At 46.7% G+C, this 66,583-nt stretch overlaps 2 protein-coding genes across 2 annotated transcripts in view; one reads left to right on the top strand and one right to left on the bottom strand.

Annotated features, from left to right (window-relative positions):
* The window catches only part of BOLA3 (bolA family member 3), a 15,375-nt gene extending 1,970 nt beyond the window's left edge, over positions 1–13,405 (top strand). Inside the window, exons 2-4 of the mRNA XM_044283127.1 lie at positions 844–967; positions 10,481–10,569; positions 13,159–13,405. Coding sequence (XP_044139062.1) covers positions 844–967; positions 10,481–10,569; positions 13,159–13,224 — 279 coding nt within the window. The 3' untranslated portion in view covers positions 13,225–13,405. The remainder of the gene's footprint in view (positions 1–843; positions 968–10,480; positions 10,570–13,158) is intronic.
* Positions 13,406–33,733: 20,328 nt separating this feature from the next.
* LOC122927453 (MOB kinase activator 1A) lies at positions 33,734–65,985 on the bottom strand. The gene is made up of 6 exons (XM_044279310.1): positions 65,565–65,985; positions 64,959–65,125; positions 60,203–60,296; positions 55,244–55,377; positions 36,293–36,456; positions 33,734–34,645 (listed from the first exon to the last, which is right to left on the bottom strand). Exons 1-6 carry the CDS (start codon positions 65,576–65,578, stop codon positions 34,568–34,570), a joined length of 651 nt encoding a protein of 216 aa, XP_044135245.1. The 5' UTR covers positions 65,579–65,985; the 3' UTR covers positions 33,734–34,567.
* Positions 65,986–66,583: the final 598 nt, after the last annotated feature.

Here is a 66,583-nt window from a genome sequence, read left to right as displayed (position 1 = left end):
CATTGATTTATGATGGTATGTAACCCTTACAGTTCTGGAATGTGTTGGATAACACTGACATAATGCGGCCAGTGTTATCTAATACATTCCAGAACTGTAAGAGTTACATACCATCATAAATCAATGTAATGCTATGTGACCCGGTCAGGCCGGGAGCTGCGCTGCAGCATGACGAACGCTCACCTGCAGGGGGCCTTATGCACACAACCTTATGTATTTTGCAGTCTGCAAATTTCAGATCCGCAAAATCCGGATACCGTCCGTGTTGCATCCACCCCTTTTCACAAACTCATTGACTTCAGGCCCTTGGTCTGCGTTTTGTGGCCAAGTATAGGACATGCTCTATCTTTTTGCGGTACGACATATGGATGCAGAAAGCACATGGATCATCTTTGTTCTTTCTGCATCCGTATCCCCATTCCACAAAAAGATAGAATATGTCTGCAAAATCCAGCCCAATTGAAGTCAACGGGTCTGCAAAAAAAATACTAAATGCAGACGGCATACGAACCACATCCGTAATTTGCGGATGGGCGATTTGTGGACCGCAAAATGAATATGTTCATGTTCACCAGACCTTAGGGACACAGCCCTTTGCCCCTTCCTTATAGTGATCATCGGAGGGTTTCAGCGGCACAATATAAAATTCTGACTAAAGGAATGGTACCCTTCACACTCAAGCGAAACCCCCCTCTGCCGTATTCGGTATAGGACGTATGACGCACAGTGAAGAGATGAGATACCGCCCTTGGCTGTAACTATATGATGCTGTAATCGGGTGTCTGAGCCTGAACCTATAGCGGTTTCCATTTATTAGATATATCCTTTCCTCTCTCTGGGCAGAATTGTGTCCTCTGCAACCTCAGAAGATCATTTGCCTCAAAGTCTGAAGGAGAAGACCGGATCAGGCAAGTGCTGAAGACAAGGTTTCCTCTCGCCACCAATGTGAAAGTTGTTGACATTTCAGGTAATGAAGAGTCCATTAAACAGGATTGTAGACAATAACTTGAGATCCATTAGATCTTTTGGGGGGGAAGGGGTCCCAGCATGATGTCTCCAGGCAAACGCACGGTCTATTGTTCTACACAAACGAAGAGTAAAACTGTGGAAACAAATGATATTGGTCCTTTGTGTTCAGGACAATGAGGAGGCTGCACGTATCTTACATACAATGGCCAGACATGGGGACTCCTGTGGTCACCTGTGGTTCCAAAACTGCAGCCTTGTACCAGCCCATTTCCTTTCCATTCAAGTGAGGAGCAATTTCATACTCAACTGTTTGGGTGAGAACAGAGAACAGCTTCAGGGTTTAGTTTTTTGTAAATCAGATACGGTAATTTTTATGAAACATTTACAAATGGTATACACAAAATAGGGACTACAGCATTCCATAAAATACCGTATCAATAAAAAAATAGATTAACGTTATATGCAGCTATGTCCCTGAAGTCCCATCCCCAAACCAGGAGACTGTTCCTAAGTGCCACGTCTATAACCCAACAGCGCAGAGCCGTGCCTCGCCAATCTACCATACTCAGGACTGTACAACATAGCCAAAATCAGGCAGACCACACGTATACAATAGAAGAAGCATTGCCTCAATCTACAGGACGGATCAGACAGGCTGGGACGGAGGGCACTGCCCACCAGCAGAGAACCGTTTGTGCCGTGAAGTTGGAAACGCGTTTCCTTTTCATATAGACTCCTTTCTCAAGGTGCAGCACTTCATTTACCCTATCAAGAAACTCATTAATAGTGGGGGGATGCGGGGGAATCCAGTGCCGTGCAATCATCATTTGGGCCTGAAATAGTAAGCGTTACACACTGAGAAGTACCTTGTGACCCCCGGTACATGGCCCTAATATACCCAGGATACTAGCCCTGCGATACCGTAAGCGTCCCAAATAGTCTTCAAAACTCTCGTCAAAAAGCGCCCACAACATATGTAGAGTAGATTAAGGGCCTGTCGTCCCGCATCTCGCACAGGAATGATCAGGTCTGACCCCAATCCTATACAAGAATAATGGAGTTCTGTATACTCGGTGGATAAGCAATAGTTGTGCCATACGCTGCCCCTCACAAACTGAGAGCTGTGGTGTCGGCGCCAACACCTCGTTCCACTGGTCTGCCGATATGGGGCCTACATCCTTCTCCCATTGCTGCTTGACCGGAAGTATTCCATCTCATATAGGTTCAGTAAGTAGGTTTCTATAGATGAAAGAAATTAACCCTTTTGTGAAGCCTCTAGTCAGGATGTGTAGCATAATAGGTTTTACACTATGCCCGAAAGGCATGCCGTAACTGTAGAATTTGGGGAAAGGTACTGCGGGGAAGAGTAAACTCTTCCCAACGATTTGAATTCCCTGTCTTTCTGGAGCTGACATTAAAAAAGCACTCTTTTCTCTTACCACTGGGAGAATCCCTCCAAACGGAACATTTCCGGTAGATTAGGGTTCTGCCACAGCTGAGTAATCTGTGTAAAGCCTTTCACTAATAATATATTCCCACATTTGCGCCAAACCTTACATAATATATCTATTGTAGGCTGGCAACCGAAGCAGCTAGGCCGGCTAATTCAAGCAAAACCGCAGGCACCCTATATCCTATAATATGGGACACCAGACTCGCCGATGCATTCCCCCCCAGGAGTCTGGCCCCAACAAGTGCTGCATCTGAGAAGCAATAAAGTATAACCAAGGGTTAGGCCTCTTTCACACGGGCGTCGCGGGAAAATGCACAATTTTTTCTGCGCAAGTGCAGAGCGTTTGAATGCGTTTTGCACGCACGTGAGAAAAATCGGCATTATTGGTACCCAGACCCGAACCCGGACTTCTTCACAGAAGTTTGGGTTTGGGTTCGGTGTTGTGTAGATTTTATTATTTTCCCTTATAACATGGTTATAAGGGAAAATAATAGCATTCTTAATACAGAATGCTAAGTAAATTAGGGATGGAAGGGTTAAAAAAAATAATTATTAAACTCACCTCATCCACTTGTTCGTCTTCTTTCTTCTTCTTTGATGACATGGGAGAAAAAGGGCCTTTGGTGATGTCACTGCGCTCATCGCATGGTCCATCACCATAATAAAAAAAATGTATTTATCAAGAGTAGAGTCCCCATACATCAGTCTGATGCCCCCTGCGCTGGCGTGAGATGCCTAAGGCTGGTTTCACATCACCGTTTCATTTTCAGTTTTTTTGATCCGTCCGAAAAACCGAATTTTTTTTTTTTTGATCCTGTTAAAAAAATGGATCCTGTTGCGTCCGTTATGCACATTTGGTATTTGTTTTAGCCATTTCCTTCTGAGATCCGTTTTTTAAGACAGAAATAAAAATACTTCATGCAGGACTTTTTTTTTATGTCTGGATCCTAGAAGGAAATGGCTAAAACAAATGGCAAATGTGCATAACAGATGCAACAGGATAAATTTTTTAACGGGATCTAATATTTTTTTTTTTCCGTTCTTCTGATGGTTTAAAAATGGGAAAAAAAAGACGGACAGCACAATGTCTGATTTTTTTTTTTTCAGGACCCATTAAAAATGAATGGGTACAGATCTGGTCCAGATCTGTTCCGCAAAAAACGGAACACATCAGGAAAGAAACAACGGACGTGTAAATGGACCCTTTGAGGCAGAGTTCTTCTTCCAGGACAACGACTGCAATCAACAGTGTATATAGAAATCTCCATGCTTACGAAAATTACTTCCACTAATAGCATCCGCTATTCTGAATACACAAAAAACCTCGGACAAACTGCGCTGCCCCACTGGCCTACTTTTGTAGAGACTGGTTGAATTCCCTCCCCGTACATGGGCAGCAGGAACTGCATGGCACAGGGTTTGGATGAGCTGCTTCCTTCCCCCCCTGCTTGGTACTGCACACAGTGTACAGTCGATGCTGACTGAGTGTAACAGGAGCTGCTGTCATCTACACTGGTGAGTAGGTGGTGCAGCATCATTCTCCCTTAACCCCCAGCTGGCGGGTGTGGGGGCCACAGTGCCCTCTACAGTATAAACAATTAGGTGTCAAGTCCCCCTCTACTGGCCCACATGTATACCGTATTCTCCAGACTATAAGACTCACCTGACTATAAGACGCGTCCCAGGTTTAGACAACAAAACATTAGAAAAAAAGTATTTTCTACTTATTAAACCTTCGCCGGTGGTCAGAAACCTACCCACATAGCAATGCACCGCATGACAAACACAGGTCTTCTACATAGCTGACATATATATATATATATATATATATATACACACACACAAACAACACTTCTATACACACCTAACAAACACAGTGTTTGCTGGACAGCTGCATACACCCTATAACAAACACAGTCTGCTGCACACACATCTATATATATATATATATATATATATATATATATATATATATATATATATATATATATAAAATCTCAAACAAAAAAATACCCAGCAGCACTAGTCCAATGGCACGGGTGCAAAATCCTCCCAGCCGCAGGCTCAACGGCTAATAGTAGGTACACGTTCAAACGGATGAGGCAGCACTCCAAACATAAAGTAAAAAAATGATGGATCCTTTATTCCCCTCTGCAACGTTTCAACCGCTCAATGCAGTTGAAACGTTGCAGAGGGGAATAAAGGATCCATCATTTTTTCACTTTGTTTGGAGTGCTGCCTCATGGTTTTGAACGTGTGTGTGTGTGTATATATATATATATATATATATATATATATATATATACACCCACAGCCCTGCTATACACACCTGACACACACTAGTATCTTTATTAAGGCCCTTTATCTTCCAGTGATCGGAGTTTTCATCTTTTTACTGTACCTCAGGACCTTTCAGCAAAGGATGTCTGTGTTCCTCTTCAAGGTGGCGCACCCTCCTGTCTGCCCTGATCATACAGATCACTGTCAGGCAGGGAGAGAGAGAAGTGAGCAGAGGTACACCATTCTCATTGATCCAGCAGAGCACTGTATGAGCGCCCTGCCTGATCATTAGAAGGCATCTGTCAGCAGATTTGTACCTATGAGACTCGCTGACCTGTTACATGTGCGCTTGGCAGCTGAAGACCTCTGTGTTGGTCCCATGTTCATATGTGCCCGCATTGCTAAGAACAGTGATGTTTTATTATATGGAAATGAGCCTCTAGGAGCAACGGGGGGGGGGGGGGGGGGGTTGCTGTTACTCCTAGAGGCTCTGCTCTCTCTGCAACTGCTGCACCCCCTGCGCTTTGATTGACAGGGCCAGGCATAATGACTTTGCACTCTGATTGACAGGATCAGGCAGTGAAAGAGGGCGCGGCAGTTGCAGAGCCTCTAGGTGTAATGTCATTTTCATATATTAAAACATCATTTTTCCCCTCACCCATGACAGCAACCATGCGACTAGGACCTCCCATCCAGGACAGGAAAGCTGAAGATATAAAATGGTTCACACCCCCACCACACCTCAGTTCAGGTTTCCTGTCCTCCGGATAGGATGTACCTGAAGAGTTCTTGCTCCTCTCTTACTTGGTTCTCAACTCTGGGGGCTGGGGAAGGTCCGGGTCTACAATACCGTAATGGGACCTATCCCTGGCAGCGTAAGGGTCCATTCACATGTCCGTTTTGGTGTTCCGCATCCGTTCCGATTAAAAACGGAACGTTATGCAGATCCATTCATTTTCAATGGAATCGGCAAATAATTGGACTGCACACATGGTGCTCTCCGATTCCGTGATTCCGTTCCGTTCCGTTTATTCGGATCCAGGAAAAAAATATACCCTGTCCTACTATTTGTCCGATTTTGCGTTCCGTCATGCCATTCTAATCAATGGATCCGTTAAAAATGCGGAAGACATGCTAAAAGCATCCTCATGTCATCCAGATTTTCGGATCCGCAAAAAACAGGAACGTTTATCTGGAAAGGTAAAAATACTGACGTGTAAATGGACCCTTAGTCTCCTTGGGAGCCGTTGCCTAAGTCTGTCCTGATTCCTGCCTCCTCCCAAGCCTCATTGGGGAGCCGCTGTGGCCATGTTCAGGCGGCTCCCGATCCATAGTGGTGCGGTGGCTGGCGCCCCGCTTCTAAGATCGTGGCGCAAGCTTCTGATGCTCTCTGCGCATGCGGTCATTCCCGGCGGCGCTTGCCGGAAGGGGGAGGGCACCTTCTTACATGGATTAGGCGTATTTGGGCCTAGAGTTAAAAGGAGCCGAGGCGCGTTACAAGTCGGCAGCAGGAGGGGACAGCCAGCCTTGGTGCGCACACAGTGCTGTGCAGGGTCTGGGGTTTTCCACGGGCATGTCGGAACCAGGTGACGCCAGACGTGCCGATCCCTTGGAACCCTCGAGGCCCACAAACCTGGTATTGGACGTGAGGAGTGGGGAACCTTGACTCTACAGTTGGTGAGATTTATCCTCTCCTAATAACATTGGGTGTTGTTTGCTTTATTTTTGTAGGTAGCAAAAACACCAAAGGCAAAACTAAACATAAAGAATGTGGAGGATGAAGAGTAGCTTTATCAGCTTCGTATGTTAAACCACTATGTCAAGATTGTATAGACAAGTTGGTTATGGAAGAAAAAGCATTAAGGCCTTGGTATGGTCTGAAGTCCTTCGGTCGGAGCCATCTGAAGTCACCAGAAAGGTGTACCTACAATATGGACTCTGATTCAGATTTTTCTGGGGAGTACGAGGACATAGAATCCGGCCAGGTCTTATCTTCTGAATTTTTCTCTTCAGATGAGGATTCAGCGGGGAAGGCTCTATTCCCACTGGAAGATACCGAGCCTTTGTTAAAAGCCGTTAAAACCACTATTCAATTATAGGATGTAAAACAGCCTAAAACTGTTGCTACCCAGGTGTTTGAGGGTCTTGACCCTAAATGTCATAGAGTTTTTCCCATTCATAAGAACATGCAAGCACTGATTAGGAAAGAATGGAAAAACCCTGACAGGAAATTTTTTATACCGAATTCTGTTAAAAGAAAATATCCATTTGAAGAGTCGGTGGCTGGCGTATGGGACAGAGCTCCTACCGTAGATGCCCCTGTAGCTAAAATAGCCGAGAAATCAGCTCTTTCTTTTGATGATTTAGGAGATCCTTTAGATAAAAAAGCAGATGTTTATCTTAGACGTGCCTGGGAATGTGCCTCAACAAGTCTTAAACCGGCCATTGCTGCCTCTTGGGCCTCCAGGTCCTTAAGGCTATAGTTAGATCAACTAGAGTCTCATATTAAAGACAAAACCCCTAGAGAGGATTTACTATCTTCCCTCCCTACCTTCCTTAAGGCAGCAGATTTCCTTGCAGACGCTTCTACTGATGTTGTCCGTTTTTCTGCCAGAGCAGGTGCCATGTCAAACGCAGCAAGGCGTGCTATTTGGCTTAAATCGGGGAAAGGGGATCAAGGTTCCAAGTTTAGACTTTGCTCTCTCCCCTGTGAAGGTTCTAGGTTGTTTGATTCCTCTCTTGATGACATCCTAGCGAGAGCCTCAGATAAAAAGAAGGGTTTTCCGCTTCCCCAGAAAACTTATTTTTTTTCGTAAACCCCAGGCCAGTTTTAAAAGGCAGAGTGATAGAAGAGAAAGGGAAAAATTTCCTAAAAGAAGTGTTGTTTTTTTTTTTGTTCAAACCCCAGGACAATAGACCAAAAGACAAACTGCAATGACGCCAGAAGTAAGGTGGAAGGAATACCATCTCAGTTTTTCCCAACCTGAGGGTCTATTTCTCAGAACAAGTGGATCCTAAGTGTAATAGAAAATTGATTCTGGCTGGAATTCCTTTCTCGTCCACCAGATTTTTTCACTCAGACAGTTCGCCCCAAAAATCTGGAGAAAAGGAAGGCTTTGGAATCAGAAATTTTTTCTCTCTTAGACAAGGGAGTAGTTAAGACAGAGAGGGGCAGAGGGTTTTATTCCCCTTTGTTTTTGGTGAAGAAACCAAATGGAACATTCAGAGTTTTTTTAAATCTGAAGAAATAAACAAATCCCTAGTCTACAAGAAATTTCTCATGGAGATGATAAAATCTACTGTGAGTTTCCTCTTCCAGGATTGCTGGATGGCAAGCCTGGGTCTGGAAGATGCGTATTATCATGTTCTAATCCATTCTTCCTCCCAAAAGTTTTTAGGAACAGCAGTCTGGGTTCAGGGGCAGTTGATGCATCTCCAATACAGGGCGCTGCCCTTCAGGGTATCTCGGGCTCCAAGAGTCTTCACCAAAGTGGTAGCAGAATTAGCGGCTTTTGTAAGACTGTCAGGAATTACTCTAGTGCCCTATCTGGACGATTTCTTAATAGTTTCTCAGTCAAAAGAGGGGCTAGAAAAACATATAGAATTCCTCTGCTCCACTTTAGAGAACTTGGGATGGATAATAAATTTGAAAAAATCTAATTTGATTCCTTCTTAAGTTTGCTTTTTTTGGGAATTCAGTTAGACTCCTGTCTGCAAAGGAGTTTTCTTCCCCTTCCAAGAAGAGTCGATCAGGGAACAAGTATGGTCAGTCTTCCTTTCTGGGAGGTGTTGGCGGTGCTCAGGCAGATGACATCACCGATTCCAGCAGTGCCTTATGCACAGATCCACTCCAGAGATCTTCAAGCGGACATTCGAAGATCTGGGATGACTCCCCTTGTTTCTTGGATCAAAATTTCCACCTTTCTTCAAAGACAAGACTCTCCCTATTGTGGTGAACGGTGCCAGAAAATCTTTTGGCAGGAGCTCCATGGACATTTGCAGACCATACTATAATTATCAAAAATAATGGAAAAAAAGGAGGGATCCGCTCACCACTGTCCCCTCAGGGTAGGTGCTCTAGTCCAAAATTGAGACACCCCTCAAATCTACAATATACAATACAAATCAGACTATAATTACCACAGATGCCAGCCCTTGGGGTTGGGAAGCCCACTCCCAGAACAGTTACTTCAAAGAATTTAAATCAGTAGAAATGGCACTGAAGTTGGCTCTTCCGAAAATAAAAAAAATGGAATATTGTTTTCTATTTGGACAATTCAACAGCGGTGGCCTACATAAACAGTCAAGGAGGAACGAGGGTTTCTTCCCTTTTACATCTATGCCAGGAGATATTTTATATAGCAGAAGAAAGAATGCTTTTTCTTTCAGCGGTGCATATGAAGGGGAAGGAGAATGTCATAGCAGACTTCCTCAGTCGGGTTTCCATAAAACAGGCAGACTGGTGTCTGAACAAAGATTTTTTTTTTTACAGATAGTCCAAAGGTACTGTCTTCCTACACTGGATCTTTTTGCCTCAAGAGCCAACAGGAAGGTAGAGAGTTTCTTCTCCCTAAATCATTTGGACAGCCCGATAGCAGTGGTCGGGTTAGCACAGGACTGGAGCCAAGAGTTAGGATATGCCTTCCCTCCATTTTGCCTTATCCCACAGGTGTTGAAGAAAATAGAGAGAAGGAGCCGCAAAGAGTGGCAAGAGGTCCTGGTACTCGAGTCTTCTGAGGTTGGCGGTACAACCTCCATGGACTCTGCCATTGAGAGAGGATCTTCTTTACCAGGGTCCGTTAGTTTATCCCAGCCCAGAAGTTCTTCATCTCTTGGTGTGGATTTTAAAAGGGAAGTTTGGTCGAGAAGGAGATTGTCTGTCTGACAAAGTGGTCTCCACCTTGCTGAAAAGTAGGAAGGCAGTTACCTCTAAAAAAAAATATAATAAAGTTTGGAGTATTTTTTCTACCTCCCTAGGTCATAGCCCAGACCCCTTTTAAATCCACAGCCAATACGTTAGAAGAAAAATTCCATTGCCTAGACGTCAGAAGATGTCTAGTGTTTTACCTAGATTCCACGTCACCTTGGAGGATAGATGAGAATCTCCTTATTTAGTTTCAGGGTTAATATAGGGGCCGCAAGGTTTCTACTAGTGTTATTGCTAGATTGGTAAAGAATGCGATTTCCCTTGCCCATTCTTCCCTTAGCCTACCTCCTCTAACGGGGTTTGGAGCTCATTCTACCAGGGCTATGGCGGCCTCTTGGGCGGAGAGGGCAGATGCTTCTCTGACCCAGATTTGCAGAGTTGCTACTTGGAGCTCTCCCTATACCTTTTTTAGACTTTACAGACTACATCTTGACTCGGATGCGGCCTTTGGGAGGAAAGTGCTACAAGCTGTAGTCCCCCTTCCCCACTGAGGTGTGGTGGGGTTGTGAACCATTTTATCTCTTCAGGTTTCCTGTCCCAGATGGGAGGTCCTAGTGGCATGGTTGCCGTCATGGGTTTCAAGAAAAACAATTACCGGTAAGAGCAATTATTGTTTTCTCAGCAATGCAGGCACATATGAACATGGGACCAACACAGACAGTCAGAGGGGTAAATATCTTAGCATGACATGTGGTCATCCAACCACATGGTGGCAGTATTTCTATTACAAACCGACACAGCATATGTATTAGATTATTATTAAATGTGATAGATCGGTAGATATTGCATGGATAGAACACTCATATTTTGCGGATTGCGGTCCATATATGATGCAGGTCTGTTTATTACAGGAGGATGCGGGGCGATGTATGAGATCCATGTTGAGTCTGAAGAATTCAAAGAGAAGCGTACAGTTCAGCAGCATCAGATGGTTAATCAGGTGAGGACTGTATTTTACTTCCTCATTGCTCCCTCCTCATCCTCACTTGTGTTAACCCTTTCTCACATGTTGATGCAGTAATAGGCCTTGGGTGTCTGAAGCAGCTTTTATACTATTATGTCGGTGCACAGGCACTGCCACTGTGCCCGTGGCAGGATCAGAGCTGTAATACACACCCGTATTCCCACCAACTGCTGGCATCCCAATAGTCAACTGTCTCAGTGCCACGATCAAGCCATGTCACCGCCTGGTAGAAGTGAGGGGGACCCCTTGTAGCTTTCATCAGCAGCCTCAGTGACACTATGGAGGCAGCCTGTGACCAGATGAGGGCTCCCAGGGCTGCCTCTCGTAAAAGGGCATGCACAGGCACTATACACTGTCCGGCATACATACGGTAAGTATACAATGTGGCAGTATAGTGTACTAAAAATACATTTAATGAAAATCCCTGTAAAATAAAATCGCCTTTAAATAAAAAAAAACATATATATATACAAAACCACATTTTTGTTATCCTCATAAGCGTAATAACAAGTGCAGTACATATATGTACTTTCTTTTATTTATTACCTGTAAATTATGCTATTATTGAGCACTTACCTACAGACGTGGACAAAATTGTTGGTACCCTTTGGTCAATGAAAGAAAAAGTCACAATGGTCACAGAAATAACTTTAATCTGACAAAAGTAATAATAAATTAAAATTCTATAAATGTTAACCAATGAAAGTCAGACATTGTTTTTCAACCATGCTTCAACAGAATTATGTAAAAAAATAAACTCATGAAACAGGCATGGACAAAAATGATGGTACCCCTAGAAAACACAGAACATAATGTGACCAAAGGGACATGTTAATTCAAGGTGTGTCCACTAATTAGCATCACAGGTGTCTACAACCTTGTAATCAGCCATTGGGCCTATATATATGGCTCCAGGTAATCACTGTGTTGTTTGGTGATATGGTGTGTACCACACTCGACATGGACCAGAGGAAGCAAAGGAAAGAGCTGTCTCAAGAGATCAGAAAGAAAATTATAGACAAGCATGTTAAAGGTAAAGGCTATAAGACCATCTCCAAGCAACTAGATGTTCCTGTGAGTACAGTTGCACATATTATTCATAAGTTTAAGATCCATGGGACTGTAGCCAACCTCCCTGGACGTGGCCGCAGGAGGAAAATTGATGACAAATCTAAGAGACGGATAATCCGAATGGTAACAAAAGAGCCTAGAAAGACTTCTAAAGAGATTCAAGGTGAACTTCATGCTCAAGGAACATCAGTGTCAGATCGCACCATCCGTCGTTGTTTGAGCCAAAGTGGACTACATGGGAGACGACCAAGGAGGACACCATTGTTGAAAACGAATCATAAAAAAGCAAGACTGGAATATGCCAAACTACATGTTGACAAGCCACAAAGCTTCTGGGAGAATGTCCTGTGGACAGATGAGACAAAAATCGAAGTTTTTGCCAAGGCACATCAGCTGTATGTTCACAGACGAAAAAATGAAGCATATCAAGAAAAGAACACTGTCCCTACTGTGAAACATGGAGGAGGCTCTGTTATGTTCTGGGGCTGCTTTGCTGCGTCTGGCACAGGGTGTCTTGAATCTGTGCAGGGTACAATGAAATCTCAAGACTATCAAGGAATTCTAGAGAGAAATGTACTAGCCAGTGTCAGAAAGCTTGGTCTCAGTCGCAGGTCATGGGTCTTGCAACAGGACAATGACCCAAAACACACCGCTAAAAACACCCAAGAATGGCTAAGAGGAAAAAATTGGACTATTCTAAAGTGGCCTTCTATGAGCCCTGACCTCAATCCTATTGAGCATCTTTGGAAGGAGCTGAAACATGCAGTCTGGAAAAGGCACCCTTCAAACCGGACACAACTGGAGCAGTTTGCTCATGAGGAGTGGGCCAAAATACCTGCTGAGAGGTGCAGATGTCTCATTGACAGTTACAGGAAGCGTTTGATTGCAGTGATTGCCTCAAAAGGTTGCGCAACAAAATATTAAGTTAGGGGTACCATCATTTTTGTCCATGCCTGTTTCATGAGTTTATTTTTTTACATAATTCTGTTGAAGCATGGTTGAAAAACAATGTCTGACTTTCATTGGTTAACATTTATAGAATTTTAATTTATTATTACTTTTGTCAGATTAAAGTTATTTCTGTGACCATTGTGACTTTTTCTTTCATTGACCAAAGGGTACCAACAATTTTGTCCACGTCTGTATATGTACCCCAAAACCGTACATGTAGAAACCACAACTTGTCTTGCAAATAAAACAGATTCCATGTTGCTCTGGAATTTCAGATAAGGAGACCTGGATGGACCGCGCATCCAGTGCTGTCTGAGGCCACATGGAAAGGCGAACTTTTGTGGCCTGTCCACATGGTGCGGTACTATATGGCAGCTGTTGAGTGGTGTGCTCCAGGGCTGCTATGTGGCTCCTGGGTGCCCCCTCTCCTCTGTAGGCAGGCCTGGTCTTTAGAGGGTTAAACTCTGTTCTCATATAGGTTCTATGTATTCTATATGTACGGTCATTGAATACATGTCGTTCCTCTTGTTTGGCTCCTTCTAGGCTCTTCAAGAGGAGATTAAATCCATGCACGGGCTCAGGATATTCACGTCTGTCCCAAAACACTGAAGACGTCACCCACCGTGGAGACACCCTGCTGTACCTACCTGAGATGTGACGAGGGCATTCCTGCAATATTTCATGCGGCTGCAGAAAACCGATCTATTTATATGAAGCTACAGACATTGCACATTATAGTTTTGCTACCTAGAATACAAGATGCATATTCTAATAAAGTGGAATAACCATGTGCAGGGTTGTGGCATTTTATATTTAGTGTATCTGAAGCAATGCAGCTTTGCAAATGGTCTCGCTAAAGAAATAGTCTTCCGTTTTGGGTATGCAGCTCCTGTGCAGATCTCGTGTGGACCGTACTCCTTCCATCCTTCTTGTTAACGGGGTTGTCCGGGTTCAGTGCTGACCCTGGACATACCCACACTTTACCCCAGGTAGGCCCTGTGATATGAGCTCTGCCTTGCTCTGGGCTGTATCGCTCAGGCAAGGGCTGTTTTTTTTTATATTTTTACACTGCTAGGTGGAGGCTTCCGCCCTGCAGTGTTCCCAGTGATGTCACCGCTTCAGATGGGCGAGCTTTAACGCTGCCTTAGCCCATTAGTGCCAGTGACGTCACCAGGCTCACTGCCAGGCGGAAGCCTCCTCCTAGCAGTCCTTATGGAGAACCCGGTACGTCACCGGATCTCCAAAAAGTGCCTTTGCCCTGCGTGATCCAGCGCAGGGCAAAGGAGAGCATCGGAACATGATATGCTCTGTTGCTCTTGTCAGGGGGGCTGCCTGGGTGAAATTGTGGGTATGTCCTGGTTCAGCTCTGAGCCCGGACAACCCCTTTAATCTGCAGACAGAAACGGTACAGACGGAAAAAATAACATGACTGCATGGTCAGACTACGTAGAGGGTTTGTTTGTAGTCTGTTACCATACGACACATAGGTCTGCACCAGAGCTGTATACACAAAATGGGAAGTTGCTTAATTTTTATCTTTTAATATTGTCCATGGGCTAGGTTTGGTATTGCAGCTCTTTCTGCAAGGTAACTAGGACATAATACAAATTGGACATGTACATCTTGAAATGGGATGTTTCGGGTACAGCACAAGTGGGTACACTGGTCTCATGTACACCTACTGGTGCCAAGTGCTGCACAATGATGCAATCGCCCTAGACAGTGCCCTCTATGGGTGCATTCACACTGTGTTTGCCATGTATGTTTGGCATAGGAGTCGGGGAAGTTCCCTGTGCAGGTCTGTCAGATCCGTAGGCCCTAGGTCACCCAACGAGTCCACAGTCATTTTGGCTTTAGTTGTGCCAGCATACATTGGTATTTGCTGTGTAGAATCGCATAGTAGGTGACTACTCCATTCTATACAGGGGAGTCAGCAAACTAAAACATATACAACCCCCGTCTCTGGGTTCCGGCCTCATGGTTGGCCCTCAGGTGCTGCAGGTCTCACGTCGCCCCCTTCAACATCCGGTTTGACATGAGTCACGTGACCGCCACAGCCAACGACTGTCTGCAGCAGTGACTTGTCACCCATGTGTTACTTGATCACATGATGAATGGGTGACATGCTCGTTGTCCGCAGCCCCCACGTCAAACTGGATTTTCATGTGGGGAGACCTGCGGCGCCCAAGGGGGAGCAATAAAGCCGGGAACCAGCAGCAGGCGTCAGGCCAGTATGTTGCCCACTGCGGGTACGGTCACTCTGGGGGTCTGCAGGAAAGGTCCCCAAGGGGTGAACAACCCCTGTAAGGCTACGTTATCATGTGTGTTAGCATTGTGTGACAGAAATGAACAGCGCCTTACAGACCCCACTGACTATAATGGGGTCCATTGGGTTTGGGTCAGGGAGCCTGGCAATATTTTGGCTAGATTTTTTAGTGGAATCTGTGACATAGGCTCCTAATGGAGTCTCGGATGCAGAAGTGAACACAGCCTAAGGCCGCTTTCAGACAAGCAATCACATACTCCTCTGTGTTTGAGGCAAAAACACGATCGGGGAGATTTATCTAAACTGGTGTAAAGTAGAACTGGCTTAGATGCTCATAGCAACCAATCAGATGTCTCCTTTCATTTTCCAAAGGTGCTCTAAAAAATAAAAGGTGGAATCTGATTGGTTGCTGTGGGTAACTATGTCAGTTTTCCTTTACACTAGTTTTGATAAATCTCCCCTATGACTTTTAAAATGGACAACATACGTATGGAGTCTGTATGGTGTCACATTAGTTTGAATGTCTTGTGGAAAAATGGATAGAGATGAAAGATGCTGTGATTTTCTCTACATGGACTGAAGATACCAGTTTAGTTAAACTGAATGGGTCAGTGTTCAGTCTGGATGTTATCCTTTCTAAACATCTGAAAGGGGCCTAATACCACACCAGTCAGCTTGTCATACTCCTGACTGGCCAGCAGGTGGACCCATTTGCTGTTTGCATTACTTCCGTGCCTTCACAGGAGACTCTTCTCTTATACACAGCAGAATTCCATCGTACAAGATATTGGTTATTTTGTACAATCCTGTGATGTAGTAAAAAGAACTGTATAAAAAAATATGATGACTATTTTACCTGCACCTGAATTCTGGAGTAATTTGTGGCAAAATTTGGCGCAACTTCCTTTAGACTTAGGGTCCATTCACACGTCCGTAGTGTATTGCGGATCCGCAATACACCCAGCCGGCACCCCCCATAGAACTGCCTATTCTTGTCCGGTATTGCGGACAAGAATAGGACATGTTCTATTTTTTTCTGGAGGTGTGGAACGGGTGCGGACACGTTATACGGACGTCTGAATGGAGCCTTACACTCACTGACGACAAAAAAATGAACCAAGAGGTTGTTGGAATGAAACTTTCTATGTGTGGATTTCATGATGATAAATGTAAATGAGTACAATATCAGAGAGGAAGGATAAGATTGAGGAAGACGGTACTATAGAAAGGCTCTAGGACCCTGTTGGGCCACCTCTAGCTAGGATACAAGATGAGATATGGCCTCTAGCCTGGATACAAAATGAGATACAGCCTCTATCCTGGATGTAAGATGCGATACGGCCTCTAGCCTGGATGTAAGATGAGATACAGCCTCCAGCCAGGATGCAAGATGAGATACAGTTGGGCATGGAGGTCTACAGGTTCTGTATGGTATCCTGCATTTTTTACGGACAAATTGGAAAACCATAATGAATGATAAAGATTACAAGTAATACATGTCTATCGCTCAATATACTTATAAGCATTTACTGGGAGCTGTAAAATGATGAGAATTACCACCAAAATAATTTAGTCAAGTACCACCAGCTAGAGATGGCCTTGCGGTTCGCCCAGCGGTCGTTTCGCGGCAAACTTTATAACATTTTTTTTTGCATATCGCCGAACTTTGACCCTTGACACATCCATCAGGTGGGACAGGACAGCCAATTGAGACGTTTCAGCTAATGGACATACCCCCACCCTATAACAGAACCCGATCTGGCAGCCATTTTACATTCTGTGTTTTGCCAGTGTAGACAAGGTTGCTGTGTGGAGCAGGGACAGACTGTTAGGGACACCAAACGCTAGCTAATAGGTCCACAAAAGTCCTTTTAAGGACTGGTATAGGTGTGCTATCGATAGGCGTGATACACAGAGGGGTGTGATATACTTATAATATACTTTCTATGTTTCTATAGGAATGGTCAAAAATCTGGCAACCTTAAATTTTATGTTGATAAGTGCAAGATAATGCACCTGGGGCGTAAAAACCCAAGAGCAGAATATAAAATCAGTGATACAGTCCTAACCTCAATATCTGAGGAAAGGGATTTAGGGATCATTATTTCAGAAGACTTAAAGGTAGGCAGACAATGTCAGAGCAGCAGGAAATGCTAGCAGAATGCTTGGGTGTATAGGGAGAGGCATTACCAGTAGAAAGAGGGAGGTGCTCATGCCGCTCTACAGAGCACTAGTGAGACCTCATTTGGAGTATTGTGCTCAGTACTGGAGACCATATCTCCAGAAGGATATTGATACTTTGGAGAGAGTTCAGAGAAGAGCTACTAAACTAGTACATGGATTGCAGGATAAAACTTATCAGGAAAGATTAAAGGACCTTAACATGTATAGCTTGGAAGAAAGACGAGACAGAGGGGATATGATAGAAACTTTTAAATACATAAAGGGAATCAACAAGGTAAAAGAAGAGAGAATATTTAAAAGAAGAAAAACTGCTACAAGAGGACATAGTTTTAAATTTGAGGGGCAAAGGTTTAAAAGTAATATCAGGAAGTATTACTTTACTGAGAGAGTAGTGGATGGATGGAATAGCCTTCCTGCAGAAGTGGTAGCTGCAAATACAGTGAAGGAGTTTAAGCATGCATGGGATAGGCATAAGGCCATCCTTCATAAAAGATAGAGCCGGGGGCTATTCATAGTATTCAGTATATTGGGCAGACTAGATGGGCCAAATGGTTCTTATCTGCCAACACATTCTATGTTTCTACAGTGCATTTGTATTGTGCAGCAGTTGTTTGCGGTTCTGCTGCGATACTGCAGCTAGATAGAGGGACAAATGCTATTGGAGTAACTAATTACAATGGGTGTGATGTACCAGTTGCCCCCCAAAAAACTGCTTGAGGGCTGCGATATACCTTCTTCCACAAAATCCTGATTGAGGGGTGCTATATACCTGTTTCTGCCAAATCCTGATTGAGGGGTGCCATATACCTTCTTCCACAAAATACTGATTGAGGGGTGCTATTGCTATATACCTTCTTCCACCAAATACTGATTGAGGGTTGCAATACACCTGCTTTCACAAAATACTGATTGAGGGGTGTCATATACCTGTTTCCGTCAAATACTGATTAAGGGGTGCTATATACCTGTTTCTGCAAATACTAATTGAGGGGTTCTATATACCTGTTTCCGCCAAATACTGATTGAGGGCTGTGATACACCTGCTTCCACAAAATACTGATTGAGGGGTACCATATACCTGTTTCTGCCAAATACTGACTGAGGGGTGCTATATACCTGTTTCCGCCAAATACTGATTGAGGGGTGCCATATACCTTCTTCCACAAAATACTGATTGAGGGGTGCTATTGCTATATACCTTCTTCCACCAAACACTGATTGAGGGCTGTGATACACCTGCTTCCACAAAATACTGATTGAGGGGTGCTATATACCAGTTTCTGCCAAATACTGATTGAGGGGTGCTATATACCTGTTTCCGCCAAATACTGATTGAAGGGTGCCATATACCTTCTTCCACAAAATACTGATTGAGGGGTGCTATTGCTATATACCTTCTTCAACCAAATACTGATTGAGGGCTGCAATACACCTGCTTCCACAAAATACTGATTGAGGGGTGCCATATACCTGTTTCCGCCAAATACTGATTTGAGGGGTGCTATATACCTGTTTCTGCCAAATACTGATTGAGGGGTGCCATATACCTTCTTCCACAAAATACTGATTGAGGGGTGCTATTGCTATATACCTTTTTCTACCAAATACTGATTGAGGGCTGCGATATACCACAAATACTGCTCTTCTCTACGGACTTAGGCCTCAAGCACATGACCGTAGTTATGGTCCGCATCCGAGCCGCAGTTTTTGCGGCTCGGATGCGGACCCATTCACTTTAATGGGGCCGCAAAAGATGCGGACAGCACTCCATGTGCTGTCCGCATCCGTTGCTCCGTTCCAAGTCCCCGCAAAAAAAAATATAGCATGTCCTATTCTTGTCCGTTTTGTGGACAAGAATAGACATGTCTACAATAGGCCGCTCGTTCAGTTCCACAAATTGTGGAAGGCACACGGGCGGCTTCCGTTTTTTGTGGATCCGCGGTTTGTGGACCGCAAAAAAACGGCACGGTCGTGTGCATGTAGCCTTAGGCAGAGGGTTTAGAAAATGACAGGCAGAGGAAGAGGCAGATCGTTCCACAGGGATGGTAGAGGTTGGGCAGGTGCACCAGGCCGGAGCCTAAGAGGGAAGTTGGAGAAGGTGCATGCGATAACTTCAAAGGGCGCACTAGAGTTGGTTGAGTGGCTTACTCAGCCTTCCTCTTCTGCACCGTCCTGATACTCTGTATCTGCACCATCCTCACTCTCTGCTGTGTGCACCCCCAAAGACACCACCACCATATCCTCTCCACTCGAGTCAGAGGAATTATTTTCCCATCAAGGCCCCGACCCTACCGATGCGCAGCCATTCTTGGCATCGGATGAGGAAGCGGAGGTAGCAACGGCCGCCACCCAGTGGTCTGACGACAGTACCCAGATCAGCCCAAGGAGGGTGGTCCCCCGCTGTTGCTGCCTACTCTGAGATCTCTAATGTCAGTGGTGGTGAAGGTGACGATGATGACGTGTCGATGGACGTCATATGGGTGCTCACAAGAGAGGAAGAGGAGGGGAGTTCAGAAGGAGAGACGGAGCAGCAGATAGGGAGGAGAAGCAGGCAGAACTCGCAGTGCGCAGAAGGCAAAAAGCAGACTGCAAATGTATCTGAAGCGAGCTATACACCATGTACGGTCACATCTGGCGCTCCCAGGATGCCGGCACATGGCTCCGCAGTGTGAGCTTTTTTTTAACGTGTCAGCTGCTGACAATAGTGTTGCCATCTGCAGCCTGTGCTGTCAACGCATAAGTCGCGGTAAGCCCAACACTCACCTAGGGATGACCGCCTTAATAAGGCACCTGGCCTCCCATCACCGAGCCCAGTGGGAGCAACGCCGCCAGAACCCACAAAGCCACACGCCTGGTGCTCCACGTCCTGCCTCTTCTCCTTCTCCTCCTATTTGTCCTCCACTCCACCTTCCACCGTGCCGTCGTCGTGTTCATCTGGCACAAGGCAGTCTCCCGTGGCCCAAATGTTCAGGCGTAAAAAAATGATGACACTGGATAACCCTCTTGCCCAAAGGCTGACCGCTGGCTTGTCGGAACTACTAGCCCGCCAACTACTGCCATATAATTTGGTGGACTCGGAGGCCTTTAGAAAATTTGTGGCCATTGGCACACCGCAATGGAAGGGCCCCGGAAGAATATTTCTCTCAGAAGGGCATCCCTGAACTATATGGCCACTTTCAGAGGCACATTAATATATCTCTGGCACACAATGTTGGTGCCAAGATACATCTGAACACAGACACGTGGTCTAGCAAACAAGGGCAGGGAAGGTGCATAACTTTTACTGCCCACTAGGTGAACCTTCTGACGGCCGCCAAGCATGTAACCTGTGGCACCCGTGTGGATTTGGTGTTATCGCCACGGATTGCATGCAGGCCTGCCTCTTCTTCTTCTCCTCCTATTCCTTCCTCTGTCTCCTCCTTTTCTACTGCTCCCGCCTCTTCCTCTGCACCCCCCAAGCTCTCCAGAACTTATTCGACGTGCCATGCTTGCTGACGTTCAGCGGCCACACCACTTGCCCGTCAGACGTCGGAACTCCACCTTGTATAGGCTTGATAGACTGCTCCAGCAGAAACATGCCGTTAACAACTACCTGTACGAACTCTGCAGCAGAACAGGTTCTGGGGAGCTTTGTTTTTTTCACCGCGCCAGTGGCTGCTCATGTGCGACGCATGCAGACTTCTGCGCCCACTAGATGAGATCACCAAACTGGTCAGTCGCAGCCAGGGCGCCATCAGTGACATCGTACCTTACGCCTTCTTTCTGGAGCGTGCATTGCGTCGTGTCATTGATCAAGCCCGTCGAGGAGCAGGAGCTGGAAGTGGAGGAAGTCGCATTGCTGAATGAATTCCCAAGGGGGGCTACTCCTTCTGAGACAAGTCAGCAGGAGTCTGAAGAGGAGTCAAAGGAGGATGGTGGCTGGGAGGAGGAGGAGCAAGAAGAGCAGGCTTTAAACATTTCGGGGATCCTTGGTGTTGTCCGTGGCTGGTGGGAGGAGACTAAGGACGACATTCTCCTGGGCGATGAACATGAGTCAGGGCGCTCCACCACTTCCAATTTTGTGCAAATGAGGGCCTTTATGCTCCAGTGTTTGAAGAGGGACCCCTGTATAAAAAGCATAAAGGTCAAGGACCTGTACTGGATGGCAACCTACTTAGACCCCCGGTACAAACACAAAATGGCGGACATGTTACCAGCATCACAGAAGGCTGTCAGAATGCAGCATTACCAGGCCTTGCTGCGAGAGATACTGCATTCTTCTGTTGCGGGCGCTGGCAGAGGAATTTCCACCCACAGGGAAACAGGTGCGGGTACCAATCCTACCACGCCTGCAAAAAGAGGGCGGTTTGAAGATGTGTTGGTTACTTCGGATATGAGATCATTCTTGCACCCAACTCATCGACAGCCGCCCTCCGGATCCAACCTCAGGGAACGCCTAGACCAACAGGTGTCCGACTACATCGGGTAAACGACCGATGTGGATGCTCTGAGAAGCGAGGAACCCCTTTTTGCTGTCAGGTGAATGCCTATTGGCTAATTTTTGTGGCCTGTACTGGCCGACAGTTAAATATTTTTTATCTCTAGCCACATAATCACACCCCTGTCTCACTCCCCTGCCTCTCATTATGGTGGCGTATAAACCGCATTAACCATAAGGACCTTCTAATGTCACAGGGTCATGTGACTGTGCCCCACACCCTGTACTGTGCCCCTCACCCCGTACTGTGTCCCCTTATACCCTTCATTGTGCCCTCTTACCACACCCTGTGCAGTGCCCCTAGTCATTCCCTGTACTGTGCCCTCTTATACTCTTTTATCCGGTCACGGTATGGCAGTGTTATCCGGTCACTGTATGACGGTGGTATCCAATAACTGGATGGCCATAACTGTATCCCTTTCCCTGCCTATGCCATCCTTTTTTAGACCTGGCATGAGCGGGAAAAATATGCTGATTGCGGTGCTAAGGACCTTTGCAACACAATCTGTGTCAGAAATACGCCTAACATAGACATATTTCTATATAATAAATGACCACCTAATTGTATTATTATTCGGGGGTAGGGATAATATCTTTATATTATATAGATTCTAGTGTATTATACTGTGCCCTGTATTTCCCAGTAGAGAATGATCCTTGGGAAACACAGTCCTCATCCCTGACCACCAGGACCAGGTAGCGCTCTGTCAGTACATGGCGGCCTCCCCTCTCCACCACGCTGCTTCGCTGTGTACTGGGGCTTATTCTGACACTAGGGCTGGGTTCACATCACATTTTTGCCATCCATTTAATGCATACCAAAAATGTATGCGTTAACAGATGCCTCCGACTGATGCCGTACAGTGGCGTCCGTTCACCATACAGTTCCATGGTAGAAAAAAAAATTACATTAACGTATGTATTTTTTTAATGGACTCTGCAAGATACAAAAACGTGGAGTGCTGCACATTTGTACACATCAAACCGATAGGAAATAAAAATACTCTAGGCTCCAGCAGGGCACATTTTTGAGAGTTTCCCTTTAAGACGCATAAAAATGGCCCCTGATTAAAATACATATTTTTTGTGGGAATTTTTGCCAATGATCCCCCTCTGGTATGTCACTGCCCATGTTGTTGGACTATTTGTGCACTCATAGTTTGTATTTGGTGGCTGCAAATATGAACAGAAGGTTTTTCTGGTTTGCCTGCTATTAAAATCAATGGGTGTTATGCGAACGTGCGGTTTACGAACATTTGATCACGAACACGCGTTCGCGAATCATCCCGGCAGATGTTCGTCCATCACTACCACCAGTCTCCCCAAAAATCACAGACACATCTAATTTTTTTCATGGACATAGGAAAAAAAGGTTTCTGAACAGTTGGCGACCTTGGTCTGGATGATGGATAATGAAACTGTGGGAACTGCTCATGCTTGTTGGATCAAATGATCCTCTCTACTGATGGTCTGGCTGGAGCCTGTGTGCTCCCACATAACCAAGGCATGTCTAGCACTCAACAATCTCTCGCCAAGGCGTACACTACCCAAAAGTAGCCTCTCGGAGACTTTTATAGGGCAGTGGCAGTGACTATGTCTCAGTCACAGATCTGCCTAAGACATAGCTGCATGCGTTTTTGCAGCAATCTGTTCATATGTCCCGGAGCGGCATTGATCGCCCGCACGGGAGCGCACAGCATCATAAATTACAATGATGCTAGTGCAGGACAATAGCCCCGCAGGCGGCCTGACATGCACAGCATCATTGTAATCTATGATGCTGTGTACTCCCGTGCGGGCGATCAATGCCGCTGCGGGACATATGGCCCGCTCATGGACCATATATCTCGGAGGGCATATGGTTGTGGGCAAGAGGCCTTAGGGCCGTATGTTTTGTTCCGCACCCATTCCGCATTTTTGCAAATTGCGAAACGCACATGGGCCTGTATCCGTATTTTGCGGATCCAAAATTTGAGGACAGCAAAACACATACGGTCGTGTGAATGTAGCCTTACAGTGTGCTGGCACCAAGAGGATATGTAAAGCTTCCATAAATGTCAGATACCTGTCGGCCATACACCTCCACGCACAGCTTGTCCAAGCCAGAGGATTATCTCCCCACTAAAAAAAGGATCAAGTGTTGAAATTCATGAGGCTTGATCCATTCCCACCGCTGAGACCCGCACCTATATCGAGAACGGAGCGGGAAGTAATGTGGCTGGAGGACCCCAGATTTCCCAGGGTCTGTCCACCACCAAGCGCTAATCCCTGCCTCTCCCATAGAAGTGAATGGGAGCGTGCCGCGCATGCGTGGCCCATGATCCCAATCATTCGGCGGCCCCATAGAAATGAATGGAGGGCGGCTGCGCATGCGCAGTGCGCTCTCCCTCACTTTTGGGGCTTCGTTCGCGATATGGGTGCGGGTCCCAGCGGTAGGAACGCGCCTATAAGACAATGGGGGCATATCCTAGCGATATGCCCCCATTGTCTGAGATTCAGATGAGCGCGTTCACTCATTGCCCAGCATTGGCTGTAATGAATTGTACTGACATAATGCCATCAGTACAGTTCAGTACAGCCGACGTTAGGCAGGGAAACACAGTATTCACGCTCGTGCAAAGCTAGCCTTAGGGCTCATGCACACGACCGTATGTATTTTGCGGTCCGCAAAAAACAGATCTGCAAAAAATACAGTTAACGTCTGTGTGCATTACTTATTTTGCGGAACGGAACAGCTGGCCCCTAATAGAACAGTCCTTTCCTTGTTTGTAATGCGGACAATAATAAGACATGTTCTCCTTTTTTGCGGATCGGACATACGATAATGGAATGCTCACTGAGTAACTTCAGTTTTTTTGCGGACCCATTGAAATAAATGATTCCGCATACAGTCCGCAAAAAAGGCGGAACGGACATGGAAAGAAAATACGTTTGTGTGCATGAGCCCTAAGCGTTATGCACCAGACTATTGAAGTCATTGAAGGCTGCAGCAAATGAGATACATCTTCCCCAATACACTGCTCTCAGCAGGGGACCGTCACTACATTTGGGAGGTATGACAAACAGAAGTGGCATACCAAAAAGGTTGGTGATCACAGACTATGCCAGCTCTGGCGCCACTCCAGTTATCAAACAGGAACTTTAAAAATACGTGACCCTGGAGATGTGCTTTTCAACAATGTAAAGTTGGTCTAAGGACAGAAATCATCACAGAGTAGAGTTGAAGAAAGCCCCGTGTGAAGTGGTGATTGAGAACGGACTTAGACGTCTCTGCGTTTCCACAGCAAAATCCATGTGTTATTTGTTGCTGGTACTGTATTAGGCCTCATCCACACTGCCGTAGTTTCTGTCCAAATCCGATTTTTCTCACGGATCAGATGCGGGCCCATTAATCTGACGGGGCAACAAACGATGTGGACACCACACCCGTGTGCTGCCTGCATTCAAATGTCTGTTCTGCACCCCCGCAAAAAATATAAAAAATTTGACCGAGTCCTATTTGTGGACAAGAATACAACTTTTTTTTCTAGATGGGGGAAGGAATATATACATACATACACATATATATATATATATATATATATATATAAAGTGGCATGCTCACAGCCGGGATCTGTATTTTGTGGACCATAAAACAACCGTGTGTTCATTCAGACAGCTGCGGATCCGATTTTTTGCGGCCAGTTCAGCATGTCCGCAAAAAAAATCATTGCATGCCACATTTTTGCAGACCCATAGGGGGGAATTTATCAGAGGGAAATATCTGAGGTCTGTGTTGGAGAACGTTATACCACATTTATCAAATGTCACAGGTTGTTTGATAAATTTGGCTTTAAAGGATAACTGTCATATTTAGACCCTAATTTAAATTTTCATATATGTAGTTACTAATAACATGAGATTCCAGAATCAGTTACTATTAGACTGACTTACCCCATATTTAATAAGATTCAGCCCTTAGCAACCAGTCTGCATAAAACTGCAATTTCACTATTCAGTTAAGATGGCCGCCACTGCCCTCACCCTGAGGCTAATCCCGCCTGCCCTCACTAGCCAGTAACAATAGCCCCCCAAAAGTGTCAGTAACCACAGCCCTCCCCCTAAAGGGTTAATCTCCTGCAGCACAAAGGGGTCCTCTTACCACATGTTGCTTTCATTTATACACTGAGCAGACGGCAGATCTCCCTTCCCTGCTCTGCGCTGCTCCAACTCTACTTCTCCAGCTCTGCTGAGTGAGGGAGCGTCTGCCAAGCGCAGGGACAGGGAGAAGTGCACACAGCCCAGGCACTGTTATCAGCTGCTGGAGAGGACCTGGCTTTAATCATTTACTTACAGTCCCTGGCTGTCTGTAATCTGACCTTGCAGGCAGCGTGCTTCTGCGTCCTCTGTCCTTCAACACATAGACGGACCCTGCCTAGCAACACTATTTTAAGCACAGGTAAAAGTAGGCAGTACAGGGAACAAAACTGTGGAATTAAGGGGTAATTGAATACACAGTGAAAAGTTGGAATAGGGCCACCAAGGTGATTAATCACCACAATCCAAAACTCAAAAAAAAAAATGTTATACTTTAAACCCAACACTTCTGTCTAGAAAAGCTCCTTCAGTTTTCCTACTCCACCCTCCTCCTGGAGTGAGATTGCGACTTTTAAAAAAAAGTCGCAATGATAAATCTGTAGTGAAACTCATTAACATAGCTAACCACACCATTACAAAACTGGAGTGAGCGGTGTACACATGCAAAAAGGCGCAAAATTTTGCACAAATGAGTGTAAAAAGTCACACAATTTTGTGCAATCACATACATTTTGAACAAGCAAGTGCAAAAAAAAGTCGCAAAAGCCCTATTTTGCGACATTTTGATGCCAGAATTCTGGAGTGAAGGTACGATAAATCAGGGCCATAGACTTAAATGGGGCCACGTCCCGATTTTCACTGACAAGTATAGGACATGTTTTTTTTTTTTTTTGCGGAGCCGTAGAATGGAAGAAAAGGGACCCATAGAAGTGAAAAGGTCCACATGTAATCAGCCCAAAAAAAAAACAGATCCGCATTTTTGCGGACAGCATACGGCCGTCTGAATGAGCCCTTATGCTGTGGTTTTTCCACGTGGAATCCACAATGTGTGCAGGTGGCCCTTAAAGAAATCTAGAAAAGAAAATAAACTCAACTCATCGATGCTCCAAAACTTCCTGGTCCCTCCACATACAGAAAATGACTGCTCAGCCAATCACTGGCCGCCGTGTTGACCTGCCTCAATCAGTGATTGGCTGAGCAGTCATTTCCTGTTTCAAGCGCCACCAGGAAGCAGAGACCAGCGGTGAGGTGACTAGGATTATTTTATTTACTGCAATCTACAAAGTTCCAATCTCTTATGTATTCCTACAGATCCACAGTATATGCCACGTCCGATAGATGCAGATCCCACCTCCAGAACAAGGAGGTACTCCAACTTACCTGGCAAGGTGGATGTTGGGAATAGAGATGAGCGAATCGAATCCCACAAAGTGGAATTCGATCAGAATTTCATGATAAATTTGATTCGCCTCGAAGCTAAATTTCCTCGTGCTTCGTGTTAGCGAATCGATTTAGGCTGTATTCACACGTCCGCAATGTGTTTTGCGGATACACGGAGACACGGATCCGCAAAACACGGAAAGCGGCAATGTGCTTTCCGCATTTTGCGGACCGCACATTGCCGACATAATAGAATATGCCTGTTCTTGTCCGCAATTGCGGACAAGAATAGGACATGTTCTATTTTTTTGCGGAAACGGAAGCACGGATGCGGAAGTGCGGATCCGCAAATGTGGATGCGGACAGCACATTCCGTCCCCATAGAGAATGAATGGGTCCGCACCCTTTCCGCAAAATTGCGGAACGGATGCGGATCCATTTTGTGGACGTGTGAATGGACCCTTAACCTGAAATTGTGTAAAAAAAACTAACAAATTCATACTTACCCCCTCCATTTGCACGCGACGGGCAGACAGTCGCCATCTTGATTGAAGATCTTGGCCGAAATCCCGTGCGTGGTAACATATGATGTCACAACACCGGCTGGCGTCATGATGTAATCTCGCGCTGCGCGAGATTTCGCACCAGATCTTCAAGCAAGATGACGGCGGCTAACCCGTCGCAAGCAAATGGAGGCGGTAAGCTTGATTGAATTTTTTTTCCGAATGTTCATTTTACACCGTTTTTACATTCAGGTGCCACAATCATGTATGAACGCGGCTTCTGAGGGGCACAATGACAGGGGGCGGCGCTATCGCAGCTGCTACTTACAAAAAAATGCGCTTCATGACAAAGTAATTTGCCCCAAAGCAAATTTTTTTGTCAAATTTTGTAAAATTCGCTCATCTCTGAAGTGGTGGCCACACATGCGCAGCTCCTTCCATTGACATCTAAAAAAGCTTTGTACAATTGCAGTTAGCAACAAATACAATAAAAGCAGTTATCCGCTAAGTTGATCCATTAGATTTACATTCCACACTAGATTTCACAGTGCCGTGAATAAGTATTCATACCCCTTGAACATTTTTTTTCACGTTACATCCACAAACTTAAATGTATGTTATTGGGATTTTATGTGACAGACCAACACAAAGTAGCAAATATGTGTTAAGTCAGGCATGTCCAAACTGTGGCCCTCCAGCTGTTGCAAAACTACAACTCCCAGCATGCCCTAATAGCTGTAAGCTACCCAGGCATGCTGGGAGTTGTAGTTTTGCAACAGCTGGATGGCCGCAGTTTGGACATGCCTGTGTTAAGTGAAAAGAAATGATACATGGTTTTAATTTTTTTTAATAACTATAAATCTGATAAGTGTGGCATGCATTTGTATTCAGCCCCCTGTACTCTAGGTGACTTCTGAAGGCAATTGGTGACACTGGATTTTATTTAGGCGTATCAATTAGTAAATAGAGCCCACCTGTGTGTAATTTATTCTCAGTACAACTACAGCTGTTCTGTGAAGGCCTCAGAAGTTTGTTAGAGAACATTAGTGATCAAACAGCATCATGAAAACCAAGGAACACGCCAGACAGGTCAGGGATTAAGTTGTTGAGAAGTGTAAAGCAGGGTGAGGTTAACATATAAATATCCCAAGCTCTGAACATCTCATAGAGCACTGTTCAATCCATCATCTGAAAATGGAAGGAGTATTGCACAACTGCAAACCTACCAAGACATGGCCGTCCACCTAAACTGACAGCCCAGTGAAGGAGAGCACTGATTAGAGAGGCAGCCAAGAGGCCCATGGTCACTCGGGAGGAGCTGCAGAGATCCACAGCTCCAGTGGGAGAATTTGTCTACAAGACAACTATTAGCCATGTACTACACAAATTTGGCCTTTATGGAAGAGTGGTAAGAAGAAAGCCATTTTCGAAAGCAAGCCATAAGGCTTCTTTCATGGGCAAGTATGACGCTCAGGACTCGCAGCGCAGCACCCGCCCTGAACTTCCAGCACTGCCGAGGTCGCAAAGCATTATATTGATTTATGATGCTATGTAATCATTAGAACTTTGAAATGTATTGGATAACACTGACAGCATTATGTCAGTGATATCCAATACATTCCAGAATTCTAAGAGTTACATAACATCATAAATCAATCTTTATGTTTCCGTGCAGATTTGCTTACCAAATTCCTGGGCGCTGCGCTCCAGGAAATACAGGTGAACTTGTGAATGGAGGCCACGAATAAACAGGCCATTATGGCAGTGCAGCGTGAGGCGCAGGCGAGCGGTACTGAGTTACGTTTAAATTCGGTATATTAAACCATTAGAGCCAAAGGCTTAATGATGCCCATTACTAGCTGCATGCATGTGCTGTTGCCAGGAGGTAATCGTGCCAACCCTTTTAGTACAGCGGATACTTGTACAGGCCTGACTATACAAGAATCCCAAGGGGGGGGGGGGGGCAGGGGGAAAGACACCGCACACACCTCCTTAAGATGATCACACTCCTTGCTCAGAAGCTAAACCTACTCAATGAAGAGATGCAGATGACAACATGAGTCAGGAGGGGCATTCAGGTCACAGATGACAAGTCAATCGTTCCACCCACAGCAGAAAAACAAGCAGATCCGGGGCTGGTGATGATGTAATGTTAATCTGGAATTTATTCATCAGATTGCTGATCCGAGGTTAATGCCCAAGCTTATCATGTGTATTGTTAGAATTATCTTCCGTCTCCGCGGGCCGGACCCGGTAGTCCAGTTCAGCGCCCATTTACGTGGGCACTCATAAACCCCTTGCACAATGCTGTAAGGCTCCCCACTGCTGCACTTTTACCTCAGCTCTGGAAGTTTTGCATCATCAAAAGCCCAGAAGTGGACACAAAAATTATTCTCTGTATGTATTTGAGAAGTTTATAGACCTCGCTTCCTGCGCACATAGGGACGACACTCACCGTCCATATCTCAGGTCAGTAAATATTCCAGTTTTCTCACACGCAGTTTTTGAATCAGACACAGGAGCAGATATAACAGAGAAGAGACGAGTCTTTCCTTCCTTTCTCCGTCCACTCCTGTGCTTGGTTTATAAACCTGCATCAAATTGTGTGATGGCCGCCTTACACTTTGCAGCTTTTTGTGGCTGGCATTTTTATTTTTTAGCAAAAAAAAACACTCCAGCTCCAGAAGTTGCACACAAGTATGAGGATTATTAAACGCAGGACAAACAGGCGCATATGACGGTGTGTGGCAGTACCCTTAAAGGGTTGTCCATGAATAAGGGCAGTCCACACAGATTTTTAGATGCTGATTTTGGAGCATTTACACCTCAAAATCAGCTCCAAAAAGTACCGGAAAACAACTTCCCATTTATTTCAATGGGAAGCGACAAATTTTTTCCCCCACGTGTGGGGAGGGGGGGGGGGGGGGGGGGGGGGGGGGGAGGGGGTAGCATGCCCTATCTTGCGGCACAATCAGCACTAAATCTCCGACTCTGTACGTGTGCACACCAAAAACCATGAGGTGAAAATGCTATTTTGTATTCAAGTAAACAGCCATTGGTTAAAAAATAAAGTAAAGAAAACTGCATGGTTTTGACTGGCACAGACAGGTGTCACATGCGCTGCTGCAACCGATGTCTGACCTCAGCAGTGACAAGTCTCCAAGCAGCATGTCACTACTGAGGCCAGTCACTGGATGTAGCAGTGCACGTGACCTCTGTGCTGGAAGATTACCTGCAGGGACTGAAGACAGCTGAGGTCCGACAAAGCCTGAATGGAGCGGCAGGCAGCTGGTATGTTTGCTTCCCTTCACAGGTCCGGCAGCCAATCCTGGACAACCCCTTTAAGGCCACCTTTACATACAGTGGATATAAAGAGTCTACACATCCCTATTAAAATGTATATGACGTAAAACAAAACAAAAAATAAGACAAAGATAATTCATTTCAGAACTTTTTCCACCTTTAATGTGACCTATAAACTGTACAACTCAATTGAAAAAAAAAACTGAAATCTTATAGGTAGAGGGAAGAAAAAATATAAAAATAAAATAATATGGTTGCATAAGTGTGCACACCCTTAAACTAAGACTTTGTTGAAGCACCTTTTGATTTTATTACAGCACTCAGTCTTTTTGGGGGTATGAGTCTATCAGCATGGCACATTTTGACTTGGCAAAAACACTCCAAAGCTGTCAGATTGCAAGGGCATCTCCTGTGCACAGCCCTCTTCCCATCACCCCACAGATTTTCTATCGGATTCAGGTCTGGGCTCTGGCTGGGCCATTCCAAAACTTTAATCTTCTTTTGGTGAAGCCATTCCTTTCTTGATTTGGCTGTATGCTTTGGGTCGTTGTCATGCTGAAAGATGACGTTCCTCTTCATGCTCAGCTTTCTAGCAGAAGCCTAAAGGTTTTGTGCCAATATTGACTGGTATTTGGAACTGTTCATAATTCCCTCTAGCTTAACTAAGGCCCCAGTTCCAGCTGAAGAAAAACAGCCCCTTGGCATGATGCTGCCACCACCATGATTCACTGTGGGTATGGTGTTCTTTTGGTGATGTGCAGTGTTGTTTTGGAATTATGGCCACAAAGTTCAACCTTGGTTTCATCAGACCATAACACCTTTTCCCACATGCTTTTGGGAGACTTCAGATGTGTCTTTGCAAAATGTAGCCTGGCTTGGATGTTTTTCTTCATAAGAAAGGACTTTCGTCTTGACACTCTACCCCATAGCCAAGACATATGAAGAAAACGGGAAATTGTTGTCACATGTACCACACAGCCAGTACTTGCCAGATATTCCTGCAGCTCCTTTAATGTTGCTGTAGGCCTCTTGGTAGCCTCCCAGACCAGTTTTCTTCTAGTCTTTTCATCAATTTTGGAGGGACGTCCAGTTCTTGGTAATGTCACTATTGGGCCATATTTTCTCCACTTGATGATGACTGTGTTCCATGGTATATCTAATGCCTTGGAAATTCTTTTGTACCCTTCTCCTTACTGATACCTTTTAACAATGAGATCTCTCTGATGCTTTGGAAGCTCTCTGTGGACCATGGCTTTTGCTGTGGGAAGCGACTAAGAAAATTTCAGGAAAGACCAACTAGAGCAGCTGAACTTTATTTGGGGTTAATCAGAGGCACTTTAAATGATGGCAGGTGTATGCTGACTCTTATTTAACATGATTTTGAATGTGATTGCTTAATTCTGAACACAGCTACATCCCCAGTTATAAGAGGGTGTGCACACTTATGCAACCACATTATTTTTTATTTTCTACACTCCACCTAAAAGAGGTCAGTTTGTTTTACAATTGAGTGGTACAGTTTATAGGTCACATTAAAAAGGTGGAAAAAGTTCTGAAATGATTTGTCTCTTTTTTTTACAGCACAGAGACCTGACATTCTATAACAGGGGTGTGAAGACTTTTTATATCCATTGTATATCCAGCAGTCCGGCTCAGTGCCCCTTCAGCGAGGAGCAGCAAACACCAGGGGGAGAATTGAAGCTAGAACTGATCCCACAGTTTTCTATGGAATTGTTCACATTCGTCTGGTGCATAACTATTAAACAGCGCCGGACAGAAAACTGCATGCAGTGTTGTCCCACCCAGCACTCCGTGTATAGACGTTGTATCTGTGCGCTGAGGTGCAGTACATATAAGTTGTGTCCAGCTCCCAAGCTGAAGTAGCTGGCTGGGTACAACTAATATAAGGGTACTTTCACACTTGTGGCAGAGGATTCCAGCAGGCAGTTCCGTCGCCAGAACTGCCTGCTGGATCCGGCAATACGGAAGCAAAGTGATAGCATTCGTCAGACGGATCCAGATGCAGAGCTGCCTGACAAATGCATTGAAACACTGGATCAGTCTCTCTGGATCCGTTTTGCCAGAACACTTAATACCGGATCCAGCACTAATACACTTCAATGTAAATTAATGCCGGATCCGGCATGTGTTCTGTATTTTTGGCCGGAGATAAAACTGCAGCATGCTGCAGTATTTTCTTCGGCCAAAAAACGCAAGAGGGACTGAACTGATGTATCCTGAACGGATTGCTCTCCATTTAGAACGCATTAGGATAAAACTGATCATTTTTTCCCCCTGTATTGAGCCCCTGTGACGGAACTCAATACCGGAAAACAAAAACGCTAGTGTAAAAGTACCCTAAGTGAAGTCATTTAAAGGGTTGCTTTCCCCATCTCCGACAATTGCCCGACTGCAGGCCGAGTCTTGAACCTGCACCTAAGTGAGGGAGGACGCACCTCGCATGTGCGGCTGCCCTCCATCGCATGTGCGGCTGCCCTCCATTTATTACTATGGGGCCACCGGAAATAGCCAAGACTGGCTTGGTTATTTTCACTGGCCCCATAGAAGTGAATGGAAGCGGTGGCTGCGCAAGCGTGGTGTGCTCCCATTCATTTCAATGGGGACTCCAAAAATAACCAAGCGCATCGCTCGGCTATGGTTGGTGGGCAAATAGGAACGCCTGGTGGTGGCTGGACCTGGAACTGCCGGCTTTGTTTACAACATAGGTGTGGGACCCACACCAATCAGAAAATATGGGAATAACCCTTTAAATACTCTGTTCTATGGCTCATACACAGCACTTGAAAGGTAAACGCACAATCTGCATCCATCATACTAGAGATGAAGCATGATCTGCAGTCTGTATTGGTAGACACGATACCGCAGCTCGCCGCCTATGATTAATGTTACTTTGTACTGCGTCTCACACTCGTTGCATTGATCGTACTTTTATTTGATAAAACAGATAAGTCCACTTCACCCCAGAGAACCAAAGCTCTCATTATCTTTATCATAGTAAATTTAAAAAAATAGATATTCATTGCAGGAAGGTGAACGTCTTCCAAAAATTGGAATATTAGACTTGTATTCAATCCATCTGTTCATCACATCTAAAGCATATAAAAAAAATAAAATAAAAAAAAAAAGTTATGTAAAAAGACTGAAGTGGAAGAGCAAAAAAAAAAAAAAAAAAGTAAACCCCCAATGTTCTTCCACTGGGCCCTCAATGCCCATGTCTGGTTTACCTGCCCCCACTCCGTTCTACTGGTTCTACTGCAGAACAGGATCTACATAAAAGCATTTTCTATCAATAACACAAAAAAAACATTAAAAAATAAAGTTTGTTGTACATGAATATAAACTGTACATAGAGCAGGAGAATAACGCAGAGGTGAGTACAGTGGTATATAGAAAGGCCATGTCCATTGGTTGACTTGCAACAGACAAAAAATAAAAATAAAAAAAATAGTGGAGATTGAGATTTTCTCAGCCCCTAGCAGAAAACCTGCAGACGTGAAGACGACTCAAGTGTCTGAATGCACATCTAGTGGAGTGTTCCTTTAAAGCATCTCTATAAAAGTTCATACAAAAATAACACAAGGCAATCTCTATGTAAAAGACGACTTCCAGTGGCGCCTCCTCTGGGAATGCAGTTGTACTCGGAGTCCTTCAGGTAGAGAATGGTTATATGACAAAGGCTTGCCGCTGGTATGAGCCGTGAGAGGAGACCGGAGCTCGCAGGAGGGACGCCCTCCTCCCGGCTTATCTGTCTTTGGATCCCAGTTTCTCAATGAGTTCTTGAAGGGGGGCCAGCTCTCGGCGGTCAATCAGGTTAAACTCCTGCAGAAAAGGGACAAACAGTAACATCTACTAGTCAATGATCTGATCATTTGGAGGGTGCCGTGGTAATCTAACTTGATCAGCTTTCTATCCCATAGGAATACAGCGATGTCACCCGATCCAGTACTGCACAGAACCGCAAGCCATTCTGAACTGCCCTAAGGTAAGTGGCCACAATTACCTGAGCAAGGGTCAGGATGTCAGCATCCTAGTGAGGAGCGATGCACTGATGCCTGGTTGCATAATTTAGGCAAAATGGGGCATAGACGCATACTTTATTTTGCATTGCCTCTACTTTATTAATAGATGAAGCAATGACTGACAACACTGGAGAAACCCACTACAAAATACCCAGGAGACTGGAGTCACCAGTACAATGGTCATCAGATGGTAAAGGATCATCAGCGCTTTACCTAAACCTCCACATAAAACACAACTAATGCTACATCCACATCTGCGGTGGGTAAATCCGGTGGGCTGTTCCAGCAGAGGAGCAGACTACCACAATTACCGTATCCAGCATATCCAGTCGTGGCCCGCCAGATCCCTATTCACTGTAATGGAATCAATCAGGGCAAAAAGTAAAGAAAACCCAGCAGCACGTCCATCAAATCTTCACCTTTATTGGGTCATATTAAAAGTGTAACATCCAGCACGGAACATAGTAGCCTGCTCATTTCACATAGACGCATGATATCCGTCATGGCATGACCAAGGATAGCACGCATCTATCCAAAATGCGGAGGCCATGATGCACCACGGTGGACGTGATGCCTTTAATATGATCCAATAAAGGTGAAGATGTAATGGGCGTGTGCTGGGTTTCTTTGATCTGTATCTGTAGCCGAAGCGTCTTCCCATGCACCGTCCCAGACATGGGGTCAGATATAGAAGTGGTGAGCTGGACTTTCCTGGTCTCTTTCACTTACTGGTTGTCAAGACAATCCATCAGGAATGGCAGTTTTCTGCTGGAAAGATATGCTGCATTATTTTTCGGGGCATTTATGCTACAAGCCTGAGGGATCTGGGCAGTGTGTGGCTATGGTAATCCCAGTAGTCTGCTCCTCTGCCCTAACAGACTACCAGATTCACCAAATGCAGATGTGAACGTAGCTTAGTAGGGTTGCACCGGGTATCGAATTATCGATACTTTTGTACCAGTATTGATCAGATACCGGGATTTGCCTTTTACCGATACTAGGCTGCACTACTGCACAGCCTAGTATCACAGAACACGGCACTCGCTGCTCTCAGGAAGCAGTGTCTCCCTCCCCACTGTGCCGCTGCTGCCACCAATGGCAGGAGAGAGGGGGAGGAGCTGTGGCCAAATACAGGAGGCGGGTGCCGGCGGCAGAATCACATAGCCAGCACCCGACCTCTATGACAGGGAGCTGCGATCAGTGGCTCCTGAGGCGTTAACTGCCGCTGATTGCAGCTCCCTGTCATAGAGGTTGGGTGCTGGCTATGTGATTCTGCCGCCGGCACCCGCCTCCTGTATTTGTATTAACCAATTAAGATAACTAATGTTTATTTCCCCCCCCAACATTAAACATTGGTGGTGCAGTCAAAATTTGGGTATTGTGACAACCCTACACATTTCTATAAATCTGGGCAGGGTCCTGATAAGTCCGTGCCTTGGGCTCTCACCTGTACAAAGAAGATGAAATGTTTGAATGAAGTGTTGAGATGTGCTTCTTCCTGTAGCTGCATAACAGAGTCAAAGTGCTGGTGATAGATGTGGGCGTACACCCGGAACAGCCGCTTCAGTATGGTCTTTGCCACCGACATGAAGTTCTTGGGGAAAGGGACACCTGGGCACAGAGGAGCCAGAAAACAGAATTACATGCCATTTCCAGCAACATACGACCTTGTGTTTCACACGGATTTGCTGCACCATTTGCAATGCAAAATCCCACCGGAATTAAACAGAAACCAGTCAAACCTGCAACATGTTCTGAAAAGACAGTATTTTTGGTCCAAGTCCGATCCACATTTCTTACAGATTGCACACGGACCCATTTATTTCTATGGGTCAGCAAAAAAGGACAGCACATCTACAAATTATAGAACCTGTCCTAGTCTTGTCCATTTTGCGGACAAGAATAGGGTTTGTTTTTTACAATGGGTCCCATGAAAATTGCAGGATACACACAGATCGCATCTGTATGTAATGGATGCGCAATCTGCGAACTGCAAAACGACTACAGTCGTGTGCAGGATGCGTAAATGTTGATGGGACGTTGAAAACCCCCATTCTCATGTGCTGTAACCTATGGCCATCTCAGGATACAGTACATGGGGTTTGTAGTGGGTTCTATTAGTCTACTGTGTAGGGAGGTAAACCGAACATCCCCCAACTACCACCTTTGGGGAAAAAATGTTGGGCATGTTGGATCTACCACACCACCACTTTTAGGTCTCATGCACAGCCATGCCCGTATTGCGGCCTGCAAACAGTGGGTCCGCAATATATGTGCACTGGCTGTGTGCACGCTGTATCACGGAAGCGGACCCAATCACTTGAATAGGTCCGCAATCCGGAAGGAGCGGTGCCAAACAGAGGCACATAACCCTGCGGAAGCACCACAGAGTGCTTTGTGGGGTTTCTCTCCGTACCTTCATATTGCAATAAAATAGAACATGTTCTATTTTTTGCAGTGCGGACGGATCACAGACCCATTCAAGTTGAATGGGTCTGCATCCGTCTGCAGAGACCGCAAACCGGAGTGAGAGAATGTCAAAACGGCCAAATACGACAATATAACCAAATACATGGCTGGCTGCACCCCGAAAAGGCGGTGCTCCATGCGTTGTCTCCTGCGGAGCGGCAGCGCAGTGCAATTACTTGAATGGAGAACGTGCTTATTACACTGCACTTCTGAGACAATGTGCAGTGTAATGAAGAGGAAGCAGCGCTCGCATGGAGCACCGCCTCCTCTGCAAACAGCTAATCGACGGGGGTGCCGGATGTTGGACCCCGCGCCAAACTGATATGGATGTCCTACCTTGACAATAGGTCATCAATATATATGACAAGTCAACCCCTTTAAGCCACACCACTATATCAGTTTAGTGGTACACAAACCATGGATTCGCAAAAACACAGATACTGGCTGTGCGCATTCTGCACTATTGTAAAAACACCTACCACCGGCCACAAACTGACAAGAACACGATATTCTCATTTTTTTTGTTGGACAGACATATGTCTGCACCAAATGTTTACAGTTATTTGCGCCAAAGAACTGGAGCAAATGCCATATTTGCAGCATAATTTGTGAATTTGCGCTTCTCACCATTCTTCTAAATTGGCAATAAAAAGGTGGCAGGGGGCAGCCCGAGAAAGCAGAGCCTCCCATGCTCCGCCAGATTTACCGTAATTTACATCAGAAATTGTAGTGAACTATAGCTCAATGCTACACCATGGCGTCTGCCACTTAATTAGGCACATCTCACAGGAGATAGAGGAAATGCCAGTTTTGATAGATCTCCCCCAGTGTGTCATCAGAAAACAACTCATTGTTTGAATCATGTTTTTAGGTTTAAAAAAAATTGAAATAAAAAAATATAATATATCTCCATGGTCCTGTCACTGCACTGTTCCTTGCAGGACCAGAAAATAGGCTGGTCCCGGGACCAGAGAGAATGATGACAAGCCAGAGTAGCTTGACCACTACGTCACAGCAGTAATGTACCATTCATGCCACTGTGACAGCTGAGAACGCGGACTGGCGGCAGAGACCACAGGACCAGGACTATGTATTTTGCAGTCTGGAGAAAAAAAAAAAAAAAAAAAAAAAGATCCGCAAAAAACATGGATGACGTTGTGTGCATTCTGTAATGCGGACTATAACAGGCTTTTTTTTTGCGCAACGCACATAGGGAAACAGAATGGACACATGAGTAATTAGATTTATATGGCACATCCACAGAACGTCCCAACACCTATCTCCCTAACAGGGGTCTCCCAACCCTATCCCGCCAGGTGAGTAAGCCAATGCACCCAGACTGAGAAGAAATGGAGAGATGTGCGGCTCTTTCCCTTCACTTCTACTAGAGTTACAGAAAAAGCTGAGCAAGCGTCACACATTCTCTATCTGGATGTGAAGCCACCACCCTGGAGATAGGCGCAGCCTCTGGAGGTGGCACCTGCACTGACATTTATGGCTTACCCTGTGAGAATTGCCCCTTAAAAGTTTGGAGCGGCTGTATTTACAATATTAGGCAACTGTGGGATCATACGGATCATGAAAAGGAGGAAACTAATGACCACACTGCAGGCCCCGTCCAGCACCGGACATAATGGAGAACAGACTAAAAACAGAGCAAAATCTGCAGGACTCAAGTGTCTGTACTTCAAGATTAGGCAACATCTTTAGTTTCATGTGCACATGGGTTTGACTCAACTTCCCTTTTGTGAACCACAAGCAAACAACGGAATTAAGACATTTTCGCAAGCATTCACAAGCTCAGCTCATGCCGCAGGAAATCGCTTATATTGAAAGCAAAGTCCCAGTTGGAAGCAACTTTAAATAACACTAGGAAGCTACTCACGAGGTTCCCTATAGGCAGGAACGATGAACGTCTACCGTGTCCCTCTGCATAAGAAAACATAGCCAAACCTCCAAAAAAAAGGTAGGACAACATAGCCTGATATATGCTGAAATAACAGTCTTAGCATACACCGGGCATCGGAGGTATAAGTCAGGGAACGCATGCATCAGGGAAGATGTGAAGAGAGTCTGAAGCTGGCCATACATTCAATAGCTGTTGGCCAAACAATCTATCGACAGACCGCTATCTCTCCCGTCTTCCCCATACATATACATGTTAGGCTAGGCCGAACGGCTGTGTATTCACACACGAACCTGTGACTCCCATGCAACAAATTGTGGTCCCCAATGAATGGGCACCATCCATAAAGCAAACCATCTGCACCCCCCAAAAAAAATGGAGCATGTTCTATTTTTATGCAGTGTGGAGGCACAGACTGAAATGCCGTGGAAATGCTCAGTAGTGCTTCCGTGGCCTTCCACTTCATATCTTCTGGACTGCAGACCCATTCAAGTGAATGGGTCCACATCCATGATACGGTGCACACACGGCTGGTGACAGTTTGCTGTTCGTGTGCATGGGCTCTTATGGTGGTGGCATATCTCCCTGGAGAACAAATGCATTGGGACAAAATATTCATCTCAACTGATCCTTTTCTCCCCCGATCTCATCTGTTAGGGGATAGTCAGAAGCTACCCACACATTGTGTCGGCCAAACACACCTGTTTTGGAGGAAATGGCCAACAAAAGTATAATCTGCATCTGCCACTGATTTGTTTTTACATTATAAATTTTACAGCATTCATTTTTCGGCATAAATAACATATCTTTATTCTCTGGGTCAGTAGATTACAGTGATACCAAAACATTGTTGTTTTTTTTTTACTACTTTTGTGCAATAAAACCCTTTTTCTTTTAAAAAAAAAAGAAAAAAAAAAACTTTGTATCTCCACATCAAGACCCATAACTTTTTTTTATTTGTCCTTCTATGGTGTTGTGCGAGGGCTTGATTTTTGCCGGACAACTTGTAGTTTTCATTGGTATTATATTGGGGTAAATGACACTTTAGTTATTTTCGGTGGCGAGTAAGAAAATATTTGCAATTCTAGCTTTTTTTACGGCGTTCACCTTAGAGGATGATTTAACATGATATTTGTGTAGTGCAGGTCGTTACAGATGCGGCAATAAAAAAACATGGGGGACATTTTATTTTTGAAATTTTTTTAAAATGGAAAAGCGTATTCAATACATTTTTTTAAAAAAAAAAAACCTTTTTTACCCACTTAATAGTCCCACAAGGGGGACTAGAACAGGCAATCTTTTGATTGCTTCCAAAAATACAATGAACTATCCCTATAGTGCATTGCATTTTAATGTCAGTTCTGCACCGACATTGACCAGCAGGCTGCGCCAAATAGGCACAGCCTGGTGGAGAACACGCAAGACAGGCTTGGGGCCTACATTAGGTACCAGCCAGCCTATACACACATTGATGGGAGACAGAGGGAGTCCGCTCCCTCTGTCACCACTTACATGTGGCGGGTGCCATTGCCAGCGGCATGTAAAGGAGTAAACAGTCCAGTCCGGCACTCCTGCCGGTCCAGGCTGTTAGAGAAGGAGAACAGCTTTGCTGTCCCTTAGTGACAGCTGTAAAAAGGCGTGTGGGCTGTCACTAAGGGGTATTCCAGTTGTTTGACATTATCCCCTGTCCACAGGATAGGGGACAACTAGCTAGCTAGCAGAATGCTTGGGTGTATAGGGAGAGGCATTACCAGTAGAAAGAGGGAGGTGCTCATGCCGCTCTACAGAGCACTAGTGAGACCTCATTTGGAGTATTGTGCGCAGTACTGGAGACCATATCTCCAGAAGGATATTGATACTTTGGAGAGAGTTCAGAGAAGAGCTACTAAACTGGTACATGGATTGCAGGATAAAACTTACCAGGAAGGATTAAAGGAACTTAACATGTATAGCTTGGAAGAAAGACGAGACAGAGGGGAAATGATAGAAACTTTTAAATACATAAAGGGAATCAACAAGGTAAAAGAGGAGAGAATATTTAAAAGAAGAAAAACTACCACAAGAGGACATAGTTTTAAATTAGAGGGGCAAAGGTTTAAAAGTAATATCAGGAAGTATTACTTTACTGAGAGAGTAGTGGATGCATGGAATAGCCTTCCTGCAGAAGTGGTAGCTGCAAATACAGTGAAGGAGTTTAAGCATGCATGGGATAGGCATAAGGCCATCCTTCATATAAGATGGGACCAGGGACTATTGATAGGATTCAGATATATTGCGCAGACTAGATGGGCCAAATGGTTCTTATCTGCTGACACATTCTATGTTTCTATGTAAGTATTAGATCAGTGGGGATCCTAGCACTGGGATCCCCACCGATTACGAGAATGGGGGCTCCGTACCCGCTGCAGCCCTACTGAAACAAACAGAGCAACCGGTTAGGCACGTGTGTGGCCGCTCCATTTATATCTATGGGAATTCCAGAAATAGGTGAGCGCTGTACTCTGCTATCTCCAGAACTCCCATATAAATTAATGTAGCAGCCACGCGCATGTGCAACCGGCCACTCAATTCATTACAGGGGGGCTGCAGGGGGTAAGGGGGCTCAGTTCTCATGATCGTGGGGGTCCCAGCGATAGGACCCCCACAGATCTAATAGTTATCCCCGAATCCCCTATCCACAGGCATACCCCTTTAAGGCTTTGCACACAGCCCCCTGCTCTCTGTGGAAGGACTGTACACAGTTTCTTGAGGACTAATAATAATCTATGATAGTTCTGGTAACAGACACCCATTCAGTTCAGCTGCCATAATGCACACACCCACACTACAGCTTTACACAATATGAGAAGGGCTTCTCCAATATGGCCCCCCGCAGGAGGTTTTCTACATAAAATAGGCATTATTTGTCTTCAGACTTAAAAGGCATACAGGAGACAACCATAGCTGAAGGCTAGTCTCGCCTGGCTTGTTACTACTTGCACAAGGATAATGACAGGCAGTGAAAGGTGTGAAGTCATTTACATCATCCCCAGCCTCCTACACCCAGGAAACTCTCAGGCCACGTAACCATAGGAGTCATCCAAGTGAGGTGAAGCTGAAGTGTATGGAGAACCTATTCGGCCTCTTTCACATGAGCTGCAAGGAATGGGTCAGGGTCTGCTCTATGAACAGATGGTTTTGAACACAAGTTGAATCAGTTCGGTCTGTGACGGCGTTCAGGGTTTCAGTTTTCCCCCGTCAGCGCTGCATACGTTTTTCATGTACGTAGGGGGGGAAAAAAAAATCTAAAATTTAAGACCATCATCCAGCATGCTCTAGCAACCAGTGATTGGACCATCACTGATCATATGAGACATGCGCAGTAAAGGTCTTCTCCTGTACAGAACATGCCAAAATTCTGACAAACGGGGAAGGCGTGCGGTTACGGGGATCAAACTATAGCAAGATAGACAAATAACCCAGCCATTAAAAAAAGGGGGGGGCGGCATTACAGAGAACAGGGATTGAACTTTGGTGCATTGAGGGTTTGGCCAACATTTCACTTGCATATTTTAATACGTGAGAAAAAGGGATGGCACTCTAATCATAGGTATGCATGGAAAAAATATTTATTATGGGATGGCTAGGGGAGCCAGATAACAACAACAATGTATAACAGTAAAAAAGTGGTAAAAAAGAAATCAGGATAAAATGGTGAAAATATGGATACGATAAGGATACGTTAAATCCTAGGAAATACAGAATTATATACAGTTATAGAAAAATATATATAATTGCAGAAGAATGCAGAAATATTTAAAAATAAAAAAATATTTTAATACGTGCATTTTCTGCTAAGGCAGCCACAGATTTCAAAAGGTAATGCAATGTGTTAATTGTCTACACAAGCCCTCCGCGCCACTCCGTAAACCAGAGGACAGACCGCCTTTAAGGGGAATGGTGCAATTCACACTTCAGTTTTTCACCGTTGGTCCATGCAGAAAACCTGCACCATTCTTGCCCATTTTCCATCAGAAAGGTACAGATGGACCCGGAGACCATATGCATGTCCAAACTAAGGCTACTTTCACACTGGCGTTTTGGCTTTCCGTTTGTGAGATCCGTTCAGGGCTCTCACAAGCGGTCCTAAATTGATCAGTTTTGCCCCAACGCATTCTGAATGGAAAAGGATCCGCTCAGAATGCATCAGTTTGCCTCCGTTCAGTCTCCATTCCACTTTGGAGGCGGACACCAAAACACTGGTTGCAGCGTTTTAGTGTCCACCTGACGAAGCTGAGCCAAACTGATCCGTTCTGGCACACAATGTAAGTCAATGGGGACCGATCCGTTTTCTCTGACACAATAGAACACAGATCCGTCCCCCATTGACTTTCAATGGTGTTCATGGCGGATCCGTCATGGCTATAGAAGACATAATACAACCGGATCCGTTCATGACGGATGCATGCGGTTGTATTATTGTAATGGAAGCGTTTTTGCATGACGGATCTGCAAAAAGCGCTAGTGTGAAAGAAGCCATATCTGTGTTTTGGGGACAGAAGTCAGAACAGCCAGACGGCCTTACATGTACAGAAGTGATTGTGCAGGGAGGAGGAGGGGAGTAGTCTCCATCACCTACAATAAATGGTGGATCCTGTGTCATCTGCCCCCAGCTTTACAATAAAGGAGTTACCATTCATTTTAATTCTGCTTCTACTCAATAGGCAGCGTCCGCTTACTGTAAGCCCTTCTGCTGGGAGGTGCAGGCTCATCTCCACGATCTGCGCGCTTACATCATACATGTCGTAGATATAATCATCAGAACACGGCTCATCTGGCACTGATCCTGTATCATAGCCCAGCCAAGTGTGCAGCCCTGACTTATCTGCTGAAACCCAACATGCACTCACTACCGCCCTACACAGCAACCGCAATGCAGTTTATTCACCATGACGGGAGCAACAACGGCCGGCAGCTGCCGTGCCCATTTGGTTGCTGGGGTGTTTGCTGTGCACAAATAATGATGTGAGATCTGGGAGCAGGTGGCGGGCTGCCCGCAGCTGAAGTCCAGGGACAGCTTGTGACTCCCTCACGTGGCCAAAGGTCACAGATGTAAGTGTAAGGCACAGATATGGCTGATGTAAAAGAGGAACCAGAACAGAATCCCATCTCCCTCCCCAGCCTGGATTGTAATACAAGCTTTTCTGCGCCCAGTGCCCATAGCCTGTGCCAGTCATCCATCTATAAGCAGTTTCCGGGGTCTGCTGGGTCCAGTGCACACGAGTAAGTAAGGCCCATAATAAGGGTGCCCTGAGAAGTAACATGGCCGAGTACACACATCTCTTACGGTCGTCACACATAATATCCAAAACTGCCAATTACAGAGGGACCTGGTCCCAGATGTCAGAAAATAGGAATTGGGCAGTTGGATTTTAACATGCCCAATCCTTTGCCCTCAAGCAGATGCCAGAAGTGTCTGGATATGGCTTACCACCCTTTCCCTACTGAAAACATTTCCAACCAAGCCAAGTGTAAGTGGGTTGGTACATTAGAAGGAACCGCCGCTGGCCAAGACACCGATCTACAGCCTCATGCATGCGACTGTATGTTTGGTCCGTATCCGATGCACAGTGACAGAAATGCTGATGTCACCGGTGTGTCACTCATCAGCTAGAAGTAAGTGGTTGCTGAGAACCAGCATCATAACCGTTGCAGCTCAGGCCTTGACAAGAGTCAAATCTACCTGAGAAGAGTCCTGGTTATTATAATCCCCTGCTCTCTCACCCATCTGCTGATTGGCAGTTCTCTCCTAGAGAGAAAGGGAGAAAACTAGGTAGAAGACTGTCAGCCATCAACAGGTGGACAGGAGAGCAGGAATTCATGAATAACCAGGACTCCTCAGGTGGCAGTGACTCTTTTCCAGGCCCGGTCTGCAATGATTGTCATGTTGTTCTCGGCAACTACTTACTTTTAACATATAAATGACAGACCACTGAAATCAACTCACCTGTCTACGTTATTCTGCAGTTAGTATGGGCAGCATAAAGTTGATGACAGGTTCCCTTTAATAAATGTAATGATGGATAAGGCTTCTATCACATCTGCGTTGTTAATTCTGGTTTTGAAATCCGGCAGAGGATCCGAAAAACGAGATTTTTGTATAACTTACCAGTAAAATCTCTTTCTCGCTCTTTCCTTGGGGGACACAGAAGACCTTGGGTATAGCTCATCTCCATAGGAGGCGTGACACTAAGTGAGAACTGTTAAGCCCCTCCTCCACAGCTATACCCTCAGCCTGGAGAGAGAGACTGCCAGTTGCGTGTCCAAGTAGTGAGAAAAGGCAAAGTCCAAAAGTGGAACCAACAAGCCAACTACCCAACGGGTAAAACAACTCGGAAACAAAGAATGGGTGGGTGCTGTGTCCCCCAAGGAAAGAGCGAGAAAGAGATTTTACTGGTAAGTTATACAAAAATCTCGTTTTCTCGCCCAATTTCCTTGGGGGACACAGAAGACCTTGGGACGTTCAATAGCAGTCCAAGAGGGGAGGGACCACAGCACCAAGGCAAAGCACCCGAAGGCATCAAGAAACCGCCGCCTGCAGACCAGGCGGCCCAGGGCAGCAGACGCCGAAGCCCCAGTGCGCACCCTGTAGAACCCAGTAAGGTGCGCAAGGAAGACCAGCGACCGCCTTGCACAAAAGCATGGCCGAAGCCTTATGCCTCCGGCCCAGGAGGCACCGACCGCTCTGGTGAAATGAACGGTGACACCAAAAGCAGAACCCTGCCCTTGGTGCGGTAACCACAGCAATAGACACAGAGAGCGAAGGAAAGCCACCCTGGAGGCCGTCAACCCTTTGCGCGGACATCCTGGAAACACAAGAGACCGAACGCCGACAAGAGCCGGAGATCTCCAAGTAACAACTGCAAACCCAAACAATCTCCAAGCGGTGAAGCGCCCGTTCCCGGAGACGGGAAGGGGATGACCAAAGCCTCGTAGATAAGAAGGCAGATACCACCCTCAGAAGGAAGGGACGGGATGGAGAAACAGCCCCGTCCTGGAAAAGGACAGAGGGCACAGAACACGAAGGGCCACCCATCAGGCACCCGTCAGACATGATGGCAACAGAAAACACAACTGTACAGGACAGCAGGAGTAGGGAGAACTTCTACAACGGCACCAAGGGAAAGAAGGGGAGCGCCAAGAGCTCAGTGTGTAGTTCCCAGGGCGGTACCAGGGAACGGTACAGAGGAACCAAAGAGCCACTCTGTGGAAGAAGGTCATGACAGGCCCAGGAGGGCCAGAAAACGCTGCAAGGGGAAGGACAGCGCCGACACTTGACACTTCAGTAACAGAGCCCCAGTCCCAGGGCCAGGCCGGACTAGAGAAAGACAGAACCAAGGGAGAGAAAAGCAGAGTGGGGGAATGCCCCACTTACCACAAAACCTAGTCAAGAACCCTAAGTCCGACAACCGAACCTGGACGAAGCACAGTCGGGAGCGAACACTAGCGCGCTCGCAGGAATCGCCTGGCAAGCGGGGGAAAAAAACCCAATGTGATCAGGCGCAGACCAGTAACACGGCCCAAGGGTCGGAAGAAAACTCCCGTCGGCCCCCGAACAACATAGTCCCGTATCCAACCGGAGTGGGTGAGCAGAAGGACAGACGGAAGAAACCGGAAGGGTCCGCCCAGCAGCCGACAGATGCCAGGACAAGACAGGCCAAAGTCCAAGTCGACGTAGCCACCACAGGAAGGAGTTCTACAGTCCTGGTGAGGGAAAGTCAAGGACAACCGTGACCGAAGGGTAGTCCTCCCAAGTTACCGAAAAGGTAAGTCCAGCAGGACCATATGCCCAGAATGGAAAGGCAATCTGCACCCAGCGGGAGGAGAGAACGCAATAGGCCTGGCAAACAGGCACACAGCTAGTACTGCCAGCGAAAACGAGGGAGACGGTACGAGACCACAAGTAACACCGGAACCATCCAAGTGAACAACCATGCTCACCCCCGAAGGGGAGGGGGCAATGACGAAACAGCCTCTGAGGCCTGGCCGGTGCAGAAGCCACCTCGGAGTGACAAACTCAGAGAGGAAGCCAAAACGACCGAGCCGGCGAGGAAAAGCAGTCGAGACAGAGGCCGGCATAACACCCTCCAACCCGAAAGGAGGAATGGCAAACAGGGAAGCCACAGGACAGTTCAAAAGCCGAATACCTGCTACTCTGTGAGACGACCTGCACATCGCCTCGCAGAAGGCGAAAACCCTGAAGAACCCAAAAGTGGAGGTCCCTCAGACCTGGATAGACGAGCACCCAAGAGAAGTTGGGTGACCTACCCGAGAGGAGCGGTCTGTTCCTGGTAGCAGATCAGACTGAAGTGCAGAAGGCGCCAAAGACAACGCTCTCGACCCGACGGCTTGCGCGGGGAAGCAATGTCACGGGAGGACGAACGGGTACGCATCAAGGTACCCCGAACACTCCCCAGGTGGAAGGGCCAATGAACATGGCTGGTGCAGTCACAACGGGACCACACCAGAGAATGAGTGCCACCCAGCTCGGTGCAGTAGCGAGCCAGCAGAGCCCGTCTACATATATACAAGGTATACAGCGGTGAATACATTGGGCATTCATTTGTTGTGTGTTGGACAACACCTTAGGCTCATACAGGTGGACAGAATGACCTCCTCAGAAAAGAGTGCAAAGCTAGCGACAAGCAGCCTCACCCCAAGAGAAAAAGGTATGTCGCAGGAGGAAGGGAGGCATACGTACTAGCAAACCGCAGGCAGCGAGAAGGCCAACCCACCCACGGGAGGAGAAGGCAAACACGGCCCAAACAACGCACAGAGCGCACAGCCAAGCATCCCACAGTATCCATGGAAGTGCAAAGTGCAACCCGAAAGGGAGTTATGCACAAGGCTAGTACAGGGGGCATGCTATGGAACGCAAGCAGTCCGCCCAGAAAAGGGGAGAGAAAGGCACCTAGCAAACTCTGCAGACGGCAAGAGTGCAAAGGCCCGCACCAAAGGACCTAGTGAAGGGGGAAGGGCATGCACAGGATTATCCTGGCATTAAATTATTGTGCAATAATCCACCCAACACCGAATTTTGTGAGAGTGCAACAAGTAGTTCGCCAATGAAAGGGGAACGTCCAGTACAGCATATAGAAGGACAGCCGCGAATCTCATGAGCGCGCAAATTACCGCCCACGGAATGAGAAGTGGTCATGCACAAGGCCAGCACCGTTTCCAAAGGGAGTGCAAGCAGCGCACCCATGTTTAGAGGGCCATGCTCCTGGCCAGCAACGTATTCGGTGAGGGTGCAATGAACCGCACATGGCAGCATCGCATCCCAGGAGAGCGCGAGCACCCCGCCACGGACGGGGCCATGCACATGGCCAGCAACATACTGGCGCAAGAACAAACACCGTCAGTGAAGGTGCATGTATGTCGCCTGAGGAGAGGAGGCATGCCCATGCCGGCAGCAAAGCCAGCGAGAGTGCGGTCCACCGCCCAAGGAAGGGGGGGGGGGGGGCATGCCTATGGCTGGCAGCGGATCCGGTGAGAGTGCAAGCACCCCGCCATGGAAGGGGGTCAAGCACGTGGCCAGCAACCTACCGCGAGAGAACAACCCCAGCCAGGAAGAGTATGTATGCCGCCCGAGAGAAGGAGGCATGCTCAAGGCCGGCAGCGAAACCAATGAGAGTGCAGCCTACCGCTTATGGAAGGGAGTCATGCACAAGGCCGGCAGCGAATCCATTGAGAGTGCAGCGTTCCGCTTATGGAAGGGGGACGTGCACATGGCCGGCAGTGAATCCAATGAGTGCAGTGTTCCGCATATGGAAGGGGGACGTGCACATGTTTTATACCCATGGCCGACAGCGAACCCAGTGAGAGTGCAGCGTACCGCCATGGAAGGGGGTTACACACACGGCCGGCAGGAATCCAGTGAGAGTGCCGCGCTCCTCAAGGAGGGGGGTCGTGCACATGGCCAGCACCGTATCCGGTGAGAGTGCAATTCTTCTGCCCCAGAAGGGGGTCATGCACCTGTCCGGCATTAAATCCAGTGAGAGTGATGCACATGGCCAACCTGTAACAGGAGAGGCGACGTTCTGCCTATAGACGGGGCGCCTGCCTTTGGTCAGCGCCGTATCCCGGGAGATGGCAAGGGTCCGCCTAGAAGGGGAACATGTAGCTGGCCAGAACCGCAGCCGAGGATCGCAACATGCCGCCTACGGAAGGGGGGCATAGCGTGCGGCCAGCACTACTGCATCAGGCTGCAGCGTCCTGCGCAACCATTCCGTTATTTATTAACTTCATTATTCTTTTTTTTTTTTTTTTTTTTTTTAAACACAGCCACTCTGAGGCAAAAAAAAGGGGCCACCATACAGGGGCACAATCTCATACAGGCCCACCAGGAAGCCCAGAACATAGAGGGTGTCCTCTAGATGGGAGCCGGCCCCTGGCGGCCGGTACCCAACAGGTTAACAAACATCCGGCCTAGGGGGCGGCGCTGCGATCCCCTGGGGGCGGGGGACCTCCAGGCGGGAAGAATTTGCGCCGCGAGAAGTTCCTGCCCCCTCCAACCGAGGCTGGAAGTTTGCGGCCTAGTAGGCCGTAAAGCCGGGGCCTAGATTTTCGCGGCGCCCGGCCGACCGGGAGTACCGGCGGTCGGCCGGGACCGGGAGGGAGCCGGCTGACGCATGCACTAACGGCCGCGGGTGCCCACCCCGCGGACCGGCAGAGACAAAGGGCCGGATTGCGGCCGTGCAGGCCGAAGCCTGGGTCAAAAGTTTGCGGCACCCGGCCGGGACCGGGAGGGAGCCGGCTGACGCATGCACTAACGGCCGCGGGTGCCCACCCCGCGGGCCTGCAGAGACAAAGGGCCGGATTGCGGCCGAAAGGGCCGGATTGCGGCCGAGCAGGCCGAAGCCTGGGTCAAAAGTTTGCGGCTCCCGGCCGACCGGAAGCCTCAACAGACAGCCGGGGCCTGCTGGAGCATCGCGCTCAGTACATGCAGGCCGTGAGGGCCTTGCGTCCGGCAGCTTCTGGAGCGGGCCCTTGGCCCTAGACACCGGTAAGGAGGGCGGGGGGGGGGGGACCCTGAAGTCCAGCACTGCACCCCCTGCCCTAACGGACCAGGCGCCCGTGGAGGAGGGACAGGGCAGTCAGCGCGGGCCCCCTGTACTGAATCTGCGACCGGTAAGGGGGAGGGCCGGCATAACCCCTGTGTCAGAGGCAGCTAGGAGCGGGTCTCCGGTCCTAAAGCAGAATTCCTCCACAGCAATCCATTGCTCACCCCTGTGCAATGCCCTATGCAGGGGCAGTGTATAGTCGCCCCGCGGTCACCAGTATGGTGGTGGTGTGGGGCTATATGATTATTGGGCAACAGCTGGATATGAGAGACAGCCCTGGAGCCAGAAAAATGGCTGTTCCCAACGACACCTCAGGGGCCAGCCTAGGTCCAGCAGGGACCAGTATGGGGGTCCAGCACGCAGGAGACCGGGGAGGGAATGAGGGGAACGTAGGGCTGGAGAAGCCTCTCTCTTACCACAGCCGTCTTCACCCTCGGTCCGTTCCAGCAGGGTCGCCCCTTCAGCTACTGGCACCGTAGTGGCAGGACGCTGGAAGAGGGACTTGGCGTGCGGGCGACCCTTGCGCTGGCGGGATGCAGGGGAGCTGGGCTGCCCTGGTCCACCTTGCCTTCTGTGGGGGAGGCAGCAGTGCGGATGACCGGCACTGGCGCAGCTCGACCCCGGGAGAAACAGAGAGGTCTAGTGCGTCTCTGTTGTCCCTGATGATCTGAAGAAAAAGAAAAAAGCAAAAATCAAAACTAAAAACCAAACAGGAGAAAAACAGCCCTGCAGTAGCAGGGAGTGTCTTGCCTCCTTGGACACTAAGCAAAAACTGGCAGTCTCTCTCTCCAGGCTGAGGGTATAGCTGTGGAGGAGGGGCTTAACAGTTCTCACTTAGTGTCACGCCTCCTATGGAGATGAGCTATACCCAAGGTCTTCTGTGTCCCCCAAGGAAATTGGGCGAGAAACCAGAATTAAACGGATCTGTGCCATTTAATACATCTGGATGCATCCTTTTATGCTGGATCCGGTAGGAAAATCATTGTAGGGTCCCAAATTGTTTTTTTCTGCGGCTTTGTGTCCGGCACTAAAACGGAACAGTGTCATACTTATGCATCCTGATCAGTTTTATCCCCATTGACAACGAATGGGGACAAAATGGAAAAACATTTAACTGAAATCGCAGATGTGAAAGTATCCTAAGCAGATTGTGGCTGGTACCTGTGTGAGGGGCGGCAGAGGAAAGACCCATGAGGACTGCGTAGGTTGACCAATATCTGGGGACAAGCTCCTACGGTATATGTACGTGGAGCTTGCAGAGCTGGAGGCAGCACCATGTCACATCAGCTGTGCCGGTCTGGGGTGTGCAGTTGCTCAAGTAGCAATTCCCTATGGCTCTAGTTTAGCAGAAAACTGCTCTGGATCAGCGGCAGCCAGCTAGCTCAACGCGACTGACAGGAGCATGGATGGACAGCACGGACATCTGCTTCCACACCTTAGGACCACTAAGAATGCAGTGCGGCGGCATTCTTCTGACTGCAGAGCCATCAGAGGCGAGGCCGCTGCCAGACAAGATGTCTACTCCGGTGTCACGGCTGGAGAGGTATGATGAAGTGCTGCTCGCCGAGGCACCACTGCTGCTAAACTCTCCCGTCCGGTGTTCTCCCCTTCACTGCCACTAGGTCCTCGGCCGACGTCCACCAACTGAGCCAGGCTCACAATTACATTACATTGCTGCTCTGACTGCACCAGCATGCCCTGGTGAGCCTCTTATAACGAGGGACAGAAGAATAATCACAGGCTCAGCCAGGGCATGCTGGTGCAGTGTAGTCAGGACATTACATTTGTCTCATCAGTACTATGCCTGCAAAAGAGCTGGAGATATTTCTGCTCTGTCATCTCATATGTGGGATCTACAGAGCAGAACAGCTTAATGTGGGGTCAATCATGGTGCTGATGGCCCAATGTAGTATGGAAGATACAGAGCACTTATAACGTGGCTGCCTGTGCACCCAGACATGATGTGGACTGACAGAGGCAAACATAACACCCTGACTACAGTGCACCAGCATGCCCTGGCTGAGCAGCCTCTGATCGATCTTCTGTCCCTCTCATCAGGGCATGCTGGTGCAGTCAGGATGCAGTGTTTGCATTTTTGGCTGAGTTATATTTTAAAAATAAGAAAACATGAGTTTTTCAATGACATAACAGTCAGATAAATGTATAACTATCTAAATGTGCCATTTACGCAGGAAGTCACTTACAGAGTAGACTAGTAATGGTTTCCCTGCATAGGTAGCGACCTTTTAACGTTATAAAGGCCTCTATTTATTATAATTACTGCAACTTTCATACTTCTCCTCGGCAAAAAATACTCTTCAAAAATGCCAGAGGGAGTATTTTTACTCTTCCAGAAAAAGTGTAGTGCGACCTCTGCACCATGAGGACCTGGAGTCCTTCGTTTCTGAACCGCGAGTGTCCCACCCATCAGAACATTGAGCTGTATAGCGTCCTATAAACCACGTTTCCACTTTCACTGCGAAAATATACAGATTAATCTGAAAAGATGGGGACAAGTAGCGATGTCATATAATAGAGTACAATGACAAAAGGATATGGTGATGGCTTGTCCAATCCCTAACACATGTACCCCTCCCCGATGCAGGCCCGCTCTCACCATCGATGAGGATATACTGTATAAGAAGGCCTTTAGTGTATGAAAATAATATAAATTGCTTTATAATGGCTTCCGTCTATGCTGCGAGGCCGCCGACACGGTGACCCCATGAGGGCATTTCTTGTTCCGATTTTCGTAGTGTCCAGACCCTCGTGTACAAAGTCGGTTTCAAGCAAAGCACTGGTGTTGTCTACAGTAACCTACGGATTCTTTTTTTTTTCCAGCTCAGTTTTCAGAAGAAACAATCTGATCGGTGTGTGCCGGCAGCGCTGACATCATCAAGTGTTGTCATGAGATCCGCACATGACCGCGGCCTGAGGAATCGGGCTTGTATCATGTGCTGATCATGTCTCGTGGCCCAGGACACATGCAGCCTTTACAAAAGCAGGTCCATGAGACGTAAGGAGCATCGCCTACCAGCGTCTGCCTTGTACAATTATCTGACACCGTTCTAGAGCAAACAGGGAAGTCTGAACAGCGCCGTATAATAAACTTCTAATGATTAACGCTGTAAGAAGAGAGGGCCACCCGGGTACTGTGACTGCCTGGCATTGGTAATATACACCGCTATCAAATACAGATAACCATAAGCCATACATCATGCTAAGGAATGGGAAGTTGGCAGCAATTTTGATGTGAAACCCATGAAAAAAAATAAAAATAGCTTTTACCCCATAAGTTTCACCCACTGAAGTGAGTGGGAGCAGCGCTGCGTAACCAGAGCTCCCGAAGAACCGACCTATCCTGAGGACAGGCCAATATCAAAATCCCAGAGAACCCCTTTCATGTCTGAAACTATGTCTAGATCCAGTCCAGAGAACACACATCGCTTGCTAATTCAAAGCGGACACTTTCATATCGGAGTTAATGGAGGGTTGGTCACACGCCACGACAGACTTCAATGGAAAAAGCAGCCCTAATCTCTCAAAAGGTGAGGATCCAAGAGGTGGGACCGGCAGCCATCAGGCCTTGCTGGCCTATTCTGTGGAGAGGCCACAAATATGCAAGATGGGGACATCACTTTAAAGGGCATCGGTCAGATTTGTAGGTAAGACACTGGTCGACCTGTTATATGTGCGCTTGGCAGCTGAAGGCATCTGTGTTGGTCCCATGTTCATATGTCTGCATTTATTTTATGGAAATGAGCCTCTAGGAGCAACGGGGGCGTTGCCATTACACCTAGAGGCTTAACTCCCTGCTGTGCCGTCTGCACTTTGATTAACAGGTCAGGCCTGATCACATTTACACTGCATGGCCCTGCCAATCAGAGTGCATGGGGTGTAGTAGTTGCAGAGATAGAGCCTCTAGGTGTAATGGTAACGCCCCGTTGCTCCTAGAGGCTCATTTGCATATATTAAAACCTCATTTTTCTCAGCAATGCGGGCACATATGAACATGGGACCAACGCTGATGCCTTAAGCGCACATGTAACAGGTCAGCCAGTGTCATAGGTACATATCTGCTGACAGATGCCCTTTAAATAAATGTAGTAATTCAAAACACTTTGCAATTACTCAAATTCCTTTGGTCTGATGCCACAATAAACTGAAATACCCAGTTCGGGTCCATTAGGCCGTCCGTAGTTCAGGTAGTGCAGTCCGCATCCGTAGTTCCGTTCCGCAGCCTTGCAAAAAGATAGAGCATGTCCTATTCTTACCCGCAATCGCAGACAAGAATAGGCATTTCTATCACAGGGCCGGCCATGTGCGATCCGCAAAATGTGGAATGCACATGGCCAGTACCCGCGTTTTGAGGAACACAAAACAATTGTGGACGTCTGACTGGACCTTTAACCTGACACTGATATCAAACTACAGTCATCTCCAACACTTACTGGGATTTACTAGGTAAAGCAGCTAAGGGCAATTAGATCCATTAGGGTCCATTCACACGTCCGTAAGTGTTTTGTGGATCCGCAAAACATGGACACCGGCAATGTGCATTCCGCAATTTGCAGACCGTACATTGCGGCACTATAATAGAAAATGCCTAATCTTGTCCGCAATTGCAGACAAGAATAGGAAATGTTCTTTTTTTTTTGCGGAAACGGAAGCACGGATGCGGAAATGCGAATCCACAAATGCGTACAGCACATATCGGCCCCATTGAAAATTAATGGGTCGGCACCCGTCTTGCTAAATTGCGGAACGGATGCGGACCCATTTTGCGGACGTGTGAACGGACCCTTATATGTATAGCCTGAATGACAAAATCCTTTATATTTTTCCAGCAGAAATGCATTAATGACATCTATTGGGCTTTTATCATATAGAATCAGGTTCCAGTAACTGCCGACTGACTTACCTATCTTGGAGGGGAACAGCGTCTCATCATCCAGCTGGTCTTGAACCCAGGTCATCAGGTAATCAATATACTTGGGAGCAGAACACTTGATGGGCTTCTTAATGTTTGTGCCATCTGCCCAGTGATATTCGTACCTGTAAGACATAGAAACCGGTAAATGAGCCGAACCTCATCTGTGAAAGATTTACTTTACAAAAAGAGAAGAGTCCACACTCCGAATGCCATAGGTGCACGTCAGAGGGCGCTGATTTTTGGCACCTCATCTGGGCGTGCCCAGTTTTACAAACGTTTTGGGGTGAAGTTACAAACTTGCTCTCAGATCTTATAGGCATCGCACTCTCACTAGACCCGAAAATTTGCATATTTGGAATACTAGACGAAACTGTACATTCGCATCACACTAGGATTTTTTTGAGAGAGACATTATTTTTAGCACGTAAGGCAATAGCCATGAGATGGATGGGGGACAGGGCACCCTCTCTTACGCAGTGGAAACAACTGGTTAACACTATCATACCATATGAAAACATAGTGTATAAGAATAGGGGCTGCTCGCCCAAATTTCAAAAAGTGTGGGGAGTGTGGTGTGCGTCCTCTAGGACAGCTTATTCTGCTAGAAGACTAACTGAAGCACTAAATGCGGAACAAGTTGGATAAGTATGAAACACCTTGACATGCGGAAATAGTTGGTGCAGGTGAATGTACTGGAAATTATGAGGGGAGGTGTATTAGAAGATTTTACACGACCATGCAAATATCTCTTGTCTAGGAAAGAATAAGCAAAGGATTGTATACGGCATAGAAGTTTGTGTTATTGTCTTTATTCTTTTATTGTGCAAAGTCGTGTCACTTTTGTGTCATTATCAACATTACTGATGTACATTGTGTCATGATATGTGTACAAAGATTGACATCATAATTGACTGTGTGTTCAATAAAAAGAATTAAAAAAAAAAGAGAAGAGTCAAAGTATTTAGAAATTCCAAAAATACAGTTCACTCCTTCACAATTCTAATTTTTATAGTTTTGTCCACTGTGGCATACATTAAAGAGAACCCATCACAAGGAACTGCGGTCAGCAGGTTATACAGCATGAAGAGCTGAGCAGATTGCTAGGTCTTATCCCTGTAATACTGTATACATAGCTGTCCGTCACTGATCAGACCCAGGTACAACGGAGCTCCGAAAAAGAAGAGGACTCACATACTAATGTATTGTGATTGTCCATATTGCCTCCTTTGCTGGCTGGATTCATTTTTCCATCACATTATTCACTGGTCATGACCACCTTGCAATCCAGCAGCGGTGGTCATGCTTGCACACTATACGAAAAGGTACTGGCTTCTCTGGTGGCCCGGACCATGGGGGTGTGCATAGGCAGGCATACACACCTCGTATCTGTGCTGCAGCAGTGGCCCTAACCCCTGGAAACGGGCAGTGTATAATGTGATGGAAAAATGTATCTGCACACAAAAAAAAAAAAAAAAAAAAAAAAAAAAAAAAAAAAGAGAATTTGTCTTTAAAAAAATCCAAGTGTTTATTTTGTATTCAAAAAGCCGTAAAATAGGTTCCAGCAGAATAAAAAAAACTAATCAAGGCAGCAAAGGAGGCAATATGGACAATTGCAGCAAATTAGCTGCAGTGGGACAACCTCTTTATTGTAGTTTGTAGAAATGACAAGTTTTTACTGAATCTTTTCCCACAAAATGACAGATCCATCTATTCAGCTCGTCGGGCTCTACAACACGCTGATTGGTGACAGGTTCTCTCCAAGGCCTCATTCACACATAGTTGGACCACGGTCCGTGAAAAGCCGGCCTGCCTTCCTGCTGAGTGCACGGCGTCATTGGTTGCTACGACACCGTGCGCTTAGTGCCGCCACTGTACAGTATAGATCATACGAGTGTATTACTGTACAGCAGCAGCAGCACAAAGCACACGGCGTCATTGATTGCTATGCACTCAGCAGGACGGGTTTCACGGACCGTGGTCTGGAAATCCACGTATGTGTGAATGAGGCCTAACTGTCTTATTAGCCTGAAACCCAAACCTTTTAATGGCTTTGGCAGCTGGACACCAAGGGGGGAATTTATCAGAGGGGAATATCTGGAGTCTGTGTTGGAGGACTTTGTGCCACAGGTTGTTTGACAAGTTTGTCTTGTCCTTAAACCTTCTGTCTAGAGAAGCTCCTCCGGGTTTCCTATTCCACCCTCCTCCTGGAGTGAGTGCGACTTTTTAGGCAGGCTGACTTTTTACACTCGCGCAAAAGTTTGCGCCTTTATGCATGTGTACACCACTCACTCCAGTTTTGTAATATGGGAGCGTGGTTAACCATGTTAATGAGTTTTACTCCAGATTTATTATTGAGACTTTTTTTTTTAAAGGAGCAGGAAAACTGGAGCAGCCTCTTCACACAGAAGTGTTAGGTTTAAGGACAAGCCAACATTTATCAGACAACCTGTGACATTTGATAAATGTGGCATAAAGTTCTCCAACACAAACTGAAGCAAAACCGACTTCAGACATTCCCCTCTGATAAATTCCCCCTATGAGTTTTACCTAGTAAGAATTGTCAGGATTATAGAAAAACCTTGGCTGAGTCACGGGTGCGAGGGAGCGGTACTGGGAGCCTGAAGCTACGGGTGCCGGCTGTTTGGCAGAAATGCCACACAAATTTCTGTGCGTTTCCATGCCAAATCCACACGTGTTACCGTACTTTCGGATTTGATGCAGTTTTGCTGCAGAAATCGGAGCCACAGAATTGACATGCTGCAGATTTCAAAACCCGCACGGCAGGTCCATTACCGCATGGAAGAAAAAAAAAAAAGCACATGAGCGTTGTCTAACCTCATACGCTCTGCTGGTACCGTATTAGACATGATCACAAAAAAGTGTTGGTGAAAGAGGGGTAGAAAAGTAACTTAGGAAAAAAAAAATCTAAAATATAACTTAAATCACCTATATTAAAAGAAATGGTAGGAAAAAATTACCCCCAAAGAAACAAAAAATGAAACAAAATATAAATGCCCACAAAAAGTGTGACTAATATAATTAGGGTACTGGGGCCTTCCCTGGGTAAATATACAATACAGTGGGCAATGTGTGCGCCATTTACTCACCATTCCTGTAGTTTCTCTGAAAAGATGCCCACGGGCTTGCCACACACATTGCCCACTGTATTGTATATGTATATTTACCCAGGGAAGGCTCCAGTATCCTCCAGATTAAAAGTTATTTTTTAGATGTTTTTTTTCTTAATAAGTTACTGTATTATGCTGCGCTTTTTCTGCACAAGAACCCATGTGGAAAAACTGCAGGTAATCTGCAATGCGTGCAGGTAGGAACTAAAACCAGAGCCAATTCATGAGACAAGAAGCCCTCAGCCACAACATGAACTAAACATGGCCGCTGCCCTCATTTATTTTACCATTCCATCCAAATACCGTGATCTCACGTAGCCCGGAGGAAGAACATCAAGACAGAGTATGACGACAGTACCGATACGCCTCATGATCTAAATTAATTTCTAGAACATATCTAGGAATTACAGTTCAAAATATCCTGCTATCCCCTATAGCAGGTCTGTTTTAGGGCCCATGCACAAAAACCTGCGTGTCCGCTAAATAGCGGTCTGCAATGCACGGACACCGGCAGTGTGCCCACCATTTACAGATGTGTGCCAATTCACTTAAATGGGTCCTCAATCCGCACCACAAAAAAAGTAGAACACGTTCCATTTATTAGGGGTGGGAAAGCATAGACTGAAATAGCACAGAAGCACTCCGTATCTTGCAGATTGTTTCAATGGGTCCGCACACACGACCAGTGCCTATATACCGTGGACCCGCTATTTGTGGGTCACACATGTTCGTGTGCATGAGCCCTTACCTTGATCTTCAGAAAACTCATCTTAAAAGGTAAATTCCCATGTGGCAGCATATGCGGAAGACCCACCCCATGACGATGTTCTGCAACAAGTCTGCTTTGTGTGAATACACCCTAGATCATTTTTTTTACCCCCACAAAAGGAAATTTTGGCCATAAGTGTCAAATACAAGACAGGTACTAGCTTGTCCATACCGCACACGGCCTAGAACAGTTAGAGCTGTGCGGCCATTTAATCAAAGGACCTCTGTTCTCCTTATAGCGGATGGGACCCCATCGAGCAGACATTTATGACTTAGGGCTCATGCACACAAACGTATTTTCTTTCCGTGTCCGTTTAGTTTTTTTTTGTGGACCATATGCGGAACCATTCATTTCAATGGGTCAGGAGAAAAAATAAAATAAAAAAAAAATAACAGAAGTTACTCCGTGTGTATTCCGTTTCCGTATACCCGTTCCGCAAAAAAAAAAAAAAAAAAAAATAGAACATGTCCTATTATTGTCTGCATTACGGACAAGGATAGTACTGTTAGGGTCCATTCACACGTCTGCAACTGTTTTGCGGCCCACACTTGGCCGGCACTATGATAGAAATGCCTATTCTTGTCTGTGGCTGTGTATAGTATAGGACATGCTCTATTTTTTTCGCGGGGCACGGAACAGAAGTCTGCTGTCCACATCTTTTGTGGCCCCTTTGAAAATGAATCAATCCGCACCTGTTCCGCATAATTGCGGAATGGATGTGGACCCATTATGCAGACGTGTGAATGGACCAGCTGTTTCATTCCGCAAAATACGGATTGCACACAGACGTCATCTGTATTTTGTGTGGATCCCCTTTTGCGGACAGCAAAACTCATACGGTTGTGTGCACGAGCCCTTATCTGCCACATGTGAATGGTCCCTAAAGGGAAGTAACAAGAATCCTTCATCAGCTCCGAGGTCAGCTGTGCAGGGCAGGCAGGTGGTCAGAAACAGGAGAAGTGTCCAACAACAAACTGGAAGACCAGCCATTCAACGCCATCCCCCAAATACATCTATTTGTGTGGTTCCTCTCAGCAGGCTGGCACATACCTGGGCCCCGCAGACATCACTGAGCAGCTGCTCTCCGTGCAGAACTCGGTGATTGTTCCATACAGCATGTTAATCTGGTTGAAGAAATCCACAGCTGAGGGGGGGAAAAAAATACAAATTACTGATAACATTTAATCCTTGTCCACAAAATCAAGGATGAGATCTGGTTACATTTAGGAAGTGCCCAATGAATGCCTGTAACATGTGTCATTGCCGAGCATACGTCTCCTAGACCTATAGGGAAGTAAAAAAGAAACTGCAAGGAATACTCCTCTTTGGGCATCCATCCCTCTGGGGTAACCATGTCTGACGGCCTACAGGCATCACAGCTGAAAATCCTCAACTTGGACCCTTCTCTATTAGACAGAGAGAAGAGCATCTACCTGCGGTATCTGTACCCCATGTGGTACTCGCCACAGGTTGAGGGGGTAAGCAAGAGGGTCTCTCGACATTCAACTATACTGACGTCCTCAAGGTGATGCAGTTGAATGCTGCGGCAAGGCACGGAGCGATGTCCCTGTCCCGTCTTCACTCCAATAGGCACCAGGCCAGAAGCCCATCAGAGGCCGGAACAGGCGGCTCAATGAGGTCGGTACCGTCGGGCTGCAAGCAGGAGACCGTGGCATGGAGCTACGTATACCAGCATGTTATTTTACTTTAGCAGGATGCTGTTGGGTCACCACAGGGGGGGCAGGGGCATTATTTTAAATAGAGTGGCACCATGGGATCATTACTAATAAAGGCAGCAGTATAAGGGAGATTTTTTTTTTCTTATGACACAAATAAGCAGGCAATTCTGTCTTATGGCACACATAAGGGGCATTATAGGGTCACTTGGCTGTACCTGTCGAGAAATAGATTGAGAACTACTGATCTAGAGGACTCTGCACAGCCGGACAGAATATAAAATGTCTATCAAGGCAAGGAAATATATGAAAATACAGGTGTGACCATAAATCATGTACCGCACCTTCCCTAATAGATATCATCCCTAAGGCTACTTTCATATTTGTGGCAGCCTTCGCCAGTAGGTGAACAGCCTGCCAGATCTGTGCTGCCGCTAGTGCACGTGTGCCGCCAGAAGTCCACTCCGGCCCTATTCACTACAATGGGGGTGGGCCGGAGGTCCGGCTACAGCACGGCAAACATGCCGAGAGGTGGCCAGAATAAAACTATGGCATGTCATAGTTTTATTCCAGCCGCCTCTCAGCATGTTTGCCGTGCTGTAGCCGGACCTCCGCCCCGATCATAGTGAATAGGGCCGGAGTGGGCAAGTGTGCCCTAGCTGCAGCACAGATCAGACAGGCTGTTCACCTGCCGGAGAAGGCTGCCACAAATGTGAAAGTAGCCTAAGCCTTTATGAGCCAGAGGAGGAGGGCAGAATACAGGTACCAGGCTACAGCAGCCTGCATTCTGCATATGGCAGAGGGTGAAATAGCTCTTCTAACAACATCCATATAATTGGACTCATCCACTGCTGCTCCATTATCAGGGTCACCCACACTCAAAAGGAGCCATTCTGATAAACGAACAGATAGAACACGGACAGCGTCTGTAAGTAAGGGCTGCGGGACTCCTAGAAGAAGGCGTTGAAACACCACGCGTCTACGTCACATACGGCAAACTGTGCTTTTCTGTGGAAGGAGATTATAAGTCTGACTCCTGCATCCCCCGATACACTACCGGCACAGTCTCGGTGCAGTCCAGCTCAGGCCTGATGGACCTATAACTACTCGGCGGGTCTTAGTCACACAATGCTGTTAGACTGTGTGTTATAGGTGCAACTGAACCATGTTTTAGGTTGTGATTTTGCTGCAATAAAAGCAATAAACTGTAATTTAAAGGGGTCACTGAGTTTTCAGAAAATGTTGGAGATATATCAAAAGTTTTGACTGGTGGGGTCCTGAGTTCAGAGACCCCCCTGATCGCGAGAGAGAAGTGCTTGCATAGCATGCTGCAGGGGACGGTCTGAGAAAGCCCCATGACTTTCCATTGAGTCTGTCTCGCTTCCTCTCCCGGAGCAGAGAAAGAACCATGTGAGTGGGGGTCTCAGCACTCGGATCAAAAACTTTCATGTCTCTATATCAAAAGTTTTCAGAAAAACTCCTGACCCTTTATCCGCCTTGTGTGAATAATACCTTTACCCAAGAACTGATTGATCAGGCCAGCCACGAGTTCCCTGACCCAGACAGCACACCGGGTCTGCAGGTACCAGTCTGTCATCTACTATCTCTGACCATAGCATGTACAACGGAACCGAGACAGAACAGAGCCCTGATGCTGAAGTCATGATGCCACACCAATGACATCACTATGACATCACTGGAACTTCCTGAGAACGGGGGAGGCACATGAACAGACATGTGAGCCATCCTGGCCTCTCAACATACAGATCTACATGTAGGGACTGCACAACCTCAGTAAAGAAACCTAAGATAAGGCTTAAACAAAAGTAAAAACTAAAGAGGTTCCTGCAGTTAAATCAATCAGGCAACCCCATTATGTGCAATGTACAAATACACTTGCCTTAAAGGGGTTGTCCGGGTTAAGAGCTGAAACTTGACATACCCTTACTTTCACCAGGCAGCCCTCCCTGACAAGAGCATCTCATGCTCCAATGCACTCCCTTGCCCTGCGCTAGATCGTGCAGGGCACGGGCTCTTTTGTTTATCACAAACGTCACCGGCTCTGATAGGCGGGCTTTAGCGCTGCCCTAGCTGTTTTACTGGCTAGGGCAGCGCTACAGCCCGCCCATCAGTGCCGGTAACGTCACTGGGCTTCCTGCCAGCCCCATGGAGGGCCCCGGTACGTCACCAGATCTCCCAAAAATGCCTTTGCCCTGCGCGATTTAGCACAGGGCAAAGGAGAGCATCCTGTTATGGGTGCTGCCTGGGTGAAAATGGAGGTATGTCCGGGTTCAGATCTGAACCCAGACAACCCCTTTAAGCAGGACTGATCCCCAAAGGGGTGTTAAAGGGGTTGTCTCACTTCAGCAAGTTGCATTTATCAATCTCACAGAACTGGAAGGACTGAATTGAAAGACCCTTGGCTGGCTACAAAAAGGGTTTACAAGCCGTGATACTTGCTACTAGGTAGTAACCATGCAGGGTGCCAAAAGTTTTGCTTCAGGTAGTTTTTTGTAATTTTGAAAATGTAAAAGATGAAAATAAAAAAAATAGTTTTTGTTTAAAACACAAAGGGAATGTGTCATCTTTAACTGCATGTCTTTCAGAGATCCTTTCATGTTCAACCTGCTTAACTGTTCACAGGAACAGTAATTTTTACCGGCGGTGCCCAAACTTTAGCATGCCCTGTTCCTGCTATCCACAGCTCCGCTGATGAGCACTGGTTTCTGTGGCTGCCTCTCTGCCATGATCATCAGCTCTACTACTGGACTGGAATCAGCACTGATGTGTCCACAAGAGACATCACTGAGGACGCCAGCAGAGCAGATGATCATAGAGAGGAATTAAGCAAGCTGCAGACTAGAAGATAGACACTTGGGAACCAGTGCATAGCTGAGGACAGCAGGCAAGTATGATTCCTCCCACAACGGAGGGAGGCTGCGGCCATCACCACTAGAACACCCTGCTTATCATTGTTTATAGTATGACAGAGAAGAACACAAGAGAGGTGAAAACTGATTCTCTATCACCACTAGAGAACCCTTCTTATCACTGCATATAGTATAAGAGACAGAAGAGAAAACCGGAGAGGTGAGAACTGATTATCTATCACCACTAGAGAACTCTTCTCATCACTGATTATAGTATAAGGACAGGGTACAACACAGGAGAGATGAGAACTGATTATCTATCACCACTAGAACACCCTGCTTATCACTGTTTATATAGTATAAGGACAGGGAAGAACACAGGAGAGGTGAGAACTGATTATATATCACCAATAGAACACCCTGCTTATCACTGTTTATAGTATAAGGACAGGGTAGAACACATTTTACCTTATTTTTATTTTTTTTACAATGCCACCCTATGCTGATGGATGTCAGTGTATGGCATCCGTCTGAGGCATTGGATAAAAGGGGTTATCCAATATCAATAACTGTCCCTCCATGTGCCCGGTCCCCTCACAGGGAATATACTTACCTGGGGCCCTGCACTGCCACTTCTCCCCATGCATGGATGAAAACATCCGGTGTCGGGGGGAGCAGCCAATGGCAGGCGGGGACGGGATGAGCCTCCCTAGCATCGCGTGTGACCAGAAGCAGCCACGCAGGTAAGTATATTCCCTGTGAGAGGCCCTGACAGCCCATGTCCAGATTTGTCCCTTCATATCATTTAGACACAGCTGAGCTAACAGTGCGGCACAGCAGCGCTTTACACATGGACCCAGAACACAGACTTCTGCCGACATCTAACTAGTGGGAGTATTCCCACTTCTGCAAACTGGGAAGCAACTAGAAAATATCCGTGAGAGGAGATGTGTTAGGGGTGTAAGTAACAGTTATTGGTTTAAATATGTCTCTGCCTCCAGACGATTGAGGGGTTCAATCAGCTGGGGGCCCCTAGAACATCCACACTGTATATTACACCGCAGCACGGAAACTATGTTCTTAAAGGGGCCAAATAGGAGCCAAAGGTGATCCGAGACCTCAACATCAGAAAACGTAACGGGCAAGGGGCAGAGTGATGGTGCCCAAGACACTAAACTACATCCCCATATAGTGTGGCCCTTGCAGGCGTACGTATGACAAGAGGTCTCCCTCCCAGTACATGACTGCCGGCATACTCACTGTTCACAGCAATCCACTCATTGAGATCCTCTCCCTCCGGTAACATGACCGCCTGCCGCAGGTTACCGCTGCCGAGCGTGGCCTCTGCATGTTTCAGGAGCTCGTACTGATGCGATCCTTCCGGGATGTTCTTCTTGGGTTTGAATGTTTTTGAAGATCGACTACCGCTGGGGGAACATAACAAAACAACATTATACTAACGGAGGTGACATCATAAAATGTCTGATGACATCATCAGTGGGGTCTGAGCTGGGATCCCTTTCGCTCGCGAGAATCTGTAGGGTCGTCCACTAGATCAGGGCATCAGACTGGCATGACAGGTGATTTACTGCCTGACTACCCCCATGATGACATCATCAGATACCATGGTAATGAGGAGAGGACCCGATACTAATCACTGTATAATCCCTGTACACAGGGGGAGGACCCATGTCCAGCTCCCCTGCACTCTCCACACGTTCAGTACAACCTCCCCGGCTGAGGATGTGGGGGGCGCCCCGGGAGGAGGGTCTCTGCAGGCCTGACAGCCGGGGCCTCCCCTCACATCCCCTTTCTATGCTTGCACTGAAGCGCCCCCCGCCCGTCTCCAGGTTGCCCGCCACTCACAAGAGAAAGCTCATGTTGCCGGGGAAGGAGACTGAGATCTCCGCCCCGCTCCGCTGCGACCGCTTCTCACTATATGATGGGAGGACACGAACACCGACTACTGGCAGCCACTTCCGGCCGAGCCCGCCCAGAAACCAAACCTCGCGGGAAGTGCGCAAGGGCGACCACTCACTCCCCCATATGCCCCGCCCAGCTTGATAGCGATTACACGCCCCTCTGGGTCATAGAGCAGTGATTGGCTTGACGACTTGTCAGTCTTTACAAGTAGGCGGGGCGTTCAGGGTTCCCAAGAAGCGTGAAGAGAAACGCTTGTCAGCCGGGTGTGTGCAGCGGTGCATCAGGCTGCGGTCTGTGCTGAGGACGGCGGCTGTGGTGTGGCGGCCCCAAGCACAGGATTCAGCCTGACGCAGTTCCCCGGGACGCTGACTTCCGCCCGTGCGTGAGACTAAACTACGGCACCCTATTAGGCTCAAAACTAGTGTTGGGCGAACCTGTGTTTATCGAAGTATCCCGTTATGGATGATAAATTCCGTTATGGTAGCGGAATCCATAACGGGATACTTCGATAACCCGAACTTAAAACACAAGTTCTCTCAACACTACTCAAAACACCTGAAGAGAAAGTTACAATGTTTTGGAGCATCCAGTAGTTCTGTAGAAAACCCGCAGCTATTCCTCCCTTTTTATCTATGTCGCACCTCCTAACTTTACACAAAGCGAGGGGCCATATGTGCTGGGCATAGCACGCCGCATCCATTTTTTCATACTAGGCCACGCTGAGGGTTGCCACTAGCGTTGAGCGAACTTGTGTTTTCAAGTTCGGCGTACAAGGTTCGGGTTCTCTAAGAATTCCGTCATGGATTCGTCTACCACGGACCATAAGTTACAATTGCCCAATTGCAAAGGATCACCTTCCTTTTCTTGATATTTGCATCAAAAAGTCTGATGCAGGTAACCTTGTAACCACCACCTACCATAAACCTACCGCCACAAACTATTGAGATGGGAGAGCGATCACC

Source organism: Bufo gargarizans, chromosome 2, assembly GCF_014858855.1.
Source record: "Bufo gargarizans isolate SCDJY-AF-19 chromosome 2, ASM1485885v1, whole genome shotgun sequence".
NCBI lineage: Eukaryota > Metazoa > Chordata > Amphibia > Anura > Bufonidae > Bufo > Bufo gargarizans.
Note: the sequence above shows the minus strand (reverse complement) of the source record. Positions and strands in the feature narration are given on the sequence as shown.

Excerpts from the sequence above, each read along its gene's own strand:
- LOC122927453 (XM_044279310.1), bottom strand. Across the intron at positions 55,378-60,202 it reads GTGATGTCTGCGGGGCCCAG|GTACGAATATCACTGGGCAG; the intron begins GTATGTGCCAGC and ends TATGTCTTACAG. Across the intron at positions 36,457-55,243 it reads GCTGTTCCCCTCCAAGATAG|GTGTCCCTTTCCCCAAGAAC; the intron begins GTAAGTCAGTCG and ends CTCTGTGCCCAG.